The sequence below is a fragment of the Bos grunniens genome, chromosome 5 (genome assembly GCF_055505025.1).
Source record: "Bos grunniens cultivar Pamir isolate PY7600 chromosome 5, Bosgru_T2T1.0, whole genome shotgun sequence".
In the NCBI taxonomy this organism is placed as follows: Eukaryota; Metazoa; Chordata; class Mammalia; order Artiodactyla; family Bovidae; genus Bos; species Bos grunniens.
The window spans coordinates 46,673,649-46,745,737 of NC_141169.1; the positions used below are offsets into that span (position 1 = coordinate 46,673,649).

The 72,089-nt window shown below is 39.9% G+C and overlaps 1 long non-coding RNA gene across 1 annotated transcript; it reads right to left on the reverse strand.

Moving 5' to 3' along the window:
* Positions 1-24,177: 24,177 nt before the first annotated feature.
* LOC147371879 (uncharacterized) lies at positions 24,178-27,291 on the reverse strand. Its single transcript, XR_015163811.1, has 2 exons — positions 27,230-27,291; positions 24,178-25,072 (listed from the first exon to the last, which is right to left on the reverse strand). It is a non-coding gene; the product is annotated as an uncharacterized LOC147371879 (long non-coding RNA).
* Positions 27,292-72,089: the final 44,798 nt, after the last annotated feature.

Here is a 72,089-nt window from a genome sequence, read left to right on the forward strand (position 1 = left end):
CTCTGTTATCTGTGCAGATTAGTCTGAGAAGTTAGCATTGCATGAAACTGAATATTCAAGATGCCACATTTTAACATAATTTATCCTTTTTCTGTTAGAACTGCTTTAAAATACATCACTTGTCTACTTCATGCAGATATCATATTTCCTGGTATCAGAGGGTTATTAATGTGAACACCAAATCTTGTGTTTTGCTTAACTATTTTTAACTTTGCCCAACACAGAATTGCCCTACACTGATAAAATATTGAGTTATTTTTCCTGCCATTTTTATAGATTGGTTTCCTCTGTCATTATCGGTTCTCCATCACTTCTTGTTTTCAGTTGTGTTATCCTAAAAACATCCTTTTTCTCTCTTTGCAATCATCTGCTTCCAGGTTGTTATTAGAATTGTGTCTCAAAGAAAAGTATGTATATCTGGAGGCGTGCCCTAAGACTGTCTCCTGTGAGTTGAGAGCATAAGAGGGCATGTAGTTTGTGACATATATTTCTGTTGCTCAGGCATCACTTGGATGGCTTCTTTCCTATTTCCTTGGCTCTCCTCCATACCATCGAGATCTATTCTGGAGAAGTGAGCTAATACATCACATCTTGAACATATTATCTTTATAAAATAGATAATAAATTACCACTGGTTACTTCATATCCTCAACCAAATTACTAAATGCTGTGCTATTTGTGGCAAAAATGAGTGGTTCATCTTCTAAATATTAATGCACATATGATTAATTGTATCACTTAAATCCTCATTACCATCATCTGAGAATTGGGGCACAGTGATTTTCCTTTAGCTTAGTTGAGAAATTCCCCCCCTGTGGCAAATGTTCTAACCACATGTGCCCTCTGAGGGCTGGAGTTGGGGCTCAGTTGTGCTTGGTGTCTCAGCAAGTATTTGGTGCTTGAGGAACATGTAGAAGTGATCTCTGGGGGACAGCACTTCCCGTCCTTAAACCTAGATCCTTATCAGTGAAACCCTGAGACTTCTTTTCCTTTTGTCTTCCCAATGCTGAAATTATTCCAGGCATTCTCAGATGGATGGAGTTTTTATTCCTGGCTCATTCTAGTGGAAACAGAGGAGTCCTCTGTCTGGACAGCATTGGGGCCAACTGGGGAGGAGGTTCCTTCAGCTGCTATTTTCAGACCTAGCTGTGTCTGGGAGAGGGTGGCTAGATTCAGAACAAGGTTATTTGTTTACAGCTATCAATTCATCCATAAGCTTTGGTATTGCTTACCTCGGTGACATCCCAAAGCATTGACATAGCAGAGGAGGCCCACCTGGTGCCACTCGGGAAATTCCACAGGGACACATTGTTTCCATAGCTTAGAATTTTTTCCACACAGGCACTCAATGACTTGAAGCTGGTTGTTCCTAATTCTGAGTGGGAGACTGTTCAGGAGTGGAGAGTTACTTAGTTCTCAGGTTGTAAATATAATGCTCAAAACGAACCTTTTATTGGTCTCAAGCCTGCTGACTATTTTATCCTTCTATAAATGGAACTGAATAACTAAGTTGTTTTAAGGCATCAATGATAAACACTCCCATTAATTACACAGGGAGAACTTCCAGTCTGAGAGTTTAGTTTATCAGCTAACAAATGTGATGGAAGAATTATGGAAGGAATGTCCATTTTAATTCCTTAAAACTATTCAATACATACTTCTTATCCTTAAATTACACCTAAAGTCTTGCCAAATTTGATAGACACATTATCAAATTAATTTCCTGACCACTTGATCTGCCTCTTGAGAAATTTGTATGCAAGTCAGGAAGCAACAGTTAGAACTGGACATGGAACAACAGACTGGTTCCAAATAGGAAAAGGAGTACACCAAGGCTGTATATTGTCAGCCTGCTTATTTAACTTCTATGCAGAGTACATCATGAGAAACGCTGGACTGGAAGAAGCACAAGGTGGAATCAAGATTGCTGGGAGAAATATCAACCACCTCATATATGCAGATGACACCACCCTTATGGCAGAAAGTGAAGAGGAACTAAAAAGCCTCTTGATGAAAGTGGAAGAGGAGAGTGAAAAAGTTGGCTTAAAGCTCAACATTTAGAAAACGAAGATCATGGCATCTGGTCCCATCACTTCATGGGAAATAGATGGGGAAACAGTGGAAACAGTGTCAGACTTTATTTTTTGGGGCTCCAAATCACTGCAGATGGTGACTGCAACCATGAAATTAAAAGAGGCTTACTCCTTGGAAGGAAAGTTATGACCAACCTAGATAGTATATTCAAAAGCAGAGACATTACTTTGCCAACAAAGGTCCGTCTAGTCAAGGCTATGGTTTTTCCTGTGGTCACGTATGGGTGTGAGAGTTGGACTGTGAAGAAGGCTGAGCACCGAAGAATTGATGCTTTTGAACTGTGATGTTGGAGAAGACTCTTGAGAGTCCCTTGGACTGCAAGGACATCCAACCAGTCCATTCTGAAGGAGATCAGTTCTGGGATTTCTTTGGAAGGAATGATGCTAAAGCTGAAACTCCAGTACTTTGACCACCTCATGCGAAGAGTTGACTCATTGGAAAAGACTCTGATGCTGGGAGGGATTGGGGGCAGGAGGAGAAGGGGACGACAGAGGATGAGATGGCTGGATGGCATCACTGACTCGATGGACGTGAGTCTGGGTGAACTCTGGGAGTTGGTGATGGACAGGGAGGCCTGGTGTGCTGCGATTCATGGGGTTGCAAAGAGTCGGACACGACTGAGCGACTGAACTGAACTGAACTAAACTGAACCAAGTTGAACACCAAGAGGTATTGAGTTTTGCCACTGAGTTATAGTCAGGGCAGTTTCCTGATGGATTAATTATTAACATTCAAGATGAATGGAATTACCAGGAAACTTTCCAGCATGACTTTTCAAGCTATAACAAATGCATCTAGGGCTTTCCAGAAATGACATCGTGATCCAGCTTATTGCCCATCACTGTCTCTGGTTTTATGTGTGATAGAACACAGCTATGAAATCCAGACTCTGTTTCTGAGGTAGTTATCCAAACACCAGTAATCTCTAAAAATAGCAGTGACCATATATTAATAACCAATTAAGGCATTGGTCTGTGCTCATGGTCTGCCTATAACTTCATCCTCAGTCATCCTAGAGAAGTGGATTGTATTTGAATAACAGGAGGGGAAGATCCTGCTAATTTTTTAAAGTAGCTGACTCTGTGTAACTAAATAAGTTTTTCTCACAAGGCCCCAGAATAGGTGTCAAATTTCCCCTTTGGTTCAGTTCAGTTCAGTCACTCAGTCGTGTCTGACTCTTTGCGACCCCATAGACAGCAGCATGCCAGGCCTCCCTGTCAATCACCAACTCCTGGAGTTTACTCAAACTCATGTCCATTGAGTTGGAGATGCCATACAAACATCTCATCCTCTGTCATCCCCTTCTCCTCCCTCCTTCAATCTTTCCCAGCATCAGGGTCTTTTCAAATGAGTCAGTTCTTCGCATCAGGTGGCCAAAGTATTGGAGTTTCAGCTTCAGCATCAGTCCTTCCAATGAATATTCAGGACTGATTTCCTTTAGGATGGACTGGTTGGATCTGCTTGCAGTCCAAGGGACTCTCAAGAGTCTTCTCCAACACCACAGTTCAGAAGCATCAATTCTTCAGTGCTCAGCTTTCTTTATAGTCCAAATCTCACATCTATACATGACTACTGGAAAAACCGTAGCTTTGACTAGATGAACTTTTGTTGGCAAAGTAATATCTCTGCTTTTTAATATGCTGTCTAGGTTGGTCATAACTTTACTTCCAAGGAGCAAGCATCTTTTAATTTCATGGTTGCAATCACCATCGGCAGTGATTTTGGAGCCCAAGAAAATTAAGTCTGTCTGTCACTGTTTCCCCATCTATTTGCCATGAAGTGATGGGACCGGATGCCATGATCTTAGTTTTCTGAATGTTGAGTTTTAAGCCAACTTTTTCACTCTCCTCTTTCATCAAGAGTCTCTTTAGTTCTTCTTTGCTTTCTGCCATAAGGGTGGTGTCATCTGCGTATCTGAGGTTATTGATATTTCTCCCAGCAATCTTGATTCCAGCTTGTGCTTCCTCCAGCCCAGCGTTTCTCATGATGTACTTTGCATATAAGTTAAATAAACAGGCTGACAATATACAGCCTTGACATACTCCTTTCCCTATTTGGAACCAGTCTGTTGTTCCATGTCCAGTTCTAACTGTTGCTTCCTGACCTAAATACAGATTTTTCAAGAGGCAGGTCAGGTGGTCCCATCTCTTTCAGAATTTTCCACAGTTTGTTGTGGTCCATGCAGTCAAAGGCTTTGGCATAGTCAATAAAGCAGAAGTAGATGTTTTTTTTTCTGGAACTCTCTTGCTTTTTCGATGATCCATTGGATGTTGGCAATTTGATCTCTGGTTCCTCTGCCTTTTCTACATCCAGCTTGAACATTTGGAAGTTCATGGTTCATGTCCTGTTGAAGCCTGGCTTGGGGAATTTGGAGCTTTACTTTACTAGCGTGTGAGATGACTGCAATTGTGTGTTGGTTTGGTGGTGGAATCTAAAGTGTATGGCTGGTCTATTACTTATAATATGGCAACTTTGTAAAGCAATTAGCTTAAGAAAATCCCTTTCTATAATTAATAAATGAGTATTTAAAACATTGCCTTACAGTTTTGTTATTTTATTTTCTCCTCCCATTTTTGAGTTTTTCTTCTCATATCCTTTCACTGACACACTTCTTACTGTTCTTCAGATTCCAAAGGAGACTTACCTCATTATCAAGCATTTCACTCTGCTTGGGCCTGTTTCAGTTGGGTTTTCATCTAAGGGTTTAATCTAGGATGACTAGCACAGAATTAGCATAGACTGTCCCCTTTTGGGTAGCAAGGGAGAAAGTGCTTCAGGTAGGTTGACAGCTGAGGCCTAGTATGGGATAAAAAGGGAACAAGAATTTCTCCTTTCATTTCCAGCTCCCTTGGGCTACATAGGATCATGGTCTTTTCTGAAAGACTGAGGTGAAGGCAGGTTGAAAGGAAGAATGTGGAAGAAAGAAGAGATTAGTCATTTCTACATGTATTGTGGGGCTTCCGAGGTGGGGCAGTGGTACAGAATCCGCCCACCAATGTAGGAGACCCAGGAGATGTGGATTCGATCCCTGGGTTGGAAAGATCCCCTGGAGGAGGAAATGGCAACCCACTCCAGTATTCTTGCCTGGAAAATTCCATGGACAGAGAAGCCTGGTGGGCTGCAGTCCATGGGGTTGCAAAGAGTCAGACACGACTGAGCACACATGCATGCACTTGCCATGTATTGAGGGTTTTCTTAAAATCAGGATCTTCATCTACATTAGCTCGTTTAATCCCACAACAGTCCTCAAAGGATGATTATCCTTGTTTTAAAAGTGAAACTTGTGAGGCTCAAATTCTAAGCAACTTATACATGGAGATGTTCAGCTGGTAGGTTGCATAGTCAGAATTTGAAACCAGGTCTGTGTGACCCAATGGTCAGCTGCTTCTACCATTCATTGGTACATCCACAGAGGTGAGAGTGAGGGTGAATTTCGCTCCCGGAGTGCCCAGGTCACTGCTTTCTCCTTCTCATGGAATCTCATTGATTGAGGCAGAATCAACAAACTAGAAGCCAGGCTATCAGTGAAAATGTTGGGTTTTCAGCTGCTACTTCCCTCTGTGGAGGAAAAGTGCTTCCCACACAGCACATCTCTCCGCCTAGAAGATGTTGACCTACAGATAGATGACTTTGTTACTCACTGCCAAGCAGACATTTTTAGTAAGTATTTTGGGGCAAAAAAAAAAAAAAATGAACCCACTGATGGCTAATAAATGAGAATTGATCCAGCCGTAATTTTTAAGCTTGTGTGTGAGACAACTGCTGATGGTAATAATCACAGAAGAGCTATTGTTCATTGAGTGCAAACTATGATCCAGAAGCTCCTCATAGCATTTGTAACACCAGGAGTTAAATACTGTATCTCCATGTTATAGATGAGAAAACCAAGTCTCAGGAGAGTTAGGGAAATGCCCAAAGTCAAACAGCAAGAAGGGAGCCAAGATTTCGAGGTTTAACTGGAAGCCAGGTCTGTGTGCACGCAAACCACAAGCTGTGCCCTCCGTCACCATTGCTCCTTTCCTGTACCTGCCAGACAGGAAAGAAGCCTGGCAAATTTGCCTTGAGCGCCCGTACCTGGAAACAATCAAATTCTCATCTGTGATCAGACTGGATAATTGAAAAGACCTTGTTTAATTCTTGAACTAGGGCAGACTTCCACAATCCAACCTCAGCCAGCTTTCCTGTCTTGTCCCTGACCATCTTCTCACTAAGCCTGTGGTCCAGTGGAACAGTTTGAATTTCTTGACAAAACACCGCATCCTTGCCCACTGCTCACTTCTACCTGCCCTAAAAGCTGCGCCTTACCTTCCTACTGAAACTGCTCCAATCTCACTTTCTAAATCATCTGGAAAATGCAGACCCAAGGACTTACTTTCACCTTCTACTCTAATGGTAGTTATTGTCAATATGGATCATTTGCCCATTAATGTGTATACATAGAGGTACATCTATTTCAGGACCTGGGTACACTATTTAAAACTGAGAATGCTATTTATCTTCTTTAACTGATCGCAGTTAGGAATCTCATTCCTAGACCCTTTCATAGCACCCATGAAGCACAAAATGTAATACCTGGCAGACAGCAGATGGAAGAGCTTGGGCATGGTCTGTCTCCTTAACAACATGCAGCATAGCACAAGCCACTCAGGTATACCTCTGTGATAATGTCAACCGTATTAGCAGAGTTAACCCAGTGCTGACTGTTTTACCTGGATGAAAGTCAGTTATGTCATAGATTTGGTGCTAACTTTCACTTATTCTAAAAAGACAGGAATGGAAAAGAAAGATGTAAAGGGACGGGACATTAACTCCAAAGAATGAAAATGAAATTTGACTTGGAAATGAGTCATCTTTTTTGTGTTTTTATTCATTTACATCACACCATTTTTACATCAGCCTCTATACCTTTGTGTGTGCAACTAAAAGAATTGGGGGGAAATCAAGGTTGGTTAAAAGATTTCCTTTAAACCTTGGTAAGTCTGATGAACTGCCTCCCTGGAAAAATATTTTACCTTCAAGAGAAGACTGGGTCAACCAGTCACCCCAGAGAGGCCTAACCATAAACAAACCATGTTTGATGCTTCCTTTGATGTTTGTTTATTTGTTCACCTGCTTGAGAGTCAGTGGTGGGAAAAAAATGGCTCCAGTGCTGGAGGTTGGTCAGCCTACCTGCCTGTGATTCTAAGACCCCAAAGTTCCTTTCATCTTGGATAAATTATTGAGGTGAATAACAAACCCAATCCCCCAAAAGTGGGAAAGGTATGTCCCTCCCAAAGACTATTTGTACATAGCTTATTCCTTTTCAACCTTTTTTTCTAGAAAATGAGAGGATAAGAGCCTTCATGGATGAGAAGGCTAATTATAATCATTACCTAAAGTAACAAATCTTTCCTGACAAGGGGCAAAGCTGTCATATTAAGACTAAAACTCCGTGTTTCAGCTGAGTACAAATTACTTTCCTGTTCCCTTTGACAAATGCCTCCATTTTCATCTCAAAGTTCTTCTTAGAATGAATGTGTAATTATCTAGTCTTGTTTACAGCAACAAAGGTCAGGTTCTTTAGCAGATATTAATAACCATTGTGCTAAGAGCATTCTTCCAGCTCATTCTACATGCTGAGCTTTGCCCTGATTTCAACCTTGTGAAATTTTCATGGTGCCCATTCTGCACCCTACCAGCTTCTTATGCCTGCATATCCATGGTGACAACTATTCTCAGCCAAATTTCCTCTCATTAAATGCAATCATTATGTAATTAGAAAGATATCAGCTTGTTCTATGAGGGTTAACAGAGTCCGTCAGGGTAATATACAAAAATTTATCTAATTTTTTTGGACCTCCCAAATCTTGAGAGCCTGAAAGAGTGGGACAAAGAAATTACAGATGATTCAAAAAGATCATAGTGGCAGTGTCATTCCTGAGGTCAGGTTCAAGCTAACAAAGTGGAAAATTGACATAGTTCAAAAAGAAAGCACAGTATAGCACCAAAATAATTTTACCTCAACTATTTGGCTATTTTAGATCAAAGGAGAGCCAGTTATTCAATTTTATACCTACCTTTTTATTTATAAGTCTGTAATCATTAACATCACATCACATTCTAGGCTCTATTCAAAGTATGGTTTAATATTCATAACATTCCTATGGTGTGGCTACTACTCTTGTTCCCATTCTACAGAGGGAGAAACTGGGGCATAGAGTTAAGTAGCTCCCCTAGGCTATGCAGCTAATAAATGGTGAAAATGGGATTTGAACCCAGGCAGTCTGGAATTGTCAGGGGTCTAAGCCAGAGGACTCAAACAAGGAAAAAATTCTGGCTAAGTTTTATTTCCTTTTGGGTCCAGAATCCCTATGTAGGAGCATGATTTGTGATTTGTTCAATATTAGGTACAAGGATCAACACTAATGCAAGCCAGAAAAGTCTGTTCTGGTCCAACCTATAAGGGGAAGGTTAATTCTCTAAGGAAAGGGAAACAAAAGCTGTTACTTATCTATCACCTCACAACAACTCTGTAAGGTTGAATTTCTTATCCCTATTCCTCCTTTGCAGTTGAACAACTCAAAAGAGTTAACTAAGTTACACAAGGCCATATAGGTAAGACAAAAGAAAGGGTAAAACTCACCGCACTTTATCACTTTTTGCCCCTAAGGCAGCAGTGCCCAAAATGTTTTAATAAATGTTATGTGAAAAAATGACACTCCCCCTCCCCCACAAAAAAAAAAAAAAAAAAGGAAGAGGTGGGCAGGGAAGGAAGGGAAATTTCGATGTTCAAAAATTTAGGAAACCATGATTAATCAGCTTTGTAGATGTCTTAACTGCAGGACTTTCAGAGTCTTTAAAATGTATTAATGTGCATTGTAACGACATAATATGAAGAATTTATTTCATTCAATTTTTTTGTAAGATATTTTAACAATGTTCTATGAAGTACATTTTGAGATCTGCTACTCCAGGTATTTGAAGACATTCTAGGCAAAGTTTGTGGTGAAGGAAATGTATTTTTTTTTTTTTTTGTCATCTTTAGGATAAAGATCAGGGCATATAAAATGGGAGACCTAACCTAGTTGTACTTGGATTTTTGCTATCAGGTCTAGGTCAAAACCATAAAAAGCATACAGGCGAGGGTAAACTGAGGCAAACATGACTTTAAGACAGATAAATGCATTAATATTAAACTCCATATTTACTTTGTATCTTAACTCTGTGTACTTAACACGTCTTCCTTACTGTTGCTAACTCTTTATCCGTGTTTGTGTGTGATTCTGTTTAAAATGTCCAGAGAAATTTTACACCACTTCATGTCATAGATTATGTCCTATGATTTTTCTGTCAGTTTACGATATTGTTCTTCTGCCCAAAATATGCTTGCATGTATTTAATAATTTGAGCCAGACGTTTACGTTTTTTTAAAAAATAAATGATTCAGCAGAATTGTAAGTTGGACTAATTGAAAATCTATTGGAATTTTATAATCAAATAACATAATTCCTGAAAATGATAATTCTTATTCTCATAAAAATGTTAATGTGAATTCACAATACTTCAGACTTGGAATTTCTGCAAATCAGAAGCTGGATGTAAAAATTATCTCATTCCTTGACAACTCTTCAGTCTTCAAGCCCTGTTGGGACTCTCAGCCACATGTGACAGGTCTAAAATTTGAAGGGGGCTTCTCCATACCAGTTGGAAAATCTAAGTCTGTCTGTTCCCATAGTTAGCCAATTGCTAGCCTTTCAGGTCTGTCCCTTCCGGTCATTCACTCTTTTGTTCTCCTTATGTGTATTTGGTCTTCCAGCTGGATTTCAAATGGCTTAAGACAATAATCATTTTATTCCACTTCATGGTCTCTATGAGTCAGGAATTTAGGGAGCGCTTGGTGTGGCGGCTCTGGCTTAGTGTCTAGCGTGCAGCTGCAGTGGGAGTGGGGACTGGAGCAGCTGAGGGCGGCTTGTGTCTATTAGACTTCACATCATCTTGGGCCTTTTCCTTGTTGCCTCTCCACAGGAGCTAGTTTGAACTTCCTCCTAGCATGGCAGCCTCAGGGCAGTAAAGCTGCTTACATGGCGGCCAAAAGCTTTGGGAGAAAATTCCAGTGGGCAAGGTGGAAGCTGTTTCTCCCGTTATGCCCTAGCCTCGGAAGTTTGTATCGTTTCCACCATCCTCTGATCACAAGAGTCACGCAGTCCATCCGATTGCAAGAAAGAGGGAATATAGACTGCCTTACCCATTAAGAGTGCGAGAGTTAATTTTGTGGTTGACTTGGAAATGCAATTGTCACATCATCAGAATTTTTGACATGGTGCTTTGCAAAAGGTGGATGCTCAGTAAATGTTTGTCAAATTAGTAAAATAAAAGCACTATTCCTAGAGGTGCAGTTTGTCGACTTAAAAATATGCACATGTGAAAGTTATAAGTTTTATTTGGGGCAAAATGAGGACTGCAGCCCACGAGATAGCACCTCAGATACCTCTGAGACACTGCTCCAAAGAGACACAGGGGGAAGGTCAGTATACATGTGATTTTGGTGAAGGGAGGATACATACAATCAAGCACATATTTCTCCAAAGGTTTCTACTAGTCTCGTGAAACTTTTGCTAGTCACAAGGAATAGTCATCACCACGTAGGATTTTAGTGTTTTTCTAGATATGAGGCAATACAAGAACCAGGCTCACAAAATCCGTTCCTGTAAGTATCTAACTATCCGAAGACCTGTCCTGCCAGTTTCCCCACCACCAGCCCCCAGACACAGAGTGCCTCATTTCTGTTCTCCACCCTGAGCTCCTCTCAGCGGGTGTTGAAGGTCAGCAGCTGCAGGAGCATATGACTTAATCCTCGTAGGGGTAGATGGCAAGTGCCTGTGGCAAGTGTCAATTTGTAGTGGACAAAGTGAAAAACCAACCCACCAAATTTAATTTAAAAGTCTTGACTGTATACCCTGCCACTCTAAGAAACTCTTGCAATTTCAAAAACTTCAAAAGAAAGATGTCACTAACTGTTCTGCCTTGTTTACAACTCTATTAGCTGACTGTATTATTTGCATTATTTGTGGAGGATTCTGCGTCCTTTTCTGCTTGAAAGTGTTTGCAGTAGATGTTGAGAGTAAGCTTATCTCTATCCTTAGACCTTCCCCATCTCCCCAAACCTTTCCCAAAGTCCTACAAACCATGTAATAGAGTCCACATGGGTTGATTATAGCTTTCACGAACTCTGGAAATGAGGAGAGTCAAATACTTGTGCAGAGAGGGAGGGGTGATTTATTACCCCCGTGCATTCATTCCCACTTTGGGATAGAGAGAGATAACAGTGGTGTTCAACCAATGGGAAGTAGCACCCAGAGAGATACCATTAACTAGACAAAACTTCACTATCCAGAAGAGAATAGAATCAGGATTTTTGCAACAGAGGAGTCTTAGAGATTCCCTGTGAACAATTTCAGTTAGTGAAGAGAAAATGAAGTTTATTTAATGTAACTGAATTTGCAAAGCAGGTTAGTGCTGCTCTAATGTTGTTTTTAATGAGTTTTCCTAACAGTGAGCAAAACAACTTAAGGCTAGAAAAAATTTGAGGAAGAATATTTGAATTCTGAAAACTGTGCCTTTCTAGATTCCAGGAGTATTCTAAGTGGTCAATGGCTGTTAATCATTATACAAGAAAAGGGCTATGTGAGCTATGCTGAGCTAAAAAATGTATGTTAACAGGTTTTTACTAAGAGACATCTTTAATAAGCTACCATTTACTGTGAATTTAAAGAAGGGTAGTCGAGGAGATGACTACTGGAAGGAACTATAGCTTTGACTATATGGACCTTTGTCAGCAAAGTGAGGTCTCTACTTTTTAATACACTGTTAAACTCTGGTGCTGGAGAAGACTCTTGAGAGTCCCTTGGGCTGCAAGGAGATCAAACCAGTCAATCCTAAAGGAAATCCACCCTGAATATTCATTGGAAGGACTGATTCTGAAGCTCCAATTCTTTGGCCCCGTCATGCAAAGAGCAGGCTCATTGCAAAAGACCTTGATGTTGGGAAAGATTGAAGGCAAAAGGAGAAGGGGGCAGGAGAGAATTAGATGCTTAGACAGTGTCACTGACTCAGAGGACATGAATTTGAGCAAATTCCAGGAGATAGTAAAGGACAGGGAAGCCTGGCATCTGCAAGCCATGGGGTTGCAAAGAGTCGGACACAACTTACCGACCAAACAACAGCAGCAACAAAGTCGAGAATTTATTTTTCAACAGCACCCTTCTGTTTAAAAGTATTTCTCAGGTCAGCTGTATTACAGAAAAAGTTTTGAGAAACACTGAAATCCTTACCCAGAAAGCTATAATATCAAGATTTCGGTTTGTATGGGTGCCAGAGCCACTATACAGGCTAAGAGCTTTGTGAAGATTCCCAAGTTTCAAAAAGATGTTCAAGCAGCCCTTAGCCAGCATCCCTTTCAAATGATACTTTGCACAATGTCTTCCTTTTGAATGTATGAATGAGCTAGTCAACTAAATCTGTAAATGGATGTCATGTGTTCTGAATTAGATTAGTTATTTGGTAGAATACATATATTCTAGAGTTTAATGTTGTAGCCATTGGAAAGTTATAAGCCATTTAGGGAAATTCTGATCGTGAAGTTAAAATTCCTCCTATCTTCTGAGTTGTAGGATATAATACCTCTACTCAAGTAAAATCCAGACACTGTGCTTTAGAAGATTTAACATTCGAAAGTTAGAAGATTTAACATTTGAAAGAGTCCACAAAGATCAACTCCATGTAGAAATTTATCACTTTGCTGTAACACAAATTTGAATCTCATGTGCTGTGAGCTATGAGTGTGAGTGTAAGCAGATCACTTAATTAGGTGGTAAGTCTTTCTAACCACCAGACCAGGTACTTGCAACTCAACATAGACTTTTTATTTTACATATACTTGATTTTGTAATTTATAGGGGTAGATAAATTAGCTATCATTGCATTCAGCTATGAGTAGCATTAACATTTATAAGTATGAATTAGTTAAATAAAATGATGATTCTTGCCCTTATAATAAGGAGTATGAAGTGAAGTCACTCAGTTGTGTCCAAGTCTTTGCAACCCCATGGACTGTAGCCTACCAGGCTCCTCTATCCATGAAATTTTCCAGGCAAGAGTACTAGAGTGGGTTGCCATTTCCTTCTCCAGGGGATCTTCCTGACCCAGGGATCGAACCCAAGTCTCTGCATTGCAGGCAGATGCTTTACAGTCTGAGTTACCAGGGAAGCCCTAATAAGGAGTCTGGAGGTAGTGAAATTGTAGGTAATCTTTAGTCAAGTTTATTTGACCTGCCTTTAGTCCTTTTCATTGTTCCTAAAAAGACCAGTATGTTCTTCAAACAGCACATAGCCTAAATAAGATGTTTGCCTAAGCTATTCTCCAATAACTTGGAATACTCTGTGTCTAGTTCAAGTTGAGCTGGTTAAGACTGGCTAGGATCACAGCTCTGCAACTGGGCATGTTTGAGTATCTGCTCAGTGACCCTTTGACCTCAGAGGGCCTACCACACTGAAATATCTCCAGTTGAATGTGCAGAGGCTTAGCTGTGCCTGTTAGATCCATGATTACTGCACCTTTTTTCAATCACCTTTCCTCATGGTCTCCATGCTTCCAACAGCTCTGCTGCTCTATTTCTCATCCCATAAAAACCCTGAGCCCCTCGCCTTGGGAAGGTGGATCTGAGACTTCCTCCTGTTTCCTCGCTTGGCTGCCTTGTGAATAAACCCTCTTTTTGCTGCAGACCTCGGAATCTCAGCAGTCCAGCTTGCTGTGTGTCAGACAGAAGGAACCTGCTTCAGTAACTAGTAGCAGCCCAGAGCCAATAGCGGCTTCCAGATTCTGTCAGAGCTCTGCTTTCTCCTCTTTGTCTCCACCAGTCTTAGCAAGTAGATTTTTCCTGTGGTCGCAAGATGGCTGCTGAATCTGCAGGCACTGAAACCGCATTCCAGTCAAGCAAAAAGGGAAAAGCCTAAGAATGGATGAAGCACGAGGGCATATGTCATTTATGTGCTCAGTAACGTCCGACTTTTTTCAACCCTGTGGACTATATACATCCCCAGGGTCCTCTGGCTGTGGAATATTCCAGGCAAGAATACTGGAGTGGGTTGCCATTTCTTCCTCCAGGGGATCTTCTGAACCCAGTGATCGAACCTGCATCTCTTGTGTCTTGTGCTTTGACAAGTGGATTCCTTACCATTAATGCCACCTGGGAAGCCCATGTCATTTAAGTTTATTCCTTTTTTAAATCAAGAAATCCATATTTTTCTTAAAAGCCCTACCATAGATTTCATCTTTCATCTCATTACTCAGTACTTTTTCAAATAGCCACTGCTGTCTAGAAGGGTACCTAAAAAAGTCGTTTGTTTTTTTTATTTTTGTCTGTTAAAGCCGAGGACACTGCTGCCACCATTAAAAAAAAAAAAAAGTTTCTGTCGTAGAGTCCCATTCTGGCCTGATGGAAGGTTGTGAGTGTTCAGACCCTTCTTCAGTAGTCATAGTAACTCACGGTAAGTCAGGTGTTCATTACACCTGTCAGACACCTGAGGTTGCTAACTGCCTCCACCAGCATCCTCTCACTTGGGCCTGATGAGAGAGGCTCACTCTGTTAAACTACATTTTTTGTTGTATCATTGATTTTTGGCCTTTATCAAAGTTTGTGCTCCTGTAAAGCTGAGGATCAGAACTTACAGAGATGCAATTTTTATTCTGTTTCACTGGTAATTCCAAAAGTAGATTCCAGTGGAGTCCTTTTTTTGTGAGGCCAAATAATGAGCTCATGATCATTGCCGAGGTGCTTAGCTAGCTGGTACTGTGCTAAGACCTTACTAAGGCATAGGAAGAAAAGATTTCTTCCCACCCACCGCCTCCCATCCTGTTCTCTCCTTACCACTCCTGGATGCCTCTTATGCCCTCCATTTCTGGTCCTGCAGCTATCTATTCAGGGATGCCAACCTGAGGGAAAGTGTCAGAGGCACAAGATGGGGAACGATAAGGGGGTAGCAGTGGGAAAAATACATAGTGCTTCCTTCTTCATGGGCTGATGGAGATTCAGACTGGTTGGCCAGGGATCCCTGATGGGGTGGGGTTCTGAGCCCAGTAGGTGTGAATCTGGCCCTGTAGGGTCTGGGATGGGAAGATCGCAGGCAAAAGTGGGAAAGGAGTCTTTTCCAGGACAAAAAAAGCAGTGTGCAAACCAGTGACCATGGGGAAGCCGGGGCATCAAAGAGAGGAGCCTGGAGGATTCTCAGACTTCTCTCTCGGTAGCTGGTAGATGACAAAGTCATCACCAAAAGAGTAAGACAGGAAAAATTCTCATCGTGTAGGATAATCAGGGGTCTCCAAGCCCTTTGGAAACCCACTGAAGTGAGGCAGAATACCCGGAGTCCCATGCTCCCCGCCCATTAGGCCCTAGTTCTTCCATTTTTTCAAAGTACATGAAACAATTACTACTGCCAAAATGGGGTCATGGAAATGTTAGTACTTCTTATATGTTAACATTGTGCAGATTACCACTTTCAAGACACAAATACTCATGTGGGCACATTCATTACAATGCCTGTGTTTAACCTCATTTGGACAGAACATCTGAAGTCTATACCCGAGATCATTCATGACCCGGAGACTCCAATAAATGGCCCTCCTGCCTGCCTTCTCAGGATCCCCACCCACACCACCTCCATGTCAGGATCTGCCCTCAAAGTCAAGGGTTCTTTCACTTCAATTTCATAAGTGTTTCTCTGATAGAATAAAGTCCAAATCAGCAATTTTCCTCTTTGCTCCCTCCTCCCCAACATATAATCAATAATCATCAGTTAGATAAAGAAAGGTATCTGATGCTGTCTTTTAAAGGAATAAACTTGGAGTAGGCACTGGTGGCAGCAGTCTCAACTTTACTGTTTTACCAGCTGCTGAAAGAGAAGTCTGGGAGTCCTCCAGGCTCCTTTCCCTGATGCCCTGGCTTCCTCATTCTTAAAGACTTCTAGCCAGTCATCTGGATGATAGTATTTCTGTACATTGGTTTCTTTCCTCATTTGTTTTTTAATTGGTTAAGTTAACTAGGCCTGGAGTTATCTTTGAGGGAAGTTCTAGCATCACTGGATTATTTTAATAGTGTGTGTGTGCTTAGTCGCTCAGTCATGTCCCACTCTTTGCAGCCCTATGGACTAGCCCGCCAGGCTCCTCTGTCCATGGGGGTTCTCCAGGCAAGAATACTAGAGTTGGTTGCCATGCCTTCCTCCAGGGGATCTTCCCAACCCAGAGATAGAACCCAGGTCTCCCGCATTGCAGGCTGATTCTTTACCATCTGAGCTACCAGGGAAGCCCTTTTTAACAGTAATAAGAATATTTGGGTTTCCCAATTACTGATTTTTTCCTCAGCATAATCACCTTGTATTCAGAGCCAAGTATATAATCAGTTTTGTCAATGCACTATGTAGGAAATGGCAACCCACTCTAGTATTCTCACCTAGAAAATCCCAAGGACAGAGGAGCCTGGCAGGCTTACAGTCCATGGGGTCGCCAGGAGTCAGATGCAACTGAACACATGTGTTCTTAAAGTGTTCACAGTTGAGGTCAGTGATCTATGTCCAAGAGGTTGTTTACTAATTGTGTTCTAGCATTTTCTATATTTCACTAATTTTGTCTGCTTGTTACACATAAAGAATATGTGTTAGACAAATTCACAATTGCAGTGAGAATTTTTTTTCCTGATACAGTTGTGTTCATTTTAGACATGTTACCGAATGCATACAAATAGAAACTACCATATTTTTCTGGTGAATTGAACTTGAATTTTAAAGTGACCATCTTTTCTTTAGTAATCTTTTATTAATATGGCTATACTAGCTTTCTTGTACTCAATTCCTACATGGCAGATCTTTTTTTCTGTTACTTTAAGCTCTTTAATGTCCTCGTATTTAAAATACATTTCTTGTATGCTGCCTATATTTGACTATTGTTGTTCTGAAAATCCTTTTCTTTTGACTGGGGCACTTAGTCTATTTAAGTTAAGTGCAATTATTGGATTTTAAATTAGGCAGTTTTTTATTTTGTCAGTTGTTCTGTGTTCTTTTTCCTCCCCTTTCCTGTCATCTTTTGGATGGATTAGTTTTATGATTCAAGTTTTTCCATCTATGATTCCCTCCAAATATACTTTTATGGTTGTATACTCTTTTACTGGACGTCCCTAGTAGCTCAGATGGTAAAGAATCTGCCTGCAATGCAGGAGACCTGAGTTCAGTCCCTGGGTTGGGAAGATTCCCCTGGAGGACGGCATGGCAACCCACTCCAGTACTCTTACCTAGAGAACCCCCATGGACAGAGGAGCCTGGCCGGCTGCAGTCCATGGGGTCGCAAAGAGTCAGACACGACTGAGCGACTAAGCATGCATGCACTCTTTTACTGTTTTCAGTAATTTTCATAGAAGCTGCAACATGCCTCCTTGAACTACCAAAGTCTGGTGTCAAAGTTTCATGTCCATTTCCCGTCCTGTCAACAATGCCAAGACCTTAAAACTCTTTAATTCATTCCCTCCCATTTATATGCAAATACACAAGACATTGCTTTTCTTTTACATGGCCAGTCTCACTTAGTATTACTCACATACTACTTTCCTTTGGAGAAGGAAATGGCAGCCTACTCCATTATTCTTGCCTGGAGAATCCCATGGACAGAAGAACCTGGCAAGCCCCAGTCCATGGGGTCTCAAAGATTCGGACATGACTGAGCAACTAACATGTCATCACTCTTTCCTGACCAGAATGATCTGGGATCATTTTCCTTCTGCCTCCCAAACATCCCTGAAAATGTCCTTTAGTTTAGATGGGTCTGTGGCATGATCTCTGAATTTCCATTTGTCCAGATATGTTTATTCCACCTTCTTTCTGTGGGATGTTTTCAAGAGATGAAAGTTCTGAGGGATTCCTTGTTGGTCCAGTGGTTGGAACTCCGTGCTTTCACTGTCAAAAGCCTGGGTTTGATCCTAGGTCAGGGAACTAAGATCTCACAAGTCACATTGGTGTGGCGAAAAAAATAAATAGGTTCTAAGTTAGTCATTCTTTTTCTCCAGCATACTTAAAGTTGCTCTGCTTTCTTCCAGCTTCCATGTTTGCTGTGGAGACTTCAGCTATGAGTCTATTTGCTGCTCCTTTGAAGGAAATCATTTTCTAACTGCTGTTTAGTTTTCTTTTTCTGTGATTTCATGCTGTAGATTTGGGTTTCTTTTTATTTATCCTGCCTGGGATTCATTCAATTTCCTATCATCAGTTAACACCTTCCATCAGTTCTGGACAATTCTAAGTCATTAATCTCTAAATCCCTTCTGCCATGTTTCTATCTTCTCTAGTCCAGTTAAAAATATATTAAACTTTCTCACATATCCTGTGTGTCTTCCTGTTCTTTTTCCCATCACTTCATGCTTCTCTTTAGGTACTTTCTACTAACCTGTTGTCAGCTGTTTGGTTTTTTTTTGTTGTTTTTTTTTCCTCTAAATCTGTCCACTAAGTTTTAAATTTTTATTATGGTTTTTTTTTTTAATTCTAGAATTTCTATTTTTATTGAAATATATATTTCTGTCCCCCCACAATTTTATGCCCCACCTTTTATCATCTTGAATATGCCAAGCATTGTTTTATAATCTATGTCTGATAATTCCAGTATCTGAAGTCCCCCAGTATTCATTTCTATTTTGTTACTTTTGATTGGCTCTTGCTCATAGTATCTTTTCTACCAATCTTCCTTCCCATGTATTTGAAAAATTATTTGTAGAAACAATTTGAGGCATAAAGTGAAGTTGTTTTTCTTCTAGAGAAGATTTATTTGCTTTGGCCAGGTATCTGGGAATGCTAGCAATCCAATCTAACTTTCCTCCAGTTTCAGAGCTTGAGATTTCTGTGGACACTCGGAGATGTAAAGCTGGGATTTGGTCACTGTGAGAGATGACTTCGAACTTATTTGACTCCTAGGGCTCTGCTCTGTAGGTCCCACTCCAAAGTCAAAATGTGAAGTACATAGTTCCCACCTTTGGACCTTTAGGATTCTTTTTTCATCCTTAGCACTGGGAGGCCACCTAAATAGTTTCTGAGTTGCCTCTGGTGGATCAACAAATGTCATCAGGGTAAAAATAGCTCCAGGTGCTATGCTCATCCCTACAAGTCCCCTTTTCTTCTAATAATTCCTCACTATCTTGATTGTCTTTTAATGCTTTAAGTATTTTTCATATATCTATATATATCTCATTAGCCAGTTGTCATGAGAAGAGTGGGGCTTCAGTGGGTAAAGAATCTGCCTGCCAGTGTAGGAGATTGGGTTTGATCCCTGGGTCAGAAGGCTCCCCTGGAGGAGGAAATGGCAACCCACTCCAGTATTCTTGCCTGGAAAATTCCGTGGACAGAGAAACCTGGTGGGCCACAGTCCATGGGGTTGCAAAGAGTCAGACATGACTTATCAACTGAGCATCCGCACACACATGAGAAGAGTATTTTGATTTTCCTAATTCAACATTTACCAACATTTTAAATATAGAAATTCCTATCTGGGATCTTCTCCCCTTCCACTCTAGAAAATGCCTGTACTTGTGAATGAAGACGTGTCCAGCAGTATATTCTCCCACCTTTATTTTCTCCTGGAGCAGGGATACCAGCTCATGATTACTTTACATGTACAATAGTTTCTTACCCTTTTGGGGAAGAGAGTGTAACATGTCATTGTAATTGTTCTTTCTGTATTCATAACTCACTATTCATTCAGTCAATGTTTATTAAGCATTAACTACTATATAGCTGGATAATTTTCTAAGCATTCAGAATACAGGGTGAACAGGGCAGACACACTTCCTGGCCATATGGTGTTTGTGGATTAAGATAAAACAACAGTCCTTTCAAAATACATCTCCAGATGCATTTACTTAATGTATGTAGCTTTAAAAGTGACACAATAATCACCTCCCTAATTAGAGTTCCTAAAACTAAGCAGTGGGAAAACTGGAGAGCCAGATTGAGAATGGGCTGGGGCTTCTACCAAACTCCAGAATCTCCACAGCATTGCTTAGCCTTGCTACCCACCTCGACTGCAGGAGCTATTACAGCTGCCAGTCTCTACCATCAAGGCACATTTCCCCATTCTGGCCCTTTGTGACTAACTCCTGACTCAGAGTCTGTATCTGCCTGACTGAGCCTGGGTCACGCAGCCACCCTAGCCATAAGGGACACTGGGAAAGAAAGGGTCTGCCATTCTCTGGCAGGTTCTATACTCACGCACTGACTCTGCATCCCAATTAGACTTAGAATATAAAGAATGTCCAAATAAAATAAAGTGAATTAAATGAACAGCTCACAATAATGACAAATGCCTACTTCACTGCCGTTTGTTGAAAGTGGACTCTCTATCAGGCACTGTGCTTAGATCTTAGGATGCATCATTTCACATAAACTTCATAACAAACGTACTCTGTTTTTACAGATGAGGAAACCAAGGCTTTGAGAGGTTAGACAGCATTTCCATGGGCCCATAGGCAGTATGTTCCAGAACTGAGCTGTTTATCTGGATCATTCTGACCACAGAGCCCATGCCTAACCACTTCACTACACTGCCTTCACCCTGGCGCCTACCTCCTTTGCTAGATTTAGGCTTAAGGTCTCTCTTCCTAGTAGTGAGATACGAGGGCCATCATTAGAATAAACCTGATTGTATATGATATTTTCAATTATCGTTAAGATTTAGGAAGTCTCCTTCCAGGAAATTCATCAGCATAATCCACTGAGGTACTGATTGTTGATTACTGCAGACCAGTTGTTACATTACTGGCAATGTAAGTACTGTGTGTTTTACTCTAACAGTCTTTTAAGATCCCATCTTTTGGGCCTACTTAATGTCAGTCAGAAATGAATTGCCAGAAATGACATTTTAATCCATGATATCATTCCTTCACTCCCAGCCAGGAGGATGTAACAGGAAAAGAAAGTGTAACCTAGGATAAAACATATGTATACAAAGGCACAGATGTGATACATTAAGGTATATCCCAGTTCTTTTTCCAGCTAATCCTTTTTCAAGACAGCCATTTAAACACTTGCAGAGCATAAGAGTCAAGAAAGGACTATCTACCATCTAGGTTGCAACTATGAGTAACCACACCTAATACTGAGGATTCTGAAAATGAAGTTGTCTTTGTCATGCTGGGAACTTTGACATCCAAAATGGAAAAATAAAGGCAACTTGAAAGCTATTTCAAAAAAGTATGACAGTGCAGACACAAAGGTAGCAGGACAAAGGGGGATCTCTGAAAGAACAAGACAGGCTGAAGTTATAAACTGGGTGTCCTGACACAGAGGGCTTTTGAGGTGACTTTTTAGGTCTTTGACTCTGTGAAACAGAGAACCACATGTCACGTGACTCAGGTGGATCCAGGGAAGACATGAAGAGGAAAATGAAGTGAAAAATGTGAAATGGCAAAGGAAACTGACAGATTTGTGAAAAGAGAAGCAAGCCAAACAAGGTTCTCATCCCTGTGTTCACATTTCAAAGCATTTGCAGCATCATTAGTATTATCGCATGGATTTACTGTATTTTAATTCTTTATTATATACCTTTTAATAAATACAAATAAGTTTACATTACCACAAGAAGTTTAGAGATTTCTCACTTTTGAGAGTGTAGTCTAGTCGATGCCCTAAGGATATGTATGCATCTGACTTCCCTAAGAAGGTGATTGGACTTTTCTATCACTCGAAGGTTTGTTCCAGAGGAACTGCCAAGTGGAGTCACCGCCACATGACCTTGGAAGAAAAGGATGTCTTTAAGAACAGAATTCACCCCATAACTATTTTTGCCCAAAGAAACCCTCTTAAATGTACACTGCATTGTGCAAGAAATTTTCTGTGCTCTGCTTCAAACTAAATTGGCCTGGGATTTTCAGTGGGTGCTCTGAGAAGCATTCAATGCTAGACTGTGAAACAGCTCCTGGTATCCCCGGGATGCTGCTCAGCACAAAGAAGACAGTCCTTCCCATCCTACCCCACAGCGAGCATTTTTCCAAACACGTGGTTCTCACTGTTCAAAGAGGTCGCATACTGAATCTGGAAGTCAAGGACATGAAAACTGGCCCGTTCCCTTTGGCATTTCCCACATTCCAACTTGTACAACATTGTGAATCATAACCATACTGTATACAACCAGGCATATAGTTTCTTGTCATCTGGATCAGTCTACTTTGTTCTTTTCTTCCCCAGCACAGAAAACCTTTAGATTTAGCCTTGCAACACTGTAGCTTCTATAACCCATACAAAGTAAATACAAATAAAGTCCTTTTAATATCCATGAAATAAATTTTAGGCTCCATCAAAAAGTAAATACAAATAAAGTCCTTTTAATATCCATGAAATAAATTTCTTGCTCTTGCCTGAAGCTGGTACATGCAGATCAACTCCCCCTCCACTGTTCTCCTCCCTACCCATCACAAGGGGTACTTTGAGTTCCTGAGTATTTCATACATACTGTAAACACGTTGGTGCCTCTAGTCCCTCTGTGATGTGATTTGCCTTATTCTTTTTCAGATCCCACTCGTCCTTTTCCTATAAGTAACTTAAGAACTGCTCCTTGCCACCAGTGTTAATGGTGCCCACCACCACCAGCCACGTCCATGCCAAAGGCATGAGTTCCTGCTCCTAAAGCCAGCAGTTCCAGTGTTTCAGGGTTTTGTTTGTTCACTGGGTATTTACTGACTGCCCACTTTTTCAGACATTGTGGAGGTACCCTCCCCATCTCTGTGCCATACTCAGCCACTTGGACCACTAAGTGATACCACTTAGGCTAAGTATTTTAGAAAGGTCTTAGTGAAACCAGCTTCTTTAATCTTGATTAGTATTAATAATTCACTGAGCAGGGATTCAAAACCTGTCCAGTAGCCAAGAGAGAGGAGAAAATTATCCTGCCCCTTCCACTGACCTCTCCCCTTTCTGCTCCATCAAGCACCCTTCCAAGCAGACTAACAAGAAAATAAACAAAAATTTCTTTATTCTTTTCCTCAAAAGTGCAAATCAGTGCACGGTCATTCATGCAGACTGATTATCAGAGAGGTCATAAACCCTCCACTTTCAGACATAGCTGCCTTCTCCCTCCTAGCCTTAATTTAACTACTACATTCTGCTGTGTTATTCTGTTAACATAATTTCTTAACTTTCCTACTTGATTACCAATAACTTGAGAACTTATCAACTTTATTCTCTTCTCTCCCCTACAGTACCTAAAATACTGTCTCCCATGTCATTATTTAATTGACTTGATAATGACCTTTTGGGTGTAAACCTAGTAAATCCCAAGGATATGACTCAATCTCTTCATGGAGTCGCATTCAAAGGAAGCACAAGTTGGCTTGCATAACTTGAGGAAAAAAAATTATTATCTCCATTATTGGTAAAGCCTTAGCATTTGATATCATGCATTCGCTGTCCAGAATTTCCCAGAAGGCTGATCTTGGTTATCATTCCTTCTCATTACTTCAGTCATTCCTCTCACATCAATAGCAATTACAAAAACCAACAAAGCAATACAATACAATATTATAAAGTAATTAGCCTCCAATTAAATAAATTTGTATTAAAAAATTTTTTTAAAAATCAATGAAGCAAAGAGCCAAACCTCTTCTACTTTTACTTATTTCTTCTCCTAGCCCTTCTCCACATTCCCTACTTGGGACACCTCATTCTCTGCCCCTTCTTCTCCAACCTGTCTCTGTGAAAAGCCACCTGTGAAGTAGTTTCATTTCTTATTGTAGTCACTTTTTAAGTAAGAATCATCAATCTGAAGGGGGAGGAAAAATGATCTTTCAGGACCTGACTTGGAAATAAGCCTATGAGAATGAGACAGTAATATTTTTTCCTTGTTAAACAAAAATAAGCATGTTGTCTGTTGATCTGTGTATTATTTTAAAAACTAAAAAACAAAGCTTGAGCTGAATCTATTTTTAGATCTTTCTGGTAATTTTCTCCAAAGGAAAAAAATTCTGAAACAAAATATGAAGGGCTAAAAAGGTATTTTTCTGCAGTATTTTGACAAGCTATTTTTGTAATATTTTTGCCCTTTTCAGTTCAGTTAAGTTCAGTTTAGTTGCTCAGTCATGTCCGACTCTTTGCAACCACATGAATCGCAGCACGCCAGGCCTCCCTGTCCATCACCAACTCCTGGAGTTTACTCAAACTCATGTCTGTCGAGTTGGTGATGCCATCCAGCCATCTCATCCTCTGTCGTCTCCTTCTCCTCCTGCCCCCAATCCCTCCCAGCATCAGAGTCTTTTCCAATGAGTCAACTCTTTGCATGTGGTGACCAAAGTATTGGAGTTTCAGCTTCAGCATCAGTCCTTTCAATGAACACCCAGGACTGATCTCCTTTAGAATGGACTGGTTAGATCTCCTTGCAGTTCAAGGGACTCTCAAGAGTCTTCTCCAACACCACAGTTCAAAAGCATCGATTCTTCGGCACTCAGCTTTCTTCACAGTCCAATTCTCACATCCATACATGACCACTGGAAAAACCAGTGGTCTAGACAGACCTTTGACTAGACGGATCTTTGTTGGCAAAGTAATGTCTCTGCTTTTTAATATGTTATCTAGGTTGGTCATAACTTTCCTTCCAAGGAGTAAGCATCTTTTAATTTCATGGCTGCAATCATCATCACCAGTGATTTTGGAGCCCAGAAAAATAAAGTCTGACACTGTTTCCACTGTTTCCCCATCTACTTCCCATGAAGTGATGGGACCAGATGCCATGATCTTAGTTTTCTGAATGTTGAGCTTTAAGCCAATTTTTTCACTCTCCTCTTTCACTTTCATCAAGAGGCTCTTTAGCTCCTCTTCACTTTCTGCCATATGGATGGTGTCATCTGCATATCTGAGGTTATTGATATTTCTCCCAGCAATCTTGATTCCAGCTTGTTCTTCTTCCAGCCCAGCGTTTCTCATGATGTACTCTGCATATAAGTTAAATAAGCAGGGTGACAATATACAGTCTTGACGTACTCCTTTTCCTATTTGGAACCAGTATCCATCTATTACAGTGATTATCTATAACTGTGTTTTTTTTTTTTTTTTAACTGCAAAGTGTACTGGCTTTAAATAATAACCATTTTATTATCTCATATTTTGTGGGTTGACTAGGCTCAGCTGGGCAGTTCTGATCCATGCAATGTGGATCAGGGCTACAATCATCTGAGGACTTGACTTGTCTGCAGCATCCTAGCTGGTTCACTGGCACATCTGGTGCTTTGACAGGCACAGTTCAAACGCTAATGCTTCCATCCATCTTTTATTTATCTGAACTAGGAGGCTGGGTCTCTCTCTCTCTTTTTCTCTGGTCTGAGAGTCTCTCCTACTCCCCATATTCTTCATATCACCTTTCCAGCACAATATCCATGAAGCACAGAGGCTACCCAGCCTTCTTCACACTTAGGTATAGAACTTCCACATTCTGTTGGTTAAATTGATAGATAGGGCCCATCCAGACAACATGGAAGGGAGTGAATACTAGAAGATGTGGTTCATGGTAACCATCTCTGGAGATTGGCTGCCTCCACCACATACAATTAGCTGGAGCAATTCAATGACCCTTATTATTAAAAGGGCCATTATTATTTTTTTCTATTCAGAACATTAATTTAACCGGATTCTTTTTTTCAGTGAAATTTCCCCCCAAGTGTCCACTAGTACAGTTTTGGAGTCAATGCATACATTTTTTTGTTCTGAAATAAAACTGTGTGTGGTTTACTACAGAAACACCAATATTCACTATTTTAGATGATTTAGATATCTAGAGGCCTGAAATGAAGATATAACTAATGATCACTAAATGTGAAAACTCTGATAGAATAGAACTATACACTTAAACCTAAAGACATAAAGCCAAGTTTCCCAAAGAATGTTCCATAGCATTGGTGCTCCAGATTATAAATGATATTGTATGGATAAAGAGTTTGGAGGAAATTCTAGGCTAAACAAAGTTGATTAAAGGGGAAATTTATTAGATCTTTAATATGCAAAGTGGGATAGAATATTTTGTTTCCTTAACTTATTTGAGCATGAAACTTTCTGTCTTATCCCCAAGAACTGAAGCTCCACCTAATACCATGGGAAAATGATCTCTATAAAGCATCATGTGCTGTGAAGACCCCATTGTGACCCAGTGCCTTTATGCTCTGTACTTTATTGGTGTAAAATATATCCTTAAAGCATTGAAGTTATGTTAATCATTATAATAGCCAATTACATTATTAATCATCTTGCCACATAATAGATGCTAAGTACTTAAATCCACTTAAAAGGCAACAGGTATATCACACACATTATCCCCTTTAATCCTCCTAATAGATGCACAAAATAGATACTACAATTTTCCATTTTATAGATGAGGAAAGTGAGTCAAAAGAATACCTGCAATTAAGAGGCAGAGTGACGACATGAACCTCTGTTGGTATGACTGCAGAGTCCATGAGCTTGACTACAACCCTATATTACCTTCTGTTCTGCACATTGAATCAAGTTTACTGCTTCTAATACTAATGCTTCAGTTTACTTTGAGATTCCACAACTTCAGAGGAAACTAATGTTAATCAAGCACCTACAACAGACAGTCCTTACGCTTTTGTGCATATTTATTAGGTGGTTTAGTCCTTACAATAATCCTGGAAGAAAAGTGTTGAACATTCTGTGAGGAAAAAAAATAAATTTCCTTGCTTTGATACTGAATGTTTTGCCAACATAAGATAAGCATCTCATAAGTCACTTCAGATCATCACTCAGGAACTCACTCAGTTCTGAAGTACAAACTATCATCCCTCAAATTCCTCCAGAGAATTTCTTCACTGAACTACCCACAACATTCAAACTGATTCAAGCATAAATAAACCCTTCCTCCAGCCCATTAAGTATCTTCTTGCAGTCCTAGTGAAAATTATACAGAATAATCTGTTTGGAATCTATACTTATTAAATTCTGTGTCCATGTGAGTTTCTCTCTTGATTGTATGCAAATATAAAATAAGTGAATGGAAATTAACAGTACAGCTTGAATCTTTGCACAATGCCATTTCAATGCAGCAAAATGGCCAAAATAACTATAAAAAACATACTTACTTTTGAAGTTATTTTAAGATGGAATCTGAGCACAAATTTACAAGGCCTTTGAGGGTTCACTGAAATAAAAAGATAGAAACACAAGGAACAATCACAGCAGAGTACATTAGATGGGGGTATGAAGAATGGTGGTCATTAGTGAATGAGATATTTCAACACATTTCTGGGTGACTGGATGCAAATGGGAGCCTCTGAGGAGGTGAACTAGCAGAGAATTTGCTACAAGAGGCACTGCAGTGAGGTGAGAGCTTTTCTATTGGTAGCAAAGTTGAAACAACCCCTAGCCCAGAGTTTTTAAATAAGAAGCATAGGGCCAACAATATATCAATATGTTCTTTATTTTTTTAATGTATTTATTTTAATTGGAGGCTAATTACTTTACAGTCTATGTGAAAACTACAGTCTATGTATGAAAAGATGTTTTAATTACTCCTCAATTCCCACCTCTACTCAGAGGGAAATCAGCCCAGAAATGTAACCTAGAGATGAGCAGAATGGACTGTGGAACATTGGTTCAAAGCCTGCTTCTGTCACTTACTGCTTGCTGCGTGACTTTGGGCAGGTTATTTAATCTATCTGTGCTTCCATTTCCTTGTGTGTGATAATAACAGTAGCTAACCCAAAGGATTGCTGTGAGGGACAAATGACTTTATGTATGTGATGTTCTTGGGGCTGGCACATGACCAACAGCTCTATTAATATTAGCTATTGCGTTTTTCAGCAGCAGCATCATAACCTCTGGAACAAATCTCTCGAATCAGCCACAGAAGAATATCTGTGGTTTACAGTTTGGGAACTGGGGTCTCCAAGTAATGCCCTCCTCAATCTGGAACTTGGGGGACTAGTACCTAACTGCTGGCTCCCTGCCCAACTAACCCTACAGCAATCCTGCCCATGAATGCCTCCCCTCAACTGCAGAAGGTTTTTAGTCAGGCTCCCCACCAAAGGAGAGGCAAAGTATATCAGGAAATAGACCCACTAATATAAAGTGAACCCCCTCCCAACTATTCAGTTTGAAATATAAATAGAAAACCAAAGATCTCTAAGCACAGTTTACCAGCATCTTTTTTTAATAGTCAAAGTAATTTTCTATTTTATTTTGATTTTGTTTCCAGCTTTATCAAGATATAATTGACATATAGCTGTAATTTAAGGTGTAAAATGTGATGCTTTGATATACATAAATGTTATGAAATGATCACCACATTGAGGTTGGTTAACACATTATCGTTGTTGTCATTTAGTCGCTGAGTCACGTCCAATTCTTTTGCGACCCCATGGACTATAACGCACCAGCCTCCTCTGTCCATGGGATTTCCCAGGCAAGAATACTGGAGTGGGTTGCCATTTCCTTCTCCAGAAGATCTTCCCAACCCAGGGATCGTATCCACATCTCTTGCATTGGCAGGCAGATTCTTTACCATTGAGATGCCTGGGAAGACCCATTATCATTGTACATGGTTACAAATAGCAGAAATTGACCCTAGAGGAACTAGAGATAATTCAAGGAGCAGAGAGAAGTTAAAAAACAGCAACAAACTCCAATTAGAAATCTCAGATTTGAGACTATTTATACCTACCAAAAAATACATATATATATACACACACACACACATATATGCAATGGACACTAAAAGAAGAAACCAAGAACAACAAGAAAAAAGAGCTTTTGGTATTGAAAACATAATTTCTGAAAATGCAAAAAAAATTTTTTTTTAACTAGAAGTTAAAATCAAGGCAGTTCCCCAGGATATAAAGCATGATGACAACAAGATGGATGATGACAAGATGGAAACTAAGAGAAAAAAGAACAAAGCCTTAGAGGGCCAATTGATAGGAATTTCATGTAAAACTAATGGGTTCTGGGGGAAAAAACTCAAAATGGATGGCCCAGGGGTACCAAAGATGAGGTTGGAAAATACATCCCATGGCTGAGGAAGGATTTAATGATTCAGGTTGAGATGCCCTGTGAAGGTGGAACAGGGGAGTGAAGTCCACACTGCTCACTGTGTTAAGGAACTTTAGGACACTAAGGCCCAAGAGAAAATCCTGAGATGAAAACCCAGTGAGAATAATTACATTTCAAACAAGTAAGAAGAACAGAATTTGAATTTGAGCAACACTAGCTGCGGTAAGCCGGCACAGCGATGCTTGCCAAGCATCACCCACTCACCTCAGTAATGGGTGGGAGTGCTGATTGCATAGCCTTTACGAGCGGCACCAGCCTAGACGTGAAAATAAGATCATAAAGGTAAACAAAACAATTTTTATTGTTTGTCCCTCTTTAGAAAGAACTGCAGCTAGCCTTCAAACTCCTAAATATTTTAGGATTTCCCCAGCATGACCTGCAAGTCTTGACCCAGAGAGGTAGCAGCACCCCCACCTCTCTGGGAAACCTTCATTCTGCAACATTGTTGCCATTGGTGCCAATGTAGCCAGAGAGTCTGCTGTTGATAACTGTCCAGGCTGAGGTGGGCCATCCCAGCACTTCACTGAACAGGCCTTATCAACAGTCTGCTTAGACTGGAATCCCAGCCCCATCACATGCTAAAGTGTAACCTTGGCCTCTCTAGGCCTCAAATTTAACATCTGTAAATTTGGGATAGTAATAGTATTTATTTCACAGTGCTTCTGAGAGGATGAAGTGAGATAACCACATTTAGGAATGGAGCACAGTGCCTAGCACTTAAGTTAGTGTTTGATAAAGGTTTCAAATTGCCAACATTTGTTGGATCATAAAGAAAGCAAGGGAATTCCAGATAAGCTTCTGCATCATTGACTACACTAAAGCCTTTGCCTGTGTGGATCACAACAAACTGTGGAAAATTCTTAAAGAGATGGGAATACCAGACTACCTGACCTGTCTCCTGAGAAACCTGTGTGTGGATTAAGAAGCAAGTTAGAATGGGACATGGAACAACGGACTGGTTCAAAATTGGGAAAGGAGTACAACAAGGCTGTAAATTGTCAGTCTGATTATTTAACTTGTATGTGGAGTACATCATGCAAAATGCCAGGCTGGATGACTCAAGCTGGAATCAAGATTGCTGGGAGAAATATCAATAACCTCAGATATGCAGATGACACCACCCTTATGGCAGAAAGTGAAGAGGAACTAAAAAGCCTCTTGATGAAAGTGAAAGAGGAGAGTGAAAAAATTGGCTTAAAGCTCAACATTCAGAAAACTAAGATCATGGCATCCAGTCCCATCACTTCATGGCAAATAGATGGGGAAAAAGTGAAAACAGTGACAGATTTTATTTTCTTGGGCTCCAAAAACACTTGGGCTCCAATGGTGACTGCAGCCATGAGATTAAAAGATGCTTGCTCCTTGGAAGGAAAGCTGTGACAAACCTAGACAGTGTATTTAAAAGCAGAGACAACACTTTGCTGACAGAGGTCCGTATAGTCAAAGCTGTGCCCTCTTCTCAGCTCCATATTCCCTGGACTTATCTTTATTGTTCTGTCCACTTTCTTCTCAGGATCTGCCTGAAAATTAAGAGAAAGATGTAGTCCTCTTTGAGTGACCAGCATCTACCTACACTGCTTCCTCCCAGTTCTTCTCCTATCCTACCCTGGCATGAAACTTGTCTCCAGTGGAGAAGGAAAAAGTTGTGATTCTGCAGTATATGTGCTCTGTATGGAGGACCTTGGGGACCTGTTGCTTTGGGCTCCTCAGCTTTGATATCTCTAGGATGGGAGGAACACAAAGGACAAAGCAGAGAAGAGCAAGGAGATGCAAAGATACACAAAGTTACTTAGGAAAGTCAAGATGTTATCTGCCACAGACCTGCCGCAATTTTGATAACTTACAGACCAGTCCCAGGCATCATGTACTGAGTGAAAACTTACTAGATGCCAGGCATTCCTCTAAGCACTTTGTGTGTGTTATTAACTCATTTACTATCATAGCAACCTAGGAGGCTGGTAGGATTTTATTCTCCCTTTTCCAGATGAAACATGGAGGCTTGGACAAGTTAAAGAAACTTGCCCAAGGTCAGTGAGAGTGTCCAGGAGAAAAGTGGAATTCTAGCCTAGGCAGTGTGGCTCCAGGGCTGGAGTCTCGACCCCCCTCCCCTCAACCTCTCCTAGATTGTGAACCAAACAGCCCCTGTGTTTTTCCCTCGGTCTCTGATTGCAGCTCAGGGCATGTGGTTGGAGCAGCAGGCATGTGTCAGGGTCACCCCCATGCCCTCCTTATCCTTGAAACTGGTATGCCTCCTGCATCCCACCCCACCCCAAATCCCCTCGTTTTGGATGGAGTTACTTCCTATATGAATTCCGTTTCAATGGTAAGTTGCTATGCGACTGTGGGCTCACCCCTGGCCCTCCAGACTTCTTCATCATGATAGGCTGTGATGCCTGCTTAGAAAAGCACAATGTGGTATACACGGTCAGCTTCAACCACCACCCCACCACCACAGCTATGAGACTGTGATCCAGTTTATTTTCTCTGAGTCTTAATGGCTTCATCTCTCCTTCTTTCATGAGCACATAGGTGCATTCTAACCTGGGGTGGCATAAACCTATTCCAGTTGCTCTGTGTGAAGCCCTCTGCTTGAGGTCCTTTTTTCTAGAGGGTCAGTCCCATTGTCTGGTTATGTGCATGTCAGAAGCAATATACTGAATGATTCACTCTTAGCAAAGGTTTTTTTCTTTAGAGAACCACTGCTCCATATCTCAGAGAAGGCAATGGCAAACCACTCCAGTGGTCTTGCCTGGAGAGTCCCAGAGACGGGGAAGCCTGGTGGGCTGCTGTCTATGGGGTCGCACAGAGTCAGACACAACTGAAGCAACTTAGCAGCAGCAGCAGCCGCAGCTCCATATCTGTTGGGTTATAATCAGGGTTAAGTCAGTCAATTTTTCCCTGAAGTTAATTGGACACGTTATCTTAAATTAATGTGCTTAATAATAATATTAATAGCTATCATGTAAAAATGAATCAATATGCAAAACAGATTCACAGATATAGAAAATAAATGTATGGTTAACCAAAGAGGAAAGGGAAGGAGGGACAAATTAAGAGTATGAGGTTAACATATACAAATTACTATACAAAAACAGCAAGGATTTACTGTATAGCACAGGGAATTACACCCAAGATCATGTGATAACCTATAATGGAATGTAATCTGAAAAAAATATATAAAATTTAATCAGTTTGCTGTACACAGCACAATATTATAAATCAACTATATTTCATAAAAAATAGCAGCTACAATTTTTATAATACTCAGTATAAGCCACAGAGAAGGCAATGGCAACCCACTCCAGTACTCTTGCCTGGAAAATCCCATGGATGGAGGAGCCTGGTAGGCTGCAGTCCATGGGGTCGCTAAGGGTCGGACACGACTGAACAACTTCACTTTCATTTTTCACTTTCCTGCATTGGAGAAGGAAATGGCAACCCACTCCAGTGTTCTCGCCTAGAGAATCTCAGGGACGGGGGAGCCTGGTGGGCTGCCGTCTATGGGGTCGCACAGAGTCAAACACGACTGAAGTGACTTAACAGTAGTAGCAGCAGCAGTATAAGCCAAGTACTGTGCTGAGGTTGATTCGATTTTTAGTCTTGTGAGAGAGGAAATCTTATACCCATTTTACCAGATTTAGAGGTGAAATAACTTGCCTACAGTCACAAAGCTAGCACATGGCAAGACCTGGACTCTGACCAGTACCCACTGGAATCCAAGCCCATGCTTTCCATCACTGCTTTCAAGTAATATAATAGTAATAACAATAGAGCATAATGAGAAATTTAGTTTCTATATTCTTTTTGTTTTCAAAAAAACTGCATATTAGTCCAAGTCACATGTTCCATTAAGCCTTGAGAATAAAATAGAACTGGTCTTAGTAGAATTGTTTACAAGACCAAGGGAAAGAGAAGTCCTGAGAGAAGTTTCAATTATCTGAACATGTACAGAAATCTCTGGGAAGTGGACACTTAAAACAAATTACTGAAATTGGGTTTGCTGGTTTTATTTAAATTTTCAATGAATGTATTCACTGGACCTCTCCAGCATAAAGATATGAGACAGTCCCCAGTTGACACTTCAATTAAAAAGTCAAATTTTCTAATATGAATATTCGATGCTGACTTATTTATTCATTGATGTTTGCTATAATACCCAGTAACATGAATTCATTTCACCCATTTCCCTTGAGTATTCAGTTCGCAAACTTCCGGGGGGGTTGGGGGAGTTGGGAAATTTGAAAGATAGCAAATTAGATTCGATAGATAAGTGACACATCACTGTTCAGAAACTATTATGGCTTTAACAGAAAATAGAATCCAACACCCACACCCTTTTATAGACCTGATTAACAAGAAATTTTCTCCAAGCAGATGGAGCATGAAAATTGCTGCCCCTTGGAATAAGTTGTCTAATTGAGTTTAATATTTTCATTTGGTTTTCCACTGTTTTTATTATTATTGCCATTTTAGTTTATGCATTACAGCCATAGCATATGCCTCTGGGTACATGAGGAAGGAAAAACTCCATTTTAGTGTTTGTCTTATTTCACTTTACTTGAAGCAATTTGGTTTGCCACATGGAGTGAATAAAGCTGTCACGTTACTATTTTTCCAAAAAGAATACAATAACTATAAGGGACTATGCATTCATTACTGAGTAGATTAATTTTTTTATTCCATTGAATGGCATAAAATGGGGTATAGTTTCAAACTGAGTTGTGCCTGTTGAATCATGATGCACACTTCCCACCTACGCATGTAATAGGTTCTGGCTTTTGTACCAGTGTTTTCCAAACACGTTATCTTTTTCTGAAGAATATTACAGGCATCCCTCCGAGATATGGTGGGTTTGGTTCCAGACCACAGCAATAAAGCAAATACTACAATAAAGCGGGTCACACAGTTTTCAGTGTTTCAGTGCATATAAAAGTTATGTTTATGCTATATGTAGTCTATTAAGTGAGAAATAGTATTATGCCTAATGAAAATGCACATAATTTAAAAATACTTTATTGTTAAAAAATGCTAACTGTCATCTGAGCCTTCGACCAAGGGTAATCTTTTTGCCGGTGTCTTGCCTCCATGCTGATGGTTGCTGACTGATCAGGGCGAGTGGTTGCTGAAGGTTGGGTGGCAGTGGCAATTTCTTAACCTAAGACAGCAGTGACACTTACATCGATGGATTCTTCCTTTCACAAATAGTTATTTCTCTGTAGCATCTACACTGTTTTATAGCATTCTACCCACAGTAAAACTTTCAAAATTGAAGTCAAAGCGACAGCAGGGTTTGAGAAGATTATCAACTAAGTTTATGTAATATTTCAGCAATCTTTACTGCAGCATTACCAGAAATAGATTCCATCTCCAGAAACTACTTTCTTTGCTCATCTACAAGAGGCAACTCCTCATCCATTCAAGTTTTATCACAAAATTGCAGCAATTCAGTCACATCTTCAGGCTCTACTTCTAATTCTAGTTCTCTTGCTGTTCCCACCACATCCACAATTTCTTCCTCCACTGAAATCCTCCACCCCTCAGAATCAACCACGAGGATGGGAATCAACTTCTTCCATGTTCCTGTTGCTGTTGATATTTTGACCTCTTCCTATGAATCAAGAATGTTCTTAATGATGTCCAGAATGGTGAGCCCTTTGCAGAATGTTTTCTATTTACTTTTCCCAGGTTCATCAGAGGAATCACTAAAGCCTTAGAAACTGTATTTCATAAATAATAAGACTTGAAAGTAAAAATTACTTCTTGATCCATGGGCTACAGAATGGATGTTGTGTTAGCAGGCATGAAAAAAACATGAGTCTTGTACATCTCCATCAGAGCTCTTTGGGTGACCCCGTGCATTGTCAATAAGCTGTAGTTTTTTGAAAGGATTTTTTTTTTTTTTCCTGACCAGTAGGTCTCAACAGTGGACTTAAAAATATTCAGTAATCATGTTGTCAACAGATGTGCTGACATCCAGGCTTTGTTGTTCCATTTATAGAGCACAGGCAGAGCAGAGTGTGCATAATTCTTAAAGGCACTAAGATCTTCTCAATGGTAAACGAGCATTGGCTTCAGCTTAAAGTCACCAGGTGCAATAGCCCCTAACAAGAGAGTCAGCCTCTCTTTTGAAGCCAAACACTGACTTTTCCTAGTCCTAGATTGCATCTTCTTCCAGCATAAGACTGTTTAGTCTACGGTGAAAATCTGTAACCACCTTTATTATTCATCTTAACTAGATCTTCTGGATAACTTGCTGAAGTTTCTGCATCAGCACTTGCTGTTTCAGCTTTCACTATGATGTCATGAAGACAACTTCTTTCCTCAAACCTTATGAACCAACCTCTGCCAGCTTCAGACTTTCCTTTTGCAGCTTCCTACCTCTCTCGGCCTTCACAGAAGAGAGTTAGGGCTTTGCTCTAAGTTTTAAGGAAGTGTTGTGGCTGATCTGATTTTCTCTCCAGACCACAACTTTCCCCAGATCATCAATAAAGCTCTTTCACTTTTATATGCTGTTCACTGGAGCAGCGCTTTTAATTTTCTTTAAGCACATCTCCTTTGCATTCACAACTTAGCTAGCTGTTAGGCCAAATCTGGAGAAGGCAATGGCACCCGACTCCAGTACTCTTGCCTGGAAAATCCCATGGACGGAGGAGCCTGGTAGGCTGCAGTCCATGGGGTCGTGAAGAATCGGACACGACTGAGTGACTTCACTTTCACTTTCCACATTCCTGCATTGGAGAAGGAAATGGTAAGCCACTCCAGTGTTCTTGCCTGGAGAATCCCAGGGACAGGGGAGCCTGGGGGGCTGCCGTCTGTGGGGTCTCACAGAGTCGGACACGACTGAAGCGACTTAGCAGCAGTAGCAGCAGGCCAAATCTAGGCCTTTTGAACCAGTCTCGGCTTTCAACATGCCTACCTCACTAAGCTTAATCATGTCTAGTGTTTGATTTAAAGTGAGAGACATGTGACTCCTTTCATTTGAACACTTCTAGGCCATAACACAGAGAAGGCAATGGCACCCCACTCCAGTACTCTTGCCTGGAGAATCCCAGGGACAGGGGAGCCTGATGGGCTGCCATCTATGGGGTCGCACAGAGCTGGACACGACTGAAGCGACGCAGCAGCAGCAGGCCATAACAGGGTTATTACTTGGCCTAATTCCAGTATTATTGTGTCTCAAGGAGTAGGGAAGCTGGAGGAGAGTAAGAGAGATGGGGGAATACTGGGTCAGTAGAGCAGTCAGAACATACGCATTTATCAAGTTCACTGTTGTTTATGGTCATGGTACATGGCACCCCAAACTGATGACAATACTAACATCAAAGATCATCAGTCACAGAGGACCATAACAAATGTCATAATAATAATTTGGAAGTTTGAAATATTGCAAGAATTACCAAAATGTGACCCCAAGACATGAAGTGAGCAAATGCTATTGGGAAAAATGATGACAATAGACATGCTTGACACAGTGTTCCTTCAGTTTAAAAAAATGAGTTACCTGTGAAACACAATAAAGCAAGATCTGGCTGTACTTAAGATGCAATAAAAGACATTTTCTGGCTTATACATATTCATTTTCTAAAGGAAAATGTAAATTGAAATATGATCTTTGACTCCTAAAAAGTACTCTGTTAAATATTCATCTTTCTTCATCTCTTGGGGACTTGAATTTATCTTACTTTTTTCCCTCTTTTTATGTTGTTTCCTTTACATTCTCATCTACCATCTAGCCATTGCCAAATCCTTCTTTATATGTTAGTGATCTTCACTGTGTTTATACCAGGATTCAGACTTGTCTGTCTCTGCCTGGAGGTTCACTGGTCGACCCCTCAGAGCTCTGTTGGCATGAAGTTTTGAGGATCTCCCTAGGAAATAGCTTATGGTAAAATGAGAGGACTGGAGGAGAGTATGTTTGTTTCAAGACAGTGGAACAGGGTTGGAGGAGAGGGTCATTTGGGCAAGAAATGATCATTCAAATCATTCATTCCCCACTCAGTTCCCTTGGGAGTAGAGACTATAAATAAAAACCTTTAAGAGCTGTTTTACTAAAAATATATTTAGACAGTGATAGCATAAAGAAGCATATTCGGTAACATGGACGATAGATGGTCATATAATAATTAACGTGTATTGTACATTTTCTAATCACAAAACACCATATATAATCTTAATCAAACACATTGTCATGATCATCACAGTGACCCTATGTTATGGTCATTATTTTTCCCATTTTACAGAAAAATAAACTACAGAGGAGAAATACATCTTGCCTGTGAACATGCAGCTAAAAAGTGCCAGATCCAAGATTCTAACTCAAATCTCTGATTTTAAAATCTACCGTCTAGGCCACATTGAAGTACTGTCTTCCACCAAGACAAACTGGAGCACACTGGAATATGGAACAGAAACCGTAGGCTGTAGAAATCACATGTGTCTGCCTACGTCTGTGGTATAAGACGTGAGGGTAATGGGTCACTTAGGACGGGGACCTGACACCTTCCAGCCCAAGTCACGGGGCTCTCATTGGCTTCTAGCAACTTCTTAGCTGCTGAGTAAGTCAGGAGAAAAGTGGTTCCTGGCAGATGGTAGCCTAGATGACTGGCTTGAGAATACAAGTGAAGTAACTTTTGGGTTTCCAGGATAATGAGGGGAAATTCAAAAGCAATGGAAGTTCTAGTAAACCAGGGCCAGAGTAAAATGAATTGTTTTGTTCTGTCTTTATGACTCTGTTTTTAACCTCAGGCTGGTTAGGCCTAGAGAAACAGGTTACTCCAAGAACCCCTAAATCAGGATCCATTTGATAATGAAACAAGGAAAATGGCCCCTTGTTTTTACAATCTGTTGCTTCTTAACGTCGGTTTGTGACTTCCGGGAAAGAAGACAATTCCCCATATGCCGTATTTTGCTCTATTTTCTTCCTGCTGAGTGTACTGAGGAACAGGACAATTTTTGCTTCTTTTCCTCCTAAACTCAATTATTATTAAAAACTATTTCTAAGTACAGGTCCTTTACCAAATGAAAAAGTGCTGTCACTAAGCCTATTTGGAACACTGACTCTCTGCATAAGAGGCAAGGAGCAAGGTCCTGGAGCCTTCAAAGGTGACTGACTAAGCTGTGGTTCACTGCTCTTAATTTCACTCTTGTGGCCGGACTTAGACAAGTATTTAACTTATCACACACAAGACAAAATAAAACAGCTAAGTGAAGTCCAAGTAACAAGATGGCAGGGGTCATTAGGCATGGAGTGCCGTTCTTGCATGGGGACTTTGCCCCTGTTCTCTGTCAGTCCTGGCTATGTTTAGGGTAAGCACCGTTTTCACCCGATTCTTCTTGGCTTCTCCACTCCCTTCTGTCAGTTATTTCATCCATCATGGATTGTTTCTCCCCTTCCAAATCTTTTCTCAGACACTCACTGAAATTACTGAGCTCTTAGGAGCCACCTTCAAATCAAGCTACTAATGACATGTTCTTGCCAACCCTTACTCTTCAGGCCCATCGTTTTCTTATTTGCTTAGAAGAGTCCAGAAGCATTTCTCCATCTTTCACTATCTTTAAGCTACATGGGGGGGGGATGTATTGAAAGCCAGTTAATAAGACCACAGACTAAGGGCAAAGCACTAAGGTCAACTTTCATGTGCTCAAATACCACCTAAGATGTCAACTGTGCACCAGGGGGTCTGTAATGAATTATGTGAGAGAGAGGACAGCTTTGAGATGGCTTGCCCTTTTCTCTTTCATTTATAACCTGATGTCTGTCCAAGTCTACTGAATAAGCAACTACAAAATGCCGAAGAGAACAGCAGTAAGGAAAAATCTTCACGACAGAGCAGTGAACACAGACAAACCATGAGCTTTCTCCACTTGCTAACACGTGAGACCAAATGAATATTTGCTAAAAGAGAGGGGGGTGGGGATTGAGTTAAACACTGGACTTAGCTTGTACCTGATGAGTTCTAAGATCCTTCCTTGCTGAGATTTTATGACCCAGTAAGAGGGAGAACTTTAATTTGAATATCTACATTAAACTCACCATGTTCCATTGTTTCCTAGCCCAATCCTCTCTGTATATACAGATTGCTAAGCAATGTGGTGGCCAACATTGAAATCAAGTCAGGGAGAACAGAATCAAGGCAATGGAAAGAATTTCAAAGGCCATTTATTTTATCCCCAGTTGGCAATTAAATCATCCCATAAAAGGATGGAGGATGATATAATGGAAAGTATACAGGCTTTGGAGCCAAATAGAGCTGGGTTTGAATTCCTATTCTGCTTCTCACAGGCTACATGTCTTCAGGCAATTTAACAGCTTTGAGCCTCTGTTTCCTCTTTGACAAAACATAAACCATAAGAAAATATGTTAGAGGGTTTTTGTGGCCTGCACAGAATGACACACAGAAGGACTTCAAATTATGTTAGTTCCATCCCCTCCCTAAAAGCTCTATGCACATGATTAAATATTTAAAAGAAATGCCTCAATTTCCCTTAGGATATCAGCACCTTACAAATTTCTAGTCTCTTAATTCTAAAAATTTTATAATTCTGGCCTTTACTGTTTTTTAATATTTTACTTACTATTAGTTGGAATTGCAGTTGAAAAATATCACTACTGCCAAATCCCCATTTGTACAATAAGCTTTCATAAACTCAAAGATCATTGTCAAGTCCCTTGTGTGCCTGTTGTAAAACCCAACCCTCTCTCCTCATTTGGCAGAGGTCTTTGAAGAAAAGAATTCTTTTAAACACTTAGGGTATCACAAGGTCTTAACCTGCTCTGAGACAGGAGCTGGATTTTCACTCCAACAGGCAGAACCTCAAATGTTAATAGGAATTCTATGTATGGCAGAAACATATCAGAGCTGGAGTAAAAGAAAACATGTATTTTTCCTTCTACTAAATTAATGTTAAAGTCTTTCCAAAGATCTTTAGCTTAAAATAGTTATTGGTGACTTGCAAGGTGACTGGAAACAGAGGAATCCCCATCTTTCAAACATGGGGATTGTTTGAAAGTGGAGTAAATGTATAGTACAGGGAACTATAGTCAATATCTTGTAATAACCTATAATGGAAAATAATCCCAAAAATAATATATATGTACATGTATAACCGAATCACCTTGCTGTGCATCTGAAACACTGTAAGTCAACTGTACTTCAATAAGATATATACATTATCAAATTTTAAAAAGTGGAGTAAAAATCTTCTAGGGACTGAGTCTTAATCCTTGGTGATTCTCAGGGACCGGGGTCATGCCTGGTACCCAAATACTAACCAGAAATCTCCACTACACCAAATTAAAATAACTTTGTCACCTCCATAAAAACTATAAGACTACACAGGAGTACTTTTAAATATAAAACCAGAGAATATAGACATTAAAATCTAATAATATTAATATTTTAATTATTATTTTAAAGTGGTATTACGATTTCCTTAAGAATGTTGCCCTTTTAAGCAAACAATATCACTTTTGTTAAGCTACTGAAAAAATATTTCAAAGGTTATTAGTTCTAGGTGATAAGCTACTAATTCTTTAATTCTTTTCTGGCTCCAATTTAAAATACTCAATAAGCTTTACCGAAAAATGAATTTGTCTCTGTGGAATAGATTCATTTGCTTATGCTTCTGCCTGCAGTAGACAGAGGCATTCTGTTGTGTTTGCTTCAGAGCTTCCATTTCCTTTGATGACTGATATTCATTCATGCGAATGTAGCAATGCACAGATTTCATAAATGCATGAAAGTGAAAAGTGAAAGTGTTAGTCATTCAGTCGTGTCCAGCTCTTTGCAACCCCATGCACAGTAGCCTGCCAGGCTCCTCTGTCCACGGAATTCTCCAGGCAAGAATACTGGAGTGGGTTGCCATTTCTTCCTCCAAGGGATCTTCCCAACCAAGGTATCAAACCTGATCTCCTGCTTTGCAGGTGGATTCTTTACCATCTGAGGCACCAGGGAAGTGCTCATAAATTCATGAGGGAAACTTATTTAAGGCATAAAATAATCCAAATACTGTATGTCAAAGTCCTCTATCACGCAACTGGGTAAGAATGCCAGTAACTGCCTTATGGGGTTGCAGTGCAGTGTAAGGGGGATAATGAATAGAAGCCATTCAATATATGTCTGGGATATAGAAAGTTGGTTGGCACCAAATTAATGTTATCAGTGATCATAGGAGCAAGATGTGTTCATCTATTAGGCAGGCCTGAGTTCAAATCCCAGCTCAACTACTTCACTGCTATGTAATTGAGGGCAAGTTTTTTAATCTCTCTAAGCCTCAGCTTTCCCATTTACAACACAGGGCACTTACAGCATGTACCTAAAAGAATTTTTGAAAAAGTTGAATTAAAAGATTTTAGCACAATGTATATGCTTTGTATGCAGTAAATGCCTATTATCATCATAATCATTAATAATAATAATAATTCTGTCTGTACTTTTCTCCAGGGGAAAGTGCTGGATATAAATAAAATATATGATATAAATAAAATAATATGATATAAATAAAATATATGATATAAATAAAATAAAAATAAAATATATGATATAAATAAAATATATATCAAGAAAAATAGTAAACTGTTCTGGAATATTTTACTGCTGAATACTTCAGTAGCATGGTAGTATAAATAATTTTTTATTTTACTTATTTCTTTCTTTTTAATTTTATTTTATTTAACTTTACAATATTGTATTGGTTTTGCCATATATCAAAATGAATCTGCCACAGGTATACATGTGTTCCCCATCCTGAACCCTCCTCCCTCCTCCCTCCCCATACCATCCCTCTGGGTCATCCCAGTGCACCAGCCCCAAGCATCCAGTATCGTGCATCGAACCTGGACTGGCGACTCGTTTCATATATGATATTATACATATTTCAGTGCCATTCTTCCAAATCATCCTACCCTCTCCCTCTCCCACAGAGTCCAAAAGACTGTTCTATACATCAGTGTCTCTTTTGCTGTCTTGTACACAGGGTTATTGTTACCATCTTTCTAAATTCCATATATGTGTGTTAGTATACTGTATTGGTGTTTTTCTTTCTGGCTTACTTCACTCTGTATAATAGGCTCCAGTTTCATCCACCTCATTAGAACTGATTTAAATGTATTCTTTTTAATGGCTGAGTAATACTCCATTGTGTATATGTACCACAGCTTTCTTATCCATTCATCTGCTGATGGACATCTAGGTTGCTTCCATGTCCTGGCTATTATAAACAGTGCTGCGATGAACATTGGGGTACACGTGTCTATTTCAGTTCTGGTTTCCTCAGTGTATAGCTGACTTGCAATAAACTTAATTTCAGGTACACAATAAAATTTCAGGTATACAACATAGTGATTTAATATTTTTATAGATAATACATGTAAATTTATTATAAAATATTGATTATATTACTTGTGCTGTACCAGTATTCTTGCCTGGGAAATCCTATAGACAGAGGAGCCTGGCAGAGTTCAGACCCCGGGGTTGTGAAAGAGTCAGACATGACTGAGTGACAAAACAGCAACAACAACATTATATCCTTGTATCTTATTTATTTTATACATAATAGTTTGTGATTTTTTTTCTTAAATAGTGTTCAGATACTTGTGGTATGTTTTATTTATTTATTTGTATCTGCATGGCTTACAGGATCTTAGTTCCTTGACCAGGGATTGAACACAAGTCCTCAGCATGCATGTGCAGAGTCTTCACCACTGGACTGCCAGGGAATTCCCAGTACTTTGTGCCTCTTATTCTCTTTCACCAATCTTGCCCTTTAATCCATCCTCCTACCTGCTGATAACCACTAGTTTGTTCTCTGTTATCTGTGAGTCTGTTTATTTTTTGTTATATTCATTTGTGTTATTTTTCAGATTCCACATGTAAGTGAAAGCATAGTGTTTGTCTTTCTCTGTCTGATTTATTTCACTAAGCATAATATCCTCTATGTCCATCCATGTTGTTACAAATGGCAAAATTTCATTTCTTGTGGCTGAATAATATTCCAGTGTGTACTTGTATATATATATGCCACCTCTTTATCCATTCATCTGTTGATGGGCAGTTAGGTTGTTTCCATAGCATGGCTATTGTAAATAAAGCCACTGTGAACATTGGGGTTCATGTATCTTTTTGAATTAGTGTATTCCCTTTCTTCAAATACATACCCAGGAGTGGAATTGCTGGGTCATATAGTACTATTTTTAGCTTTTAAAGGAACTGGTAATATTCTATTTCTTGATCTGGGTGATGACATAGTGAAGGTATCCTTAACACCTATGGGCATGTTTAAAATCACATAAAATTAAATAATAATATAATCTACTTTGCTGAAGCTCGTCTTTGCCACATAATATGTCATAATGATATACTAATCCTGTCAATTTAATGTGAAAGAAATTCATTTAATTAATTGTCAAATGAACTGGTGTGTCCTGTAGCCCCACAAAACCAGCATCTCCTTTTCTTCCCTCAACTATAACTCATTTTTATGGCCAGTAATGAGATGGCCTCACAGCCCTCAAAAGTTCTTGAGGCTTTCCCATCATATATTTCATCTTTGGAGCTCTCAGACACTTTACAAAATAATTCACATTATGCCTCAGAGATCACTACCCGATTAATATAGGACATTAGTGACATTTTTAAGGTCCCAGGCTCCACTTTATCCTAAGTTTGTGAAAGGTTACTATTTAATGACAACTGTTCCATTCTCAGATTTCCCCTTTATGACAACTGTCACAGCCTCAGAACATGCTCCTCATGTTTAAATAATTTCCTTCACATTAAACTGATCCCCCTAAAACACACCAGTCTCATTTCAAAAATTGTAATTAAATATTTCAGTGGCATCTCAGTGGCATTGGTTTGGTCACATGTCTGTTTCTAAGCCAATCACTGTGGACACGCGAATATGAGGCTTTGTGTGACCAAGTATGGCTCAGATACCATCCTTCGTCCTATGTTGAAGGCAGCTGCATCAGGACTATACATAGTGAGAGTGGCAAGTATTGGATTCTCAGTTAACAACTGGGGGTGGACTGGACTCTGATTGGCCCCAAAGTAACAAATGTCTACTACTCTAGGGAAGGCCCATGAACCAATGGAACACAGAATAGCAAGACTGGGACTTTTTAGTTAGGGAAGATGAAAGCTGAGAAACCACCTAATGGAAATCTTTAAAACTATAAACATTTTGGGCTTCCCAGGTGGCACTAGTAGTAAAGAACCCGCCTGCGAATTCAGGAGACATAAGAGGTATGGGTTCAATCTCTAGGTTGGGAAGATCCCTTGGAGGAGAGCATGGCAACCCACTCCAGTATTCTTGCCTGGAGAATCCCATGGACAGAGGAGCCTGGAGAGCTACAATCCATAGGGTCACAAAGAGTTGGACACAACTGAAGTGACTGAGCAGCAGCAGCATAAACATTTTATATTCATGAATATCAAACCCTTAATTATTACAATAAAAACATCAGTTTGAACTTTTGAAAGTTATTTCAGTAGTGAGAAGTGAGAAACACCCCAAAACTCCATGACTCCCTTTGAAATGTGAGCCACAAAATCCTCTAATGTCATCTGTATGTGTCTCCTGACACATACAGGACTTTTTAGTTAGGGAAGATGAAAGCTGAGAAACCACATAATGGAAATCTTTAAAACTATAAACATTTTGGGCTTCCCAGATGCCCAAGAGCCTAGATTGTCCACCAACCTCGGTAATCGTGTTCAACTCAACGAGCATGATGGGAATGGTTTACATGCAGTTTTAAATCACTGGAAAAGTTTAGGGGTTAAGCAAAGAAGAAAGACGCACTGGACTATAAAGAAAAAATGCTTTCTGTTACTTCATTTCCACACCCAACAGAGAGAAGAAAATGCAGCTGTAATCTGTAGCCATGAGTCAAGAGAGTGAGGAAAAAACGTAAAATTTGGGGAAATTTTGCTTGAGACCAAAAACAAAGCAAACAAACAAATGTTAGTGTATTAGAGATAAATATTTATATTCAAATTTTTGTGATTTTATTTTTTTCATGTTATACCACATATAAAAAATATTATATATTATATAACATAAAATATTGTGTTATTATACACAGTCTCCTAGTAGGTAATTGACTATTTGATGAGCACTTTTGCTTCCTTTTCATCTTGTTCTCCTAAAGTAAATGTCTGATGAAGTTTGATTCATTCACTGTGGGTTATTTTCTCAAAAAAGCTAGAAATTCTTAAAAATGTAAATGTGTCCTTTGGGCAGGCTTCATTCTCTTTGCTTTGTCCTGGGATATCATTGTGCTTTCCCAGTGACTTAGCCACTGAGAGATGATAAAAAGAATGATCTATTTCAAAGATTTGTGGCTCATTATGGGCACTGAGGGACAAAGTTGAAATAAAAGGTCACAATGAGATTTGATTGTTCTTTGTGTTCTGTCACAGACAGGAATAAAGGCACACCTTGGAAAAGAAATTGGGAAGAGAACTTTCCTTTGTAAGGTATGCAAAAAGCACAGATAATGTGCATTTACAGAAAGTAAATGTCTTCAGGATGTCAAGCATGGTTCGATACTGTGCCATGAAAATTTGAAACAAAACCTTTTTAAAAATATATGAATGCTACATTTCTAGTAGTTTAGGATCTATAGATTCAGGATACAATCTTTTTTTTTAAGTGTTGGGGGTTGGTATGGGGCAGCCACTCCTTGTTTTACTCATCTGTGCCCACTGACCTGATCAAAGGTGTGATGACAAGAGTAAAACCTTATACATATTTGCTTGCTTTACCAAACAACCATCTATGGGACTCATTCCCTGTGTCAGAAATAACAACACAGAACAAGAGAAAGCCTTTGCCTAGTGAAAAGCCAAGTGGAAAGACAGAAATTCAGTAAAGAAAATATTGAGATTGTAGCAAGAGATGTAAAGTATAAGCAAGGGTGGGATATCCAACTAGGATATCAGAGTGGTCTGGGATAGAAGGAGAGAGATCCAAGTGGCATCTTGAAAGAGTTAGATGAGGGGAGGTAGCGAGGGGACATGGCAAGAAGAGAAAGCAGTACTATTTCAAGCAGAGGGAACTACACCTTTGAAGGTTCTGAGATGGAAGGGAACATGAAGTGTTCCATGAACTAAAAGAATATGGCTCAGAAGAAAGCAGGGGGAGGGTGAGAATGGAAGCTGGAGAGGTAAACAGAGGCAGAGCACTTGGAGTCTTGGTAATACAAGGATCTGAAGCTTTAGAAACTAGCAACAATGAAAATCCATAGGAGGGGTGGCATGTTTTTTTTTCTTTTTCAAGTCCTTGTCATTGTCATATTTTCTTATTTTCAAAGATCTCCTTTTTCACAGTTTGGGGAATCAACTGGAAAAGTGTAAGTACAGGTATAGGGAGACAATTTGTGTCTATATTCATCATTGTGGTCCAGAAGCAGATGGTGACTTTGTCCACCAGAGTGGCCAAGTTGATAGAAATAGAAGGATTTAAAAGATATTTAGAAGACAGAGTCAATAATTTAATGGATGAAAGTGACTCTCATGTTTCTAGACAGAAAGGAGGTATGTCCCTGACATTGAGACCTCCAAAGGCAGAGGATGATTTAGGAGAGATTGAGTTCGGTTCTGGAAATGTTGCTTGTGTCATATCCAAGTGGAGAAAGGAGTTGACAGTTGGGTCTGGGATACAGTGGAAAAGTCTAAACTAGTTACATTTGCAAATTTAATAAACACTTTCAAATGCTTGCTAATTACCAGTCACTGCCTACATGCTTTATAAATATTGTTTTCTCTTCCTAGCAACCCTCTGAGGGAAGTACAACTGTTAAATCCATTTTACCTATGAGAAAACTGAGACCCAGAATTATTAGAGTCTCCCAGCTAGGTCCTGAGCCAGAATTCAAACCCAATCTGGCTCCAGAGTCCACACTCTTAACCACTAGGCTACCAGATGGAGCCCAGCAACAAAGTAGGTGTGGGTGAGACTGCAGAGTAATAAGAAGGGAGAACAGAGCCCTGCGGAATTCTAACTATTAAAGATGGGGAGGGGAGGATGAATTGGCACAGACCGATCACTTCCACAGATCCGTGAGGCCCGTTTGTCCCGGCAGGTTTGTCCAGTGGGACCTCACTCTCTGAGGTTAACAGAGCCCACCAGGGAGTCAGATGATTCTCACCTCCATGAATCTGGACAGGCTCCCCACCATCTACCAAGTCTGACGTTTATCCTGCTCAAGAAACCAGGACTCAGCAACCATACCGCTTTCTAAACTCTGCACAATTGGTGTTCCTCCAAGGCTGACTCTTTTGCCAACAACTTGACTTGTATTATTTTTAGTGAAGTACCATGTAGCAAGCTGTTCCTTAAAATATTTCCAGTCTGGAATGTTGTCAAGACAGAAATCAAAAAAGAAAAAAAACGGGAGTGGAGGGTGACGGTAGGAAGAGAAAAAGAATTAGGAAAGAGATTGAGGAACACACCCCAAAACTGTTGAGGAAAGAACATAATCTTCTAAGTGAGAAGACTGGAAAGCCATCCTCACATCCCAGTCACTCTCAACCTCAAGAAACTGCCACCAACTCACATCCATATCATTCCTAAGTAAACTTTCAGTGATGTTGTCAGCTGGTTTCTACTCAAGGTAGAATTTTACTTACCTTGTCATCAGAAAGCCATGTAACATTGTATTTAAGAGCACAGGCTTTGAAACCAGCATGGTGTGTGTGAATACTGGCTCTATGCTAAATGTATGACTGTAGGAAGTTACTTACCTGTGGCCTCAGTTTCCCATCTGTAAAATGGGGATGAAAACAAAATCTCCTTTGTAGGATTCTTATGAAATATTTACTCATATCTTATGCACAGTGCAGTAAATACTAAAGAAGCATTAATTAATCTTATTTTTATTATTGTTAGAAGGGCTGGTGTTCTTCAGATGCTTTTAGTAGCATAAAACCATGGTTACTTTCAAGAGCACCAAGATACTGTATTAATAGCCATGGTCACAGGCCATTAAAGGTGGGTTTTATTTTTATTTTTTTAATTTTATTTTATTTTTAAACTTTACAATATTGTATTAGTTTTGCCAAATATCGAAATGAATCCACCACAGGTATACCTGTGTTCCCCATCCTGAACCCTCCTCCCTCCTCCCTCCCCATACCCTCCCTCTGGGTCGTCCCAGTGCATCAGCCCCAAGCATCCAGTATCGTGCATCGAACCTGGACTGGTGACTCGTTTCATATATGGTATTATACATGTTTCAATGCCATTCTCCCAAATCTCCCCACCCTCTCCCTCTCCCACAGAGTCCATAACTGATCTATACATCAGTGTCTCTTTTGCTGTTTTGTACACAGGGTTATTGTTACCATCTTTCTAAATTCCATATATATGCGTTAGTATACTGTATTGGTGTTTTTCTTTCTGGCTTACTTGACTCTGTATAATAGGCTCCAGTTTCATCCATCTCATTAGAACTGATTCAAATGTATTCTTTTTAATGGCTGAGTAATACTCCATTGCGTATATGTACCACAGCTTTCTTATCCATTCATCTGCTGATAGGCATCTAGGTTGCTTCCATGCCCTGGCTATTGTAAACAGTGCTGTGATGAACATTGGGGTACACGTGTCTCTTTCCCTTCTGGTTTCCTCAGTGTGTATGCCCAGCAGTGGGATTGCTGGATCATAAGGCAGTTCTAGTTCCAGTTTTTTAAGGAATCTCCACACTGTTCTCCATAGTAGCTGTACTAGTTTGCATTCCTACCAACAGTGTAAGAGAGTTCCCTTTTCTCCACACCCTCTCCAGCATTTATTGCTTGTAGACTTTTGGATCGCAGCCATTCTGACTGGTGTGAAATGGTACGTCATAGTGGTTTTGATTTGCATTTCTCTGATAATGAGTGATGTTGAGCATCTTTTCATGTGTTTGTTAGCCACCTGCATGTCTTCTTTGGAGAAATGCCTATTTAGTTCTTTGGCCCATTTTTTGATTGGGTCATTTATTTTTCTGGAGTTGAGCTGTAGGAGTTGCTTGTATATTTTTGAGATTAGTTGTTTGTCAGTTGCTTCATTTGCTATTATTTTCTCCCATTCTGAAGGCTGCCTTTTCACCTTGCTAATAGTTTCCTTTGTTGTGCAGAAGCTTTTAAGTTTAATTAGGTCCCATTTGTTTATTTTTGCTTTTATTTCCAATATTCTGGGGGGTGGGTCATAGAGGATCCTGCTGTGATGTATGTCAGAGAGTGTTTTGCCTATGTTCTCCTCTAGGAGTTCTATAGTTTCTGGTCTTACGTTGAGATCTTTAATCCATTTTGAGTTTATTTTTGTGTATGGTGTTAGAAAGTGTTCTAGTTTCATTCTTTTACAAGTGGTTGACCAGTTTTCCCAGCACCACTTGTTAAAGAGATTGTCTTTAATCCATTGTATATTCTTGCCTCCTTTGTCAAAGATAAGGTGTCCATATGTGCGTGGATTTATCTCTGGGCTTTCTATTTTGTTCCATTGATCAATATTTCTGTCTTTGTGCCAGTACCATACTGTCTTGATAACTGTGGCTTTGTAGTAGAGCCTGAAGTCAGGTAGGTTGATTCCTCCAGTTCCATTCTTCTTTCTCAAGATAGCTTTGGTTATTCGAGGTTTTTTGTATTTCCATACAAATTGTGAAATTTTTTGTTCTAGCTCTGTGAAGAATACCGTTGGTAGCTTGATAGGGATTGCATTGAATCTATAAATTGCTTTGGGTAGTATACTCATTTTCACTATATTGATTCTTCCAATCCATGAACATGGTATATTTCTCCATCTATTAGTGTCCTCTTTGATTTCTTTCACCAGTGTTTTATAGTTTTCTATATATAGGTCTTTAGTTTCTTTAGGTAGATATATTCCTAAGTATTTTATTCTTTCCGTTGCAATGGTGAATGGAATTGTTTCCTTAATTCCTCTTTCAGTTTTCTCATTATTAGTGTATAGGAATGCAAGGGATTTCTGTGTGTTGATTTTATATCCTGCAACTTTACTATAATCATAGATTAGTTCTAGTAATTTTCTGGTGGAGTCTTTAGGGTTTTCTATGTAGAGGATCATGTCATCTGCAAATAGTGAGAGTTTTACTTCTTCTTTTCCAATTTGGATTCCTTATTTCTTTTTCTGCTCTGATTGCTGTGGCCAAAACTTCCAAAACTATGTTGAATAGTAATGGTGAGAGTGGGCACCCTTGTCTTGTTCCTGACTTTAGAGGAAATGCTTTCCATTTTTGACCATTGAGGATAATGTTTGCTGTGGGTTTGTCATATATAGCTTTTATTATGTTGAGGTATGTTCCTTCTATTCCTGCTTTCTGGAGAGTTTTTATCATAAATGGATGTTGAATTTTGTCAAAGGCTTTCTCTGCATCTATTGAGATAATCATATGGTTTTTATTTTTCAATTTGTTAATGTGGTGTATTGCATTGATTGATTTGCAGATATTGAAGAATCCTTGCATCCCTGGGATAAAGCCCACTTGGTCATGGTGTATGATCTTTTTAATGTGTTGTTGGATTCTGATTGCTAGAATTTTGTTAAGGATTTTTGCATCTATGTTCATCAGTGATATTGGCCTGTAGTTTTCTTTTTTTGTGGGATCTTTGTCAGGTTTTGGTATTAGGGTGATGGTGGCCTCATAGAATGAGTTTGGAAGTTTACCTTCCTCTGCAATTTTCTGGAAGAGTTTGAGTAGGATAGGTGTTAGCTCTTCTCTAAATTTTTGGTAGAATTCAGCTGTGAAGCCATCTGGACCTGGGCTTTTGTTTGCTGGAAGATTTTTGATTACAGTTTCAATTTCCGTGCTTGTGATGGGTCTGTTAAGATTTTCTATTTTTTCCTGGTCCAGTTTTGGAAAGTTGTACTTTTCTAAGAATTTGTCCATTTCTTCCACGTTGTCCATTTTATTGGCATATAATTGTTGAGAGTAGTCTCTTATGATCCTTTGTATTTCTGTGTTGTCTGTTGTGATCTCTCCATTTTCATTTCTAATTTTATTGACTTGATTTTTCTCCCTTTGTTTCTTGATGAGTCTGGCTAATGGTTTGTCAATTTTATTTATCCTTTCAAAGAACCAGCTTTTGGTTTTGTTGATTTTTGCTATGGTCTCTTTTGTTTCTTTTGCATTTATTTCTGCCCTAATTTTTAAGATTTCTTTCCTTCTACTAACCCTGGGGTTCTTCATTTCTTCCTTTTCTAGTTGCTTTAGGTGTAGGGTTAGGTTATTTATTTGACTTTTTTCTTGTTTCTTGAGGTATGCCTGTATTGCTATGAACTTTCCCCTCAGGACTGCTTTTACAGTGCCCCACAGGTTTTGGGTTGTTGTGTTTCCATTTTCATTCGTTTCTATGCAAATTTTGATTTCTTTTTTGATTTCTTCTGTGATTTGTTGGTTATTCAGCAGCGTGTTGTTCAGCCTCCATATGTTGGGATTTTTAATAGTTTTTCTCCTGTAATTGAGATCTAATCTTACTGCATTGTGGTCAGAAAAGATGCTTGGAATGATTTCTATTTTTTTGAATTTACCAAGGCTAGATTTATGGCCCAGGATGTGATCTATCCTGGAGAAGGTTCCATGTGCGCTTGAGAAAAAGGTGAAGTTCATTGTTTCGCGATGAAATGTCCTATAGATATCAATTAGGTCTAACTGGTCTATTATATCGTTTAACGTTTGTGTTTCCTTGTTAATTTTCTGTTTAGTTGATCTATCCATAGGTGTGAGTGGGGTATTAAAGTCTCCCACTATTATTGTGTTATTGTTAATTTCTCCTTTCATACTTGTTAGCATTTGTCTTACATACTGCGGCGCTCCCGTGTTGGGTGCATATATATTTATAATTGTTATATCTTCTTCTTGGATTGATCCTTTGATCATTATGTAGTGACCATCTTTGTCTCTTTTCACAGCCTTTGTTTTAAAGTCTATTTTATCTGATATGAGTATTGCTACTCCTGCTTTCTTTTGGTCCCTATTTGCGTGGAAAACCTTTTTCCAGCCCTTCACTTTCAGTCTGTATGTGCCCCCTGTTTTGAGGTGGGTCTCTTGTAGACAGCATATGTAGGGGTCTTGTTTTTGTATCCATTCAGCCAGTCTTTGTCTTTTGGTTGGGGCATTCAACCCATTTACGTTTAAGGTAATTACTGATAAGTATGATCCCGTTGCCATTTACTTTATTGTTTTGGTTTCAAGTTTATACACCGTTTTTGTGTTTCCTGTCTAGAGAATATCCTTTAGTATTTGTTGGAGAGCTGGTTTGGTGGTGCTGAATTCTCTCAGCTTTTGCTTGTCTGAGAAGCTTTTGATTTCTCCTTCATATTTGAATGAGATCCTTGCTGGGTACAATAATCTGGGCTGTAGGTTATTTTCTTTCATCACTTTAAGTATGTCTTGCCATTCCCTCCTGGCTTGAAGAGTTTCTATTGAAAGATCAGCTGTTATCCTTATGGGAATTCCCTTGTGTGTTGTTTGTTGTTTTTCCCTTGCTGCTTTTAATATTTGTTCTTTGTGTTTGATCTTTGTTAATTTGATTAATATGTGTCTTGGGGTGTTTCGCCTTGGGTTTATCCTGTTTGGGACTCTCTGGGTTTCTTGGACTTGGGTGATTATTTCCTTCCCCATTTTAGGGAAGTTTTCAACTATTATCTCTTCAAGTATTTTCTCATGGTCTTTCTTTTTGTCTTCTTCTTCTGGGACCCCTATGATTCGAATGTTGTAGCGCTTAATATTGTCCTGGAGGTCTCTGAGATTGTCCTCATTTCTTTTAATTCGTTTTTCTTTTATCCTCTCTGATTCATTTATTTCTACCATTCTATCTTCTAATTCACTAATCCTATCTTCTGCCTGTGTTATTCTACTATTTGTTGCCTCCAGAGTGTTTTTAATTTCATTTATTGCATTATTCATTATATATTGACTCTCTTTTATTTCTTCTAGGTCCTTGTTAAACCTTTCTTTCATCTTCTCAATCTTTGTCTCCAAGCTATTTATCTGTGATTCCATTTTGATTTCAAGATTTTGGATCAATTTCACTATCATTATTCGGAATTCTTTATCAGGTAGATTCCCTATCTCTTCCTCTTTTGTTTGGTTTGGTGGGCATTTATCCTGTTCCTTTATCTGCTGGGTATTCCTCCGTCTCTTCATCTTGTTTAAATTGCTGAGTTTGGGGTGTCCTTTCTGTATTCTGGCAGTTTGTGGAGTTCTCTTTATTGTGGCATTTCCTTGCTCTGTGTGGGTTTGTACAGGTGGCTTGTCAAGGTTTCTTGGTTAGGGAAGCTTGTGTCAGTGTTCTGGTGGGTGGAGCTGTATTTTTTCTCTCTCCTTTTGAAGACTTGGGTTGCTTTTCTGGGTGCCTGATGTCCTCTGCCGCCATTCAGAAGTTGTTTTGTGGAATTTACTCGGCGTTTAAATGTTCTTTTGATGAATTTGTGGGGGAGAAAGTGTTCTCCCCGTCCTACTCCTCCACCATCTTAGCTCCTCCTCCCCTAAAGGTGGGTTTTTAAACTTAAGTTGAGTAGTACAAGTTGACTGACTCTCAAATATTGTTTGTATCAGGGAGCAGTCAGAGAAGCGGTGTGGGTGTATGTCTGCACAGCACATGCATGTGTGTGGAGAGAGGCAGACAGACAGACAAAGATTACGATTTGTCCTAGAGATTTGACTTAATGCAACTGTGGGATTCTGGTTTGTCAGTCTCTGTAAGTATATTGCCTCCTGTCTGACACTGGAGCTGGAAGCCACAGAACAGGCCAGCAGAAGGGAAGAAGGATGTAGAGCCAGGGAGAATAAGGTCAGTTGGGAACCCACAGATATGAGCTGGAACCCCCAAGGACAGACTGAGACTTTCCTCAGTTCTCATTACCCTTGACTGATTACACTGCTACCGTACAGCAGTGGGCCTTCAGTCAAGGGACTAAACTCAAGCAAATGGTCCAGGAGTCAGATACATTAAGGATGGCTCAGGGAGAAGTTAGGCAGTTCTAGGCCCATCCGCTGCCTCACGCCAGTGAGGTGAGGAAACAAATGAATAACAATATGTGTAAAATACACAGTGATGGTCACCTTGCTTTGGCCTCTAAATATCCCTCTTAAATCTCTTCTGACAGACGGAGAGAACAAATGTATGGACACCATGTATTTTTATGGCAGTGGGGTGAATTGGGAGATGGATTGACATATACACACTATTGATACTATGTATAAAATAGATAATGAGAACCTACTGTACAGTTCAGGAACTCTCAGTGCTCTGTGTGTGCTGTGCTTAGTCGCTCACTCATGTCTGACTCTGCGACCCCGCGGACTATAACCCACCAGGCTCCTCTGTCCGTGGGGGTTCTCCAGGCAAGAATACTGGAGTGGGTTGCCATGCCCTCCTCCAGGGGATCTTCCCAACCCAGAAATCGAACTGGGGTCTCCTGCATTACAGAGCTTTTACCAACTGAGTTTTCAGTGCTCTGCGGTGACTTAAAATGGGAAGGAAGTTCCAAAAAGAGGGGGTATATGTATACATATGGCTGGTTTACTAGGCTGTACAGCAGAAAATAAAACAACATTGTGAAACAACTATATTCCAATAAAAATTAAAACAAAAAAAACAGAAAGCTCTTCTGTTGCCCACTCTAAATGGAAAAGGAATTCTGGGAAATGTCATTCAGCTAAGCCAATTGTTGACACATTATAAAACCACCAAAGGGTCCTTACCATAGATATTTGCTAAACTTGCTATGTGCCCAGCACTGTGTGAGCTGTTTTAATTTCCTTATTTCTTCTATTTTCACCGTAACTCCACATGTCTGTCTGTTCATCACAAGTGAGAAAACTGAGGACAAGAATTCTTCTTCAGTAACTTGGCCAACGTCAGATGAGATTTGCTTATAAATGATGAAATGGACAGCTAAGTTTTGGAGTTTGTGTCTGCATTAACCATATTTTCTGTAGCACTAGGATTCCTCTCTAAAATGGCTTAGCTAATAACTGCAACAGATCTTATCAGTAAGTTCCTATCCCTGCTCTTGTTAAAAATAATAGGGCGAGATTGGCCCAAGGCACTGATATACCTAGTGATAATTGTACACTCTTGGAATCTTATGAAAGTGAAGTAATTTTCAGGTACTGTTTATATATAAATATTATTATCTTAAAAATGAAGTAGATATCAACACCAAATGGAATTATTCCTTAGGCCCATCTTTTTCATTTCAAAAGCTATACATTAATTTTAGTTAATTCTAAATGTAAGTCATAGCTAGTATACTATTATCTTATATGTGGGCATGTAATTTGCATCAATTTGCACTGATTTTAATAAAATTAAATGAAAATCCTCACTGACACTTACTTAAGAGTAATCAATATCTAGGAGGCTGAGATCCCTGCAGGCAACCATGGGATGCCACCCACACAGGCAAAAATCCCAATTTACTAGTTAAAAGCTGGCTGTAAAGAAAATGTGAGGTAATTGCAAAGTAAGATACAGATCCTGCTGCAGATAATAGCAATAAAATCTGGGTATAATGTGAAAAATTGGTAGCTGAAGTCACTAGAGAGTGAAATGATATAACCTGATTCTTATGGAGGAGTTCATGCTCATAAGAAAGGAGTTGTATAAAGTGAGTTTCCCTTACTGTCCTTTTAGCCTGGGACTAGGTATGGTCAGTAGGGATTCAATGACAGTGGGGGCACTGATGAAAAAACTGCAGTCTTTTTGTCCTGGGAATTTACAAAAGACCAAATAGGAGGGAACCAATTAGTGAAGAAAGATGGGGAGCCCTGTAGGAAAAATGGTCAGAAAGGGATTCTCCAAATTCCATCTGAAATTTGAACCATTCATGTACAAAACAGATGCAAGACAGTTATGCTAAGACAAAAGACAGCCTCTAAGCTTGGACCTACTACACAGAAATTTAGTTTCTAGTTCTAGTACAAACCATGAAAATTGTTTGCTTGACAAAATAAACAGCAGTCACCAGAGAAAAGTATTACAATCTACTCTCTACTATAACTTAACATTCATAATGTCCTGGATATAATCACCATCAACAGATGAAGAAGAAAAATGGGGCATACTCTTCTTTTTGTTCAAAGAGTAAGACTTTTTATTATCTTTTCAAACATAGAGTGTTAGCAGTATAAGAGTAATATGTTTTCATCCATACTCTTAAGAGAAAAATTAACCCTAAGTATATCTAAATGTTTGACTTAACAGATAATGATTTCAGGGCAGCTATACTGACTTCTCCAGAAACTTAAGGTAGATCAACAAAAATTATCCAAAGTAAATATCAAAGAGATTGGAGAAGGCGATGGCAACCCACTCCAATACTCTTGCCTGGAAAATCCCGTGGACCGAGGAGCCTGGTGGGCTGCAGTCCATGGGGTCACTAAGAGTCAGACATGACTGAGTGACTTCACTTTCACTTTTCACTTTCATGCATTGGAGAAGGAAATGGCAACCCACTCCAGTGTTCTTGCCTGGAGAATCCCAGGGACGGGGGAGCCTGGTGGGCTGCCATCTATGGGGTCGCACAGAGTCGGACACGACTGAAGTGACTTAGCAGCAGCAGCAATATCAAAGAGAAAAAAGATTTTTAAGCAACCAAACTTCAAAGACCCAATAAATTGTATCAAGTTGTTGAATATACATGTAATTATAACTCCTTAAAGAAAGAGACAACTGGGCAAGAAAAAAATTGAAAAATTAATTTCCCCCCAATTTGATGAAACATATAAATTCACAACTTGATATCCTTGGTAACACCAGGCATGACAATATATGAAGGCTTTGTTTCAAATTGTTGAAACCTGAATATACAGAGCAAAGCTTGAAAACAAGAGAAAAATGACGGACTGTGTACAAAGGAATAATCATTTGACTAACTAGTTGCTTCTTGTCAGAAAGCGTGGAGACCAGAAAAAAGTCCAAAAACATCTTTGAAGTATTGAAAGGAGAAAAAAAAAAAAAAAACTGTCAACCTAGAATTCTATATCTAGTAGAGGGGAAAAACCCTTTAAGAATGAGGGTAAAGGTGAAATAAAGATATTATCACATAAAGGAAAACTAAAAGATGCATCACCAATACATCTTTTGTACCTGCAGTACAAAAGACAAAAATATGCTGAAAGAAAATAATTCTGAATAGAAGTATAAATCTAAAAAAAAAGTGTCACAAATTAAAATATCCGTGTAAATACAAAGATTGTATTTTTTGCTTTGTCTTCCCTTAATTTCTCTACAAAACATATGCGTGTTTAAGAATTTAAAGGGAAATCCACAAGACCACTCTCATTCTGATACCAACTGGAAGTTCAGGGTCCCCAAGACCCTCAGATTCCGTAATTCATTAGGATTCACAGAGCTCATCAAAAACTGTTACACTTATCGTTATAGTTTATTTCAGCAAAAGGATACAGATTAAAATCCTCAAGAAAAGAGACACATGGCAAAATCCAGGAGAGTTCCATGGACAGAGCTTCCAGCTCTCCTTTCCCAGTAGAGTCATGGAAAGTTCTAACTCATCCCCGAAATGCTATGTGATAGCACACATGGAATACTGCCAACTGGGAAAGCTCACCCAAGCCCTGGGGTTCCCTTGCATAGACATGGTAGATCACCTGCATGGCCGACCTTAGTTTCCAACACTTCCAGAAATTGAGCTGATACCATGTGACCCAAAGGTCTGACCATGAATCACATTGGTGTGGCTCAAAGCCCCCAGACACTGGGTATCAGGCAGAACATTCCAAGAACTTGGGAATCACCTCACAGGAGCCAAGAGCAATGACGGACCTCTCTGAGCAAGATTAATTCCTTACTACACAGTGTTTAAAGTCCAAAGTTATAGTATTCTCTTGTGCTGTTTGATGATGAATATAGATACAGCATAGAGGACAAAGAGGAGATATGTACCTATGGGTTGAAAGGTTCTGTATTTTATATGAAGTAGTATAAGATTAGCTGAAAATTGGTCTGTAAAAAGTTCAAGATCTACTGTATATTGTAGCCCATAGAACAGCCGAAAAAATGCAAACAAGTATAGTTTAAATGTTAGTATGAACATTAAAATGAAGTTCTAAAAAAATCAAATAACCCAAAAAAATACAGGCAAAGAGAAATATAAAGCCCTGTTTTTAAGAATATCAAAAGTTAAAATATTTAGGTTAAATTCAACAAAAGATAAGCCCTATTATACACTAATTTCCTTCAAAATGTTTTTTAATTTTTAAAGAAGATCTAAGTGAATGAAAGTCTATTCCATATTCAAGAATTAGAAGATTTAATATTATCGAGATTTTAATTCTCACCCAAATTATCTATAGATTCAGTGTGATTCCATTGAAAAACCTATCAGGCTTATTTTGATATCAGTCACACTGATTTGAAATTTTATGTGAAAAACCAATAGCCCTAGAATACATAAAACAATTTTGAGGACGTAAATGGCTGGAGGAATGACACCATCTGATTTCAAAGTCATTGTAAAGCTGTTATCATCTATACAGTGTGATGTTGACATAAGAGTAAACATAACATCAGTGGAACAGAAGAGCGATCTCGGAAGTAGATATGTATTTCTAAATCAATTGATTTTTTTTTTAAACAAAGATGGCAAGGTAATTGGACAAAATGATAGTTATTTCACCTAATAGTGCTGAAACCAACAGATGTCTGTATGCACGAAATAGAAAGAAAATCAACCCCTACCTCACAACAAACACAAAAATTAACTCCATGAATAGGACATAAGTACTAAAGTTAGAAAACTTCTAAAAAAAAACAGATTTCTTAGCAACAGAATAGCATGAAAAGAGAAGAAAATTAGATGAGAATGGACTTCAGGTTTATTTTTAAGTTAACTTTTAAAAAATACATTTCAAGTAACTAGAAAACAAGTCATAGACCAGGACAAAAGATTTGCAAATCCTAGTGCTTGTATCCAGTATACCAAGAATGTCTTACAACTCAATGAGAAGGCATATATTAAAATTTTAAATGGGCAAAATATTTGAATGGGTGCTCTAATATGCATATGGTCAAATATCAAGTGAAAAGATGTTCAACGTCACAAGTCATCAGGGTAATTACAAACTGAAACCACCATGAGAAACTGTTAGACAACCTAGCACAATGGCTTAAATTTGGAAGACAATACCAAGTTTTGACAGTGATACAAATCGATCAGAATTGTCCTACATTCCTGGTAGGAATGCAAAATAGTACAGCCACTTTGGAAAGCCTTAGCTGTTTCTCACAAAGTTAAACATATATATGACTGAGCAGTCCTATTCTTAAATATTTACCCAAGATGGATGAAAATTATTATCACACAATAAATTGCATTTGCATGTTTATAGCAGCAGTGTTCATAATAACCAAAAACTGAAAACAATCCAGATTTTCATCAACTGATCAATAAGTAAACAGATTGTGGTGTATACATAGTATGAAATACTACCCAGCTGTGAAAAGAATAAAATAGTGGCATGCAATAAAATGAGTGAATCTCTGATATATGAAAGAAGTCAAGTAAAACAGACTACATACTATATGATTCCATTTATATAACTTCTATAAAAGGCAAAACTATAGTCACAGAAAGCAGATCACTGCCGGGATGGCGAGACTCGGGGAAGAGAATTGACTGCAAAGGGAAACACGGATACTTTCTGGAGAGATAGAAACGTTCCATGTTTTGACTGTGAAGGTGGTTATATGACTGTAGACACTTGCCAAACTCATCAAACTGTACATTTTAAATGGGCAAATTTTCTTAAAAGTAAATGATGCCTTAACAATGCTGGGGAATAAAAACTAAAAACAAAAATAGCAAATACAGTATTAATTCCAGGACCTACTCATGAAATATGTCTGAAGGGTCTCTTGGTAATGCTATGAAATAAGATACCGTGAAAAAGAAAACAGGACTTGACCCAGATCCTTGGAACTAGGGGTTTGGGATTCTTATCCAATTCTGTCTCTAGAAATTTCTTCTATCAAGAGACAATTTCTCTGGATCTCAATTTCTTCATAAGAAAAATAATAAGGAGCATGGTTCAACGGTCTCTAACCTCCCCTGCAGACAAATGACTAGCTTGTGCACTTTTCCTCTGTTTCTTGCTCATGTCAAGCATTGCCGTTTGATCATGGCCAAACTCTCACGGAACCCAGAATTCCAGACTCCCTGGCAGTACAGCACTCCAGGCAACCAATACCAACTACTGGATTGTGTCTTGTGGGAAACATTTTGTGCTACAGCTGCTCTAGAAAGTGAATCTCTATAATCACTATGAATAGAGACCTTAGGATCATAACTCAATTGTTGCTTATTGTAGTCCTAATTAGTTCTATTAACTGTCTCCAGATGGAGAATGACTAGCAAATTCTATATGACAAGCTGCTGCTGCTAAGTCGCTTCAGTCGTGTCTGACTCTGTGCAACCCCATAGACAGCAGCCCACTAGGCTCCTCTGTCCCTGGGATTCTCCAGGCAAGAATACTGGAGTGGGTTGCCATTTCCTTCTCCAATGCATGAAAGTGAAAAGTGAAAGGGAAGTCGCTCAGTCGTGCCCGACTCTTAGCGACCCCATGGACTGCAGCCTACCAGGCTCCTCCATCCATGGGATTTTCCAGGCAAGAGTACTGGAGTGGGATGCCATTGCCTTCTCCGTATGACAAGCTAGTGTAGAGCAAACCATGGTGCAAGCAAGATGAAAGAATTGCTCTAAATTTTCATGGAAGTCCAGCCACAAAGAGTCAGACACAAAACGCGGAGTTCAAATAAACACTACCAACATCCCATGGGCCCAAGCTCATGCCTATCCTGCATGAAGCCTGTCTTTTCTGATGACTGGACATATAGGGCTACTGTATTTTAATAAAATTACTTCATACAAGTATCACCCCAAGCTGAGTCTGGCTCAGCAGAAAATTGTTACATGGTTGATTAGCAATGTCTGTATGGGCAAGGAGACCATGTCATATGCCACCCCAGCCCCCATTTTTTTAGCGCACTTAAGTGGTATGGACCTAAGAGAAGCAGAAGATATTAAGAAGAGGTGGCAAGAATACACAGAAGAACTGTACAAAAAAGATCTTCACAACCAAGATAATCATGATGGTGTGCTTACTCACCTAGAGCCAGACATCCTGGAATGTGAAGTCAATTGGGCCTTAGAAAGCATCACTATGAACAAAGCTAGTGGAGGTGATGGAATTCCAGTGGAGCTATTTCAAATCCTGAAAGATGATGCTGTGAAAGTGCTGCACTCAATATGCCAGCACATTTGGAAAACTCAGCAGTGGCCACAGGACTGGAAAAGGTCAGTTTTCATTTCAATCCCAAAGAAAGGCAATGCCAAAGAATGCTCAAACTACCACACAGTTGCACTCATCTCACACTCTAGTAAAGTAATGCTCAAAATTCTCCAAGCCAGGCTTCAGCAATACGTGAACCATGAACTTCCAGATATTCAAGCTGGTTTTAGAAAAGGCAGAGGAACCAGAGACCAAATTGCCAACATCCGCTGGATCATGGAAAAAGGAAGAGAGTTCCAGAAAAACATCTATTTCTGCTTTATTGACTATGCCAAAGCCTTTGACTGTGTAGATCACAATAAACTGTGGAACATTCTGAAAGAGATGGGAATACCAGAGCACCTGACCTGCCTCTTGAGAAACCTATATGCAGATCAGGAAGCAACAGTTAGAACTGGACATGGAACAACAGACTGGTTCCAAATCAGGAAAGGAGTACGTCAAGGCTGTATATTATCACCCTACTTATTTAACTTATACGCAGAGTACATCATGAGAAACGCTGGACTGGAAGAAGCACAAGCTGGAATCAGGATTGCTGGGAGAAATATCAATAACCTCAGATATACAGATGACACCACCCTTATGGCAGAAAGTGAAGAGGAACTAAAAAGCCTCTTGATGAAAGTGAAAGAGGAGAGTGAAAAAGTGGGCTTAAAGCTCAACATTCAGAAAATGAAGATCATGGCATCTGGTCCCATTACTTCATGGGAAATAGATGGGGAAACAGTGTCAGACTTTATTTTGGGGGGCTCCAAAATCACTTCATATGGTGATTGCAGCAATGAAATTAAAAGACACTTACTCCTTGGAAGGAAAGTTATGACCAACCTAGATAGCATATTGAAAAGCAGAGCAGAGACGTTACTTTGCCAACAAAGGTCCGTCTAGTCAAGGCCATGGTTTTTCCAGTAGTCATGTATGGATGTGAGAGTTGGACTGCGAAGAAGGCTGAGCGCTGAAGAATCGATGCTTGCCTTTGAACTGTGGTGTTGGAGAAGACTCTTGAGAGTCCCATGGACTGCAAGGAGATCCAACCAGTCCATTCTGAAGGAGATCAGCCCTGGGATTTCTTTGGAAGGAATGATGCTAAAGCTGAAACTCCAGTACTTTGGCCACCTCATGCAAAGACTTGACTCATTGGAAAAGACTCTGATGCTGGGAGGGATTGGGGGCAGGAGGAGAAGGGGACGACAGAGGATGAGATGGCTGGATGGCATCACTGACTCAATGGACGTGAGTCTGAGTGAACTCCGGGAGTTGGTGATGGACAGGGAAGCCTGGCATGCTGCAGTTCATGGGGTTGCAGAGTCGGACACGACTGAGTGACTGAACTGAACTGAACTGAACTGAAGTGGTTTACAAATATTATCACTGAATGCTCACAGCAACACTCTGAAGTAGATAATATTTTCTCCATTTTGCAGATGAGAAAGGTTGCCTAAGATAAAGAGGTTGCCTAAGTTTCCCAAAGTCTTCCTCCATTCCCTCACCCCAAACCCCACCATTGTAAATGATGGGAGTTGAGCTTCAAAACCTGAGTTTTCCCTACCATTCCATGCTGTTTCTCTTTATAATGCCTCCCACCACCTGAGTGGCTTCCCTGGTGGCTCAGATGGTGAAGAATCCACCAGCAATGCAGGAGACCTGGGTTCAATCTCTGGATTGGGAAAATCCCCTGGAGAAGGGAATCCTTACCCACTGCAGAATTCTTGCCTGAAGAATCCCCATGAAAAGAGGAGCCTGGTAGGTTACAGTCCATGGGGTCACACAGAGTTGGACACATCTGAGTGACTTTCACTTTTCACTCACACACCAGGCAAGTGCCTAGCAGAAAACAGGTTCTTAGTAAACATTTTAACAGCCTTAATAAGTAGGAGGTATACCAACCTGGCACACAGCAGCCTAAACAAGGGGGTTATTTTTATGTCATCCATGAAGATGAAGGCAAGTCTGAATCACAACAGAATTTTTTAAGTGGCAGCCACATTGGAAAATTACATGTCTATAAATCAGAGGGCTGTGGCCAGATAAACAGGTCTTCAACCGATTAATCAGAGCATCATTACACTGAAGACAACAATGTTAGAATCCATATGATGATTAATATATTATTTTATCATGGCAAAAACTGTCATCAAATGAAATTTTAACCATATATTTCATGCTTAAAATGCTTCATTGAGTTTTCATGCATATTGATAGCCACAGCCTCAGTCCCAAAAGGTCTTTCTGATCAGATCATTACCTTTACCCTTAGCACCATCCCTACGTTCATTCATCGGACTAGCTTCACCTCAGTCAATGGGCTAAGTTACTTAGCCCATACAGTATTTATTCACATACAGTATTATTTCTACATGAACTGCTCTCTATTCTTCTTTATTCTTTGACACTAATTTAAAGCTTCACCTTTGCTTACAGTTCTTCTCTGACCCCTCTGAGCCTAGTCAAATTTCCCTCGTTATTACTCAGAATAGAAGCTTGGATTCATCAGAGCATTGTTCATTCTAATTGTTCATTGCATTTTCACTCTTGTCCCTGACCATAAGCTCTTTGATGATACATATCATATCTGATTTTATAACTGTATTACCCAGCATAGTGTCTGCAACTTAACAGGAGCTCAATAATTATTTTTTGAATTAATATGAGTTCTGTCCCTAGTTGACACATGCATGTAAAAGACAAAACGACTATTTATCTTTGGTGTGGGGGAGGAAAGCCCTGTGCTTCTAGGAGATGCGATAATTTATTTCCAGGCTTCTATTAGTCAATCTAATGAAGACTGTGCATGTGTACTAAGTCTCTTAAGTCATGTCCAACTCTTTGCTGTAGCCTGCCAGGCTCCTCTGTCCAAGGGATTCTCCAGGCAGGAATACTGGAGTGGGTTGCCATGCCTTCCTCCAGGAGATCTTCCTGACCTAGGAATCGAAACTTCATCTTACGTCTCCTATATTACTGGAGAATTCTTTACCACTATTGCCACCTGGGAATATCTGGTAAAGACTGTCGTATTCACCAAAATATATCCCAATCTCCCTTGCTGTTTGGTTGGTTACGTGAAGAGTTATGGTGAATAGATTATATACAGGAAGGATATAAACCACTTTTCAGCATCACTGAGAAAGGTTTCCCACGTGTAATCCTTCATTCTCATGGTCTTCCTCCTATCTCCTGTTGGATGATGCTAGCATGACTTTGAAACTGGAATGCAGTGGGGCCACAAGATGGAAAGAGCCTGGGTTGCTGAGTCACTGCTTGGGTGAGAGCTGGTGCAGAGCGGCCTAAATAGGAACATTCTCACTGAAAGTCATATCACTGAGATTTGGGGGTTATTTATTACAGGAGTTTATGTCCTTTATCATATATAATAAAGTCAAATAAAAAAATTATATTTCTATTTCTTTCCACAAGATCCTACAGATATCTGAAATATAAGCTTTTATAAGGCTTTAAAGGAGAATCGTTAAATAGCATTTACTGATTCTTCTCACTATAATGTGTTCACAAAAGAAAAACTGGAAGTTGCAAAGGAAAACATTTCAGAATAGATCGGGTGGGCTGTGTACCCAGAGGGGTCCTGAGATGTGTGTATGCTGTCAGAAGTTTTCCTCTAGAGAGGTTTCTAATCAGATGCCTGACTGTCCCCTTTGGGCCTGTGTAATCAGCAGAAATACAGCTTGTTTGGCTCTTTTAGTGACCAGCTAGGGAGAGAATCAAGACTGTAATTTCAATGAATCCTGAGACTTTTGTGGATGGGAAAGTCAGGAAAAAATGTGGCTGGCAGGGGAGGGGGAACTCTCTTTGGAATATTGCCCAGAGGGGGCCCTCTTCTTCCCCTCAACGGGCCCCTGCCTGATCCTTCCTGCTCCAAACTCCTGTTTTCCTCCCTGCAAGCGATAGTGTTTCTGCCACTAAAGCCACAATCTGCCTGTTGAAGTAGCAGCCAAAGCCACCTCTAGAGCTGTGGTTCCTGGCAGACAAAAAGGTGGAGAAACCTGTGAGTAAGGGCATTTACATAATCAAACAACCTAAAGCCATTCCCTTTAGGTCTCGTTACCCAAGGATGACTTTCCTATGATACTGTTGGGGACATCTGGTTCAACTCTATTTCACTTGCCTAGGATCTTAAAATAAAATGTGACAAAACAGGATAATGCAAAGCTGAATGGATATGGTAGGAACTCAGGAATTACCGGGTGTGATCAGACTCAGTGGTTTGGTGCCAAGAGAGCCCTAAAGAGGGCCATCACTCAATCCTCAAGAATTCATCTCTAAATGCCATCTCTTGGGTGACTTCTCAGTCCTCTATGATTCTCTCTTATTGAGGAACAGCTCTGTGGCAGTCATGGAAATGTACTACTCAGGTCTCCTGCTATGAGAATGTCACTGATGGATGGTGGCCCAAGCTGCTGCACTCTGAGCCCATCACAACATTCATGCCCAAGGCCACCCTTCCCATGGGCTGCTCTCAGCCAGTTTCTGAGTATGAAAGGGATAGTAAGGCAAACCTCTTCTTGCAAGGTTGCAAGGATTTTCTGATTCTTGACTTTGGCTCAAGGACTCCCATGGGCTTGGCCAAAGCTTTTTTAATGTTGCAGTCTTAGATTCTGCCAGTCCAACCTTGTTTTCTTCCTTCTCTTCCTCAGAAGGATTAGATCTGCGTGAATGGTGTCCTCTGTCCCTCCTCTTTTATCCTTTTTTTTTTTTTTTTTTTTGAGGCTCTACTGATTTTATTTTTCTTTTTCTCTCCAATCACATCTCCCCATTATTTCCTCCAAACACAGTGACCTCCTTTACTATTCCTCAAACATTCTGGGCAAGCTTTGACCTAAAGATTTTGCACAAAACCCTGATTTTACCTTGAGTACTCTTCCTATAAACAATGTCCTTGACAGGTGTTTCCCCCAGTAAATCTCTTGCACATCTAATGCTTTTATCTTGACATCTGAAGACCCAACCGAACTAGAGCATGGTCAAATCTGTAGGTGGGATCTGAAGAATGAGTCTGAGTTCTAGGATCCTGCCATAATTGCTGTAGGACTAGACAGTTGACCAAGACGGAATCATGGGATACTCAGTTCCAGGAATTTGGAGTCCGTGGAGCTTGGGCATATTCAAGAGCTCCTTGAGAAAACAGTCTGTGGGTTTGAATATCAAGATCTGAAGGTGCCTTCATATATTTTTCTCCTGATTTCTGTCTTTTACTATTTCTTTATATTTTTGTGATTCTTTAGTTTCCTTCCACTGAATTCCCTCTTGTTCCTCTTTCTCAAGCTAGTCAGAGTTGATTTCTGTCACTTGCAACTAGACAAGTCTGAAGGATACAGTGAAGCACAGGCCATGTTTTTCCATCTCTTATGCTGCAAACTTTATCCAGCTCCATTCCCAACTCATTTATGCATCAGTCCTCTAACACCGTCCCTGTGGTACTTAAGTTTTACCCTCTGTGTGAAGCAGGCTTTATTTTTAAATTGTGAAAGTCTTTATTTTTCAAACATATTGAACATAAATCTAAAAATCCCAAAGTGAAGTTAAAAACAACAACAGCAACAACAACAAAAACATGACTCAGAGGGGACAGTTTAATAGTCAGAAGTTATGGGAAAGGATTTGTCAAGCATCATTTGCTAAATCTCACACATAAAGAGAGCGTGCCCAGAAACCATCAAAAGGGGTATCTTGTCCTACGTAAGGCAGCTAGTGAGGAAGTTCTGAAAGTAAGGGTACTTAAAGCAAGATACCATTTTCTGTTTTGGTCTTAAAGGAATTTTGTACCTTTTAATGTTGAATCACTAATAAAATAGAAACCATCTTAGATAATGGGGAAAGAAAGTAAATACTGCAAGAAGACACCAAATGAAGCAAACGTAGAAGATTACAGATTATGTTCTTTGACAACACTTTCCACCTGTCTAGCAATGTCAGCATGTTTCTTAATTCCCCCAAGGCACCTCTCTGAGGATGGAACTCATCAAACAAATGACAAAATGGCCCCAGATCATCTCACTAGTTCACTGTTAACTTAGGAACCACAGTCAGAGTTGAGATAGGCAGTCCAGCATTCTATAAACTGCTGGAGACATCCATGTGCTAAAACAGGTCATACCACCTCTGAAAGTACAGCTGCTGCTGTATTTTCAGTTTTATAAGAAAATTTCTTCATTTCTTCACTTGGTTTTCTGAGTGATTCAGAAACAGATGGCAGAACTTCTAAGGGTTGTTTTTAAAGGCTCCAGAAAACTTTTTTTTTTTTCCTATCTTTCTTTTGAGTCAAATACCAGTCCATTAACCACACTTAATGGGGGAAAGGTGAAAAAAGTTACAAGCATAATGTACCTTCAGATACATGGAACCCTTGTCAAATAAAATGATGTGGTCTAGATTTTCAACCTAAAGAATTAGGTGATATGCTGAGAATCTATTTGGCCTCAAGAGGTCCCACATATGTTTCCACACACCAGACCAGCTCATCATTCCTGGGCTGAGTGGCAAGGTCTAGATATATAGTACAACATTATCTCAGTACAGTACCCCAAAGTCTCCTTGGTAATTTCAAAAGCTTTTTATTTAGCTTGGAAACAGAGGAAGAGTGATGATTAGTCATCTGCCTAATCTCCAATGACAGAAATAAAGAGCACAGTTTTATTTCTGGCTTGACTTACTTCTGTCTCCTTCTTAGAAGCAGAGGAAAGATGGCAATCATGCTATGGAACATTCCTTCCAGTGTACTCGAAGCAAAGATCAAAGCATGCCTTTCCGTCAGAGCCCCAGTGACATATTTTCCTCCACAGAGGATCTGGAGCAAGGTGAGGTTGCTGCCTCATCTATGTGTGGCTAGGATGTCAGCCTTGACTCTACCAGGCCTCCTAAAATTACCTCAGATGGATGGATAAGGTCTAAATAAAAAAGGCCCCATCCCCACCTGCTTAACCATGGGGAGTCCCAACTTTCACCTGATCTTCTTTCCAGTGAATTGGGGGCAGTCTCCAGGGAATGCTTCTGTGTTCTACAAATTTGGCTTTTGTTCTTGTACTTGGCCATTCACTAACTCTGGGCTGCTGATTTCTTATTAGGTACACAGCTCATGTAACAGTTCAACTCTTCCCACCAGTGGGGTTGCATGGTCTTTGCTCACAGGATTGCGTTAGCCATTGCCCAAACAAAAACAAAACTTTTCCCAGGGACAAGCAATAATTTGTAATCCGTTTGAAGAGCAGTCCAAATCCAGATGGATAAGAGATCCAGCTCCACACAGTAACAAATGAACCGGCAGTTAGACAGCTTCCTGTGAGCCAGGCTCTCTGTGATTTTTCTTACATTCTTGCTACAACTCTGAGTCTATACTAGTCTTATTAATGAAAATTTACAGATGAAAAACTGAGGCACAGAGAAAGTTTTTTTTTTTTTAATTGTTAAAGTTACAGCATTTAGTAGGGAGTAGAGCTAGGATTTGAGTCCAAGCAGGGGCTTCTCTGGTGGCTCAGAGGTAAAGAATCTGCCTGTAATGCAGGAGACCAGAGTTCGATCCCTGGGTCAGGAAGATCCCTGGAGAAGGCAATGACTATACACTCCAGTATTCTTGCCTGGGAAATCCCATAGACACAGAAGCCTGGTAGGCTACAATCCATGGGCTCACGAAGAGTCAGACATGATTGAGCGAATAACACTAACTAACTAGGCTGGTTGCAAATGCTGGGGCTCTTCACAGTGATGCTCTATTTCCTCTCTGCCTCCTAGTTAAGTAAACAATCTGCAAAGATACCACTTTCATCCATCATTAAAATAACATTGCATGATAATCTCTTCATAACCTTTTGGCCTCTTGGAACTCAAACTTTTCCCCTTCAAGTCTTGACTCTCAATGAACATATCTAACAGAAACTCACAGAGATGGCCTTCCCCAAAGATGAAGTCTCCATCTCTTTGTGGAATGTGAACCTCTGTGCCCAGAATTCTGAAGGTTTTGTTTTCATTGTCTTCCTCTTGTCTGCTGCTGCTGCTAAGTCACTTCAGTCGTGTCCGACTCTGTGCGACCCCATAGACGGCAGCCCACCAGGCTCCTGTCCCTGGGATTCTCCAGGCAAGAACACTGGAGTGGGTTGCCATTTCCTTCTCCAATGCATGAAAGTGAAAGTGAAGTTGCTCAGTCGTGTCCGACTCTTCGAGACCCCATGGACTGCAGCCTACCAGGCCCCTCTGTCCATGGAATTTTCCAGGCAAGAGTACTGGAGTGGGTTGCCATTGCCTTCTCCATTGCTCTTGTCTAGTTATGTGTGTTTTTGAAGTCTGTCCTCTGCAGCTAAACACGGTGACTGACTTCCCTGAACAAAAGGAAGCTAGTGGTCCATGAGGCACCTGCCCCACCCCTATTCCAATTGACTTGGTTTCATGTTTTTAAATCTCTTCTTGACCGTGTATCACCTAATACAGTGTGTGAAACATTGTGTTTGAAAACGTGTGATATAATAGTCTATTAGGGGACATACTATTCAAACTTATTTCCATGGTATCAAACATGAAGATGGGGAAAACTATGAGGGGTGCATGAAGAAATACTTATTCTGATTCAACTGTGTGAAAAGTGGGAAGGTATAAAGGAAATAAGAGGCACAGCCCAACAGGAGATAGTCTGGCTAAGACATAACCCCACCCCTGACTAAAATGCATTCAACACTCTGAAAGCGATTTAATGAGTAGTCAAGATTCCTAGAGTCAGTTACTTCTGTTGTCACCACTGCTTGCCCGAATCTAGAGATGGGAAATAAACAGCTTATTTCCAGCCCACATAAAACACAGATGCCTCCCAAACCAAAAGTTTGCCCTGGAAACTGGTCACAGTCTTGCCAGCTGCCTGTGTTGTTACTTTCCACAGATGCTAGCTGCAGACAGGCTGATTTTATTATTGCAGGAAAAAACAGCCTAAGGAAGCAAGCAAAAAATAAATGTGACCCTTTCCAATTGAATAATGATAAATGTGAACATTTATTTCAAATTTCACATAAAACAGGAAGTCAAGGAGTTGGGGTTGTCCAACCTCATACCAGCCAGCATCCATTGCAGAGCATGGGACACAGCAAGTGCTCAGAAATGTGTGATGAATGGATTTCTGTAAAATGTGTCAGATTAAAGGATTTCAAGAGGTACATAAAACAAGGCTGCAAGGCAGTTACCTTGCAAAGTTGTTTCAAAAAGAACTAGCCCTGGCTTCTGGTCAACAAAGAAAAGACTGAGGTGTAGGTTCATGCTTCTGAATGTGTTAGTCTACTGTTGGACCAGCAGCTCAGGTAAGTGGGGAAGTCTAGAGAGGAGGGTGGAGATTGCTAAACGGAGTTTCTTGCCATTTAACCAATTAATAAAGCGTTTTACTGTGCAAGCAGCCTGAAAGCTATAGATTACCATGCAAAATGATTATCTCTACCTCCTGCTTCTTTTACCAATGCCCACACTCTAGGGTTCTAAGGCCGATCATTTCTAGGTCCTCTAAAGCAGCTTAATAAGTCTGTAAAGAACTAGGTGAGGGACAGTGATAGCTCACCAAATAGCCCTTAAATTTTCTTTTAAAATCAATTCAAATGACTTTGACTAACTCTACTTTCCTAGTGTTGCCCAGGAGACAACTTGTCCTACAGTTGTACCCAGATCAATACTTTGCTATTCTCTTTCCTCTTCTGTTTGAAAGACTCACCCCTGTGACTGCATCACTTGGGCTCCTCTGCCATCTGGCTTCCAGTTTTGTGTAGTCAGTGAGACGTACCAGCAGGAGATTAGAAGGTGAGAGAGGAGAGGAGTCAGGACATCTCTTCCTGGCCCTTCCAGGTACACATGATGCTGGCAGTCGTCATGGGCTGCTTGATTATACATCCTTCTCACAGATCCAGCTCCTTCCATAGTCATTGTCATTGGCTGCCCCGCCACTGCTGGTTGATTGCCTTAAATCTTCTCCTACTGATGCAGTAGTTTCTTCAAGAAATTATTTTCAGCTAAACACTTTGAGTATGCCTTCCGATGGATCAACCATGTTAAAGAGTTTCATTTTTATCCTAAGTATCTCAGAAAATCATTGAAATATTTTAAGCATTGGAGGAGGAAGGTGGGAGAAAAGTCATAACTAAATTTGAATTTCAAAAATATAACTGTGGCTTTGGTTTGGGAAATAGATTGTAAAGGAGTGAGAGTACATATGGATAGATTGGTTAGGCGGTGAGCAGTGATTCAAGGAAGTGATGGTGGCTTGGACTCTGGTATTGGTAAAGATGAAAATGGAGGATTAAAGAGATGTTTGAATCAATAGAACCTAGTGATGGATTCAACATGAACAGAGGGAGGGAGGTGAGATATCAAAAGTCATGACTTGGTTTTTGAATTGTGACCATGCTAGGTGCTACAGCATTTGAAGATTTCTAGGATAATGCTCATGATATTGATACAAGGTATGCTCATTTTGATTTGTCTTTAACATACTTAAGTAGTCAAATAAATGCATAAGTCTTATGACTCAGAATAAAGGTATAGACTTGAGATGTACATTTGAGAGTTGTCTGTTGGTGTTAATTAACCCTGTAAAT